General features: G+C 42.5%; 2 protein-coding genes across 2 annotated transcripts; both read right to left on the bottom strand.

The window, feature by feature from the left end:
* Positions 1-1133: 1133 nt before the first annotated feature.
* Positions 1134-39603, bottom strand: LOC115402230 (low density lipoprotein receptor adapter protein 1-like). The gene is made up of 10 exons (XM_030110741.1): positions 39519-39603; positions 19600-19742; positions 17275-17387; positions 10475-10589; positions 10083-10155; positions 9827-9913; positions 7511-7629; positions 6648-6682; positions 3231-3259; positions 1134-1238 (listed from the first exon to the last, which is right to left on the bottom strand). The coding sequence occupies exons 1-10, from the start codon at positions 39601-39603 to the stop codon at positions 1192-1194; spliced, it is 846 nt and encodes a 281-aa protein (XP_029966601.1). The 3' UTR covers positions 1134-1191.
* A 6574-nt stretch (positions 39604-46177) lies between these two features.
* On the bottom strand, positions 46178-56713 carry LOC115402228 (E3 ubiquitin-protein ligase RNF19B-like). Its single transcript, XM_030110739.1, has 9 exons — positions 56197-56713; positions 55352-55781; positions 52599-52804; positions 52357-52504; positions 50510-50672; positions 50159-50273; positions 48027-48158; positions 47629-47899; positions 46178-46613 (listed from the first exon to the last, which is right to left on the bottom strand). Exons 1-9 carry the CDS (start codon positions 56378-56380, stop codon positions 46349-46351), a joined length of 1914 nt encoding a protein of 637 aa, XP_029966599.1. The 5' UTR covers positions 56381-56713; the 3' UTR covers positions 46178-46348.
* Between the last annotated feature and the right edge of the window lie 583 nt (positions 56714-57296).

Here is a 57296-nt window from a genome sequence, read left to right as displayed (position 1 = left end):
CTCTGAAATGTCACAATAAATCACTGAGGTGCTTCTTTGAATGATAAGTCATCGGCAGTGTTGGGTACAATGTTTTCATGTCGGTGAGAGCTCAACTTTGACTCCTTGCAATTAGACTCCGTGAGGAAAAACCGAGCGGCCGGCACTGCAGATGAGACTGCACGTATTATAAAGCAACACTGAGCTGCGAAGGCTCTTCTCTGACCTTGGTAAAAATGCAGTCTCAATACAAAGTCAGGTTGAGGTTTTCGCCTGAATACTGAGGCTGTTCACAGCAGAATGAGATTGATTCGAGCTGTTGGAAGAGAAACATACATCAACTACTTTTGTTATGAAACGGATCCCAGTCTCTGACCTGCAACATGACACCAACCGTTACACTGTGTTATAATAAAATCCTCCCAAATGAAGAAATTAACATGATCACATCACACTGGCTCCTCCTGCTCTCTATGTCTCACATGGTTTTTCCACATCCTATAGCTGTGCAGACCATGTCTGTTTGTCTCATTCCAACATCACACATTGTTTTAGTTTGGAAAAACAGGGTTTGATGAGAATGACAAATCAGATGCTGTCCGTCGAACCGATACAGCGGCATGACAAGAGGACAGCGGCGTGTGAGGATCACTTCTAACTCTGGACTGCTTCCAGTAACTGCAGCCGCTATTCCACTAAAACAAACAAACGAGAAGATCAGACAGCAGCTCTCACATTTCCGGAGGGAGATGACCGACTTATGTACACGTACCGCTGGACTGTGATAGAAAGTAAATCTTCAAACTGAATCATATAGAATGAAACGGTTCATACATTTGAAAGATGATGATTTTTTTACTTATTGGGGGAAAATGTTATTTTTATTTGCCTTGAATTGGAGTCAGTACATCCTGGGAGCACCGTGTTACGCCGTGTGTCATGTGAAAGAGACGGTTCTTCACTCTAAGTGGAGCGCTGCGTCGCCTTTTTGACTGGTTGATTTGTATGTTTTTTCTGTGCGATCCATTGAAGCGTGTTGTGTTCTTTTGGTCCCGGCGGGGCTGGAGTCTGCTCTCCGTCTGATCTCTGCAGTTCTGCACGTTCCGCAGCTATTGCTTGTGTGTGTGTGTGTGTGTGTGTGTAGCTGTGTGTGTTATTCAGACTCTTTGTTGTGGCGAGGCCACAGATTCTCTGTGTCGACCTCCTGGGGGCTCAGAGCTGCATGGTGAGGGCCGGATTCGGAGCGGGACTCGGCCAGTCTGACAAAACCCACAAACAGAAAGACAGACAGAGAGAGAGAGAGAAGACGGAGCGTCGCTGGAGAGGTCAGATGCATCAAATATTTATACAGAAATATGAAGTCGCTTAATGAGATTAAAGAGCTGATACGAGAAGAAGAGATTGAATGTAGCAAAGGCACACAGTGGAGGCTGATTTGACTAATTGAAATGGCTGAAAGCAACATGACGGGACATTAATGGAGGACAGACTGGAAAAGAAAAAAAAAATCTTCCTGAGGATATTCAGCTGCTACCAAGAATAAATAAGTGAATAAGATGCTACTCAGTCTGATAAGACAGCTTAGTATACCGTTTGACATTAATGGCCTTAGATTATCAGACGCTTCAAAAAAGAAGGTTGTGATGACTGTCTTTGGTTGTACATGTGTAGTTTTTTGACAAAACCTTTTCATTAAAAACAAATTTAAAAGTGGGATTGTGGTAAAACCACTAAACACTGACCTCTAAGGCTTCTTCTCTCAGCATTTTGAGAACTGCTGGAATAATATTTCATGTGATTTTAGGACCTAAATTTGCTTTTCCCAGCTCTTTCAGGACTTACGGATGGCTTGCCAGGAGTGTGCTTATGGGAGATTTTCCCTCATTCTTCCAGAGGGACATTTACGAGGTCAGACACTGATGTGTGACGAGAAGGCCCGACTCTCAGGCGATGCTTCAACTCTCTCTACGCACTGTTGTCGAGCTAAGCTGAAGACCGCATGGAGCTTGAAGGTCTGCAGTTATTGACTCTGCAGAAATTTGGCGACCTCTGCACACTGTGAGCCTCAGCATCCGACGACCCCGCTCGGGGAGTTTTCATGGCTGAGTTGCTGTGGTTCTTTGTTACAGTACTGCTAACAGCTGATTGTGAGGATTTTTCGGAGCTGGATTTATTGCACAGGTGTCTTCGCATCACTTTACCACGCTGGAATTCACAGAGCTCCTGACAGCGAGCCAAACAGTCTGCATGGTGAGCCGCTTGATTGAGAACACCTGAATTCAATGATCTGGAGAGTTTTTCAGACAGGTTGAGCTAGAAATTATAATTATTAGGAAATTATAATGCATAGTCACTGTGGCTCTGCCTTAAAGAAATTGTTGAGCAGTATACAGCCACAAATTTCCTGGATTAATGTTAATTAATGTTATTTTTACCCCTTTTTTGTTAAAAAAGGCAGATGGCGATGAAAGGGGTGAATCATATTTGCATGTGGTGAGCCACAAGAGGCCACGAACCGGCCTAAAAAATGTCCAGGATAAAAACTTTAAGACTGCTAAAATATAATAATATAAAGCCCAATATACCTTCTCTTCACTCTACTCACCCTCAGCATTGACCATTTGTTGTTCAGTTAGAATGGTAGTATAATATCAGCTAAAAATCACTTATTTCCTTTTCTTTTCGTCCGCTCTGGCCTTTCCTTGTCGCACTCCGTTCCCGGCTTTTAGGCGGTATAAATAGAACGCCTTTTTCTGATCGGTTGAGAAGAGGTCATGACCCGAGTGTATATTTAATGATGGTAAGCGTTCGGGCGGCTCAGACCATTTCCAGGAGCGATCTTCAGCAGTGGAGGTGCGTTTTGTTGTTGTTCCTATATTATCGCTCCAGTGTTTTCTAAAGTTGACTTTATGGCGCTGTGGCGATCGGCTAGCACAAAGCACAGAAACAGCACGACGCTGACAACTATCCAATATTTTATATTTGAAATGTATTAAATTGTGCTCAAAAGTTTGCATTAACTCTTGGAAATTAGGTTTCTGAAACACCATTTTTCAATAATGCATGTCCAAAGGAAAAGTCAAGGAGCCTTTCCCAACCTGCTATGATAAATGATCCACTATTCAAATGGTTACACAGACTAGGTGGTGTGGGGAATGCAAAAACAGAAAGGTGATGTGCACGAATGCTTAGTAATGGCCAGCGATGGAAATCACAAACCGTCGTGACATTACAGACGCGTCATCCCTTACCTGAGTCTGTCTCCTCTACCTCCATATTGCTGCATGCCGGATAGAAGACAGAACAAATTATAAAGACGTGACTCATGGGTAAAGGTTAATAAAGGCGAAAAAACACAGACTCTTCTCAAATCCCGCACTCATAGAGGACACAGAGAGCGTGCATGTGCTACGTGCACACCATCAGCCGCCTGTGCTTTGACATGCACAATGTGAAGCAACACTCAAAGAGGCCTCAATTACACAGGAAAAAAAGAGCCCATCAAAATTAGATGAGGTTTAATTATTTAAGTGCCTCGGTGCTTTTCCGGCAGTTACACAAGTTCAAAAATTCATTTGAGGAAAACTTGAAAAACAAATTGAATCATTCAATTAACCCGTCTGAACCGGAGCGGATGTCAAAGGCGTCGGGCGCCATTTGCTCCCGTCACACTCACTTCAGCGGAGTCACTTTTATAATCGTCTAAAAATAGATTTGGTTTTTCTTACGGAGCACTAAATCCTGACCTCTGTTAATTAAAATAATCCCACTAAAAGTTGGTTAAGCTGAAACAGTCACGGCTGAAGCTTTGAAAGTGTAATGTAGCAGCAGCGACCGCTGCACGGGGTGCTGCCCAACCCCCGGTAAAGTTAAACAGGTCTAATGGAAAAGCATCTTCACACTGATCAATAAACATTAACGGCAATGTTTTAATGCAAACACTCTTTAATTGAAGCTGAAGCAACAACAGAAGCCGTTGGGAGTTGCTCTGCTGCACCTCAGGCGAGGCTGGTGAGACCAATCCGTCACGAACAAGTCAACAGCTCATCCCTGTTCAACAATATCGGCTGTTAAAGCTCATTTGAGGGCTAAAATCATTTATCATTTATTTTTGGCCACTATAAAAATTTGCCTCTGCTTATGTCGCCTTACTTTAACAATATTACATTTTTATGAGGTGGTTATGATTAGAATTTATGGTTTATTGAAGAGCAGTTACAATCTCATGTTTTAATGGAAAAAAAAAAAAAAATGTAACTCTGAAAATCAATACAGCTCAAAACCCTGCTGACCTGAACATTAAAACTGCAAGAGTCAAGGTGCAGCAGAATGTGCTCCTGGAATCATGGAAAGCATTTCCCTCCCAGCATTCCCTGCATAAAATCCATGGGCCCACGGTCTGATTTAGAGTTTTCAGCGTTTCAGTTCAGATCTTATCCTCCTCTGCTGCACAGCTGACACAGATCTCGACTTCCTGGCTGAGCGGAGGACGTCGGCTTTAACACTTTCAAAACCTCCCGTGCTTCCTCCAGGATGTCACGTTTGAATGTTTTTCTCGAGTTCCTCCTTCCTCTGTGAGACTGGAGGTCAGAACTTCCTCCTCCCTGCTGCGATCGGCCTTCCTTTCCTGATCTCACCCACAAACAAACAGCCGTTTTCCAGACGCGTCCTCGTGTACTCTCTGCCTCTGCTTTGCACGGCGCTCTTTAAGTCTTTAAGCAGAAACAGGTCTGTCACCTGCAGGCGACCACGCTTAATGAGCTTCTCTCTTTTTAATGCGTGGGGAACTTCTCCCTTCAAAGGATATGACGACAGCCACACTGTCACGTACAAGATCAGATATGAAGAAATGAAAAGCCATGCACGAATACCCTGGAATAGTTTGCCTACATTCTGAATCATTTCATATCTAGGGGCATTATTTGGAGTTGTAGAAATATGAGAGTCAGTGTTTTTTTTTTTATGGGTTTGACCATTAAAATTAGGATATTGTTATAAATAAGTGGTTTCCAATTTGAATTTAGAAAAATCTGGTGCTCAAAGGGATTTCATTCCCACAAAACATGAAGTCATGTTAAAAATGTTTGAATAAAAGTGTTTTTTTCAGAACAGAATTTATTATGAATGCAATGGAGATCAGTTAAAGGTTCAGTTCCACTTGGTGTAAAGTATAAGGTTATTAAAACAGAGGCCAGTGCGAGTGACTGCGCCTTCAGTCTGTCGAGTTGTACACTCTACATTTTGATACCTCCAACCCCTTAAAATGTCTGCTCCCGCAGCGTGTCACTCTCTTCACAGCTGAAACTTGCGTGATGAAACGCTTTCACATCGCGGCGCTCACTTCCTGCGCACGCCCGCTGTGTGTGACAGCTCTGGGAGGAGAGTGGCATTCACAACAGCAATAAAAGGAGCGGCACTCGTTTCCATTGTGCGCGGCGCTTCAGTCGCAGCACGCCGACCTCGCAGGAATTCAAGAAAGTCGGTGTTTACACGCCGTTTTCTGGGCGGTGGGTATTCACCGCAAGCAGAAAGGGAGTCGGCGCAGGGTGGTGCATGTGGCGCAGGCACGATCTCCACGCAGAGGAAAATAGACTCAATAAATAAACTGAGTGGTCTGCATTCAGTCCTCAACAAACAATCACAATGTTTTCAAATGACAAGACAGCCACTTCAAATATATGATATATATATATTACAACAAATCCAACCTGTATATAGAAAGCATATTTTAATTATTAAGTACTTCCTGCTATTATTATAACAGCATCTTTTTACTATTTTTTTTTTTTTGTCCTTTGAAGTTTGGCTCACATTTCCATTCAGACATGAAAACTAGGTTATTTGAATCCACAATGTAAAACTAGTGCGGCACAAAGTAAAGCAAGTCAATTAACAACGACTTAAAATAGCAATTCCTTTTCATTAATTAGGGCCGGCATCTGTTTGACTGCTAAACCGAACCGTTTCTATTCTGGTCTCAGAGCTCATTTGTTCCACGAGGTTGCGGGGAAGTCCTCCAGGCCAGCTTAAATACTGAGCACGCTGTGAAAATCAACAGGAGCCGTGCCAATTTGTGTTTGTGCGCTAACAGCGAAGGCTTTACATATTTAGAGACAGTTGTTCTCATGTGAATCCGTTTTACTGAATATCAGGAAACCACCATAAACAAGGCTCTTTTTATTATCCTTCTTCTTCCAACCTGTGAAAATGAGATTTATTCAATGTTTCTCTTCCTGTCTGCTTCTTCGTGAAGCCATCTTAATTGTTTCTTGTTGTAAAGACTGACAGGAGAGCATCAAACTCACTGCAGCTGTGAGAAAATGTATCCAGAAGGGAATATTTGTCTGCTTCAGAATTACAAATTCAGTAGCTTTTATAGCGCTGGAAATCATAATAATGTTCTAAATCATGTCATTTTCATGAGGAACATGCATTTGTGGGATGAGCCACCAAGCAGTTTTTCTTTGTTTCAGCTTCTAAGGTGCTTAAAATCAAGTCTCATAATAAAAATCAAAGCAAAAGAAAAATTACTTCCTTTTTCTGTCTGCTCTTTATTCATTGGCTTAGTAGAAGTTTTTTCTTTCTCCCATAAAGTTATTTTTGTTTTTATAAATCAGACAGTATTTGCTCAGTGTTTAGCAGGCTTGCACTCAGGAGGGAAAGGTTACCTTGAGAAAGCGTCGTCGAGCCCATCCTCCACATCCTGTGGTGACACGCAAAAAATAAATCAATACGGAACATTAAGTGCTACAAATGATAGCTGCTTCTGCGCCGTGAAGCCTCTGCACACCTCCGCCGAGTCAGCTATTCTGTACAAATGAGATATAAATTAATTTACCGGCCCCCGTCAAACCCCACTGTAAATAATATCTTCTTGTTTCAATGGCTTTAGCTCAATATTGATATTAACAGATCATATCTAATAAATAACGCAGTGTTCCAGCTGAAGTGAAAAAAAAGGAAAGGTTATCACATCCAACAATCTTTAGGTATGGAAAATTTTAATTAACGGACTGATAAGCTTTAATTTCGCATGATTAGAGGGAAATGTGGTGAGGGGAAAATGTCACAACGATGAAGATAGAGATATGACTGCATGAACTTATAAGATATTCAAATGGGTGTGCTGACACCTAGTGGCCAATGTCTGCTACTGAACATTAGGACGTGACAGATGTGTAAAAATTAGCTCATAATAAATAGAATTGTTAGTAAAAGCAGCACAGAGGATGTCAGTGTCTGCTCCACACTGCTTTGCAGAGAATGAAAGGTGACATTGTGTGATTGGATGAGGCTGAAGCTCAAACGCATATTTTAGTGCATCTGAAAATATCTGCAGGGTAAAAATGCATGAAAATCTGTTCAGCATAACAGACGGGTGCTGATTACTGCGCATTTATATGCAAGATGGAGCAAACAGTCCTAACTTTGGTTCCGCAGCAACTTTCTTTCAGTGAAGTAAATACATCTCAGAGCTGATTGAAAACGCTGTCGCAGCAATTAAGAGTGTAAAGTTAGCTGTGCAGCCTACCCATGAGTCGTGTTTGATTGGCCGCCGTCGGGTGGGGTTACTGCGGGGTGAGGGCGAACTGAGCGAGGCTGAGAAGAAGGGCCTCTGCAGCTTCTCCATGCCGAGAGGCTGATGAGCCGCTGGATCTGTGGGAGACCAGTGTGGAGACAGGAGGATTTCAAACGTCAGGTAAAATTAAAAAGGCTCTCATAGAAAATATTTTACAAAGTTATTGCTTAGACAGCTATTTCCAGACCAACAACAAGCTTCAAGCATTTGTTATTTTGTTTATTTTATTATGGCCTGAAGAAAACAAAACCAATCAAATATCTGAATCTATGAACTATTTTGCAGATGTTTTCATTTATAAAATATGTGTTGAAATTAAGAAGAAATAAACCAAAAACTGGGCATGTTCTTTTGAAAAGAATAATAAAAAATAACTAGATCACTGGTGTCCAAAATAAGACCTGTGGACCAAAACTGGCCTACAAGACACTCCAATCGGACCCACCAAACCACCAAAATATCAACGAAAACAGATTTTTTTTCTCTTTTTATCCATATTTCTCAATAGCAGCAACACAACACAACACAACAGTGAGGCCTGAGCCGAGACTCCTTTTTTAAAGATACAGTAGTAATGAAAAGGGGAGTTAATTTGTGAGTGAGCAACAGAAAAGCAACAAACACAAGAAAGAGGAAGAGAGATGTGAGGAAAGCAGTCTGAATACAGAAGAGGGCACGGCTTGTTTTTTCCTGCCTCGCTGTGTGTTAGTTACGCCGACCGTCCTCGAGGTTTCCACCTCAGCCCCCCCTCCACGTCCTTGGGTCACTGAGAGTGGAGCAACTTTTAATTGAAAGAATCTGGAAAGCTACCTAAAACTACCGACACAGCGGGTCGATAGTTCGGAGCTATTTTGCCGCTCCTCTCCTCCCTCTGAGGAGGGGAAAACATTTGACCTATAAATGTCACAGCCATCGGAAAGTCCTTAAAATCCGCTGCTCCCTGGAATGACTAATGAAGAGGACATAATTAGATGATTTGTCCTCAGCTTGGGGCCGACGTCAGTTACTTTTTTTGGGGGAACTCTGAAAGTCTGAAGGTAGTGGACACGTAACAAGAAGAAAGGTCATTGAAGGTCATAATCTGACCAGATATAGTGACATTTACTTAATACTGATGAGATACTGTGAAATGTGAGTCAAAAATAAACAGAACCTCAAGCCAGAACATACACACTCTTCTGAGGATACAAATACCGCAAATCTCCAATTAATTACTGCCTTAGTTTAGCAATTGTAACATATTCTAGCTGTTTTTCCACTGTAATAATTTAAATATTTGAAATTTTGTCAGCAAGAAGCAGATTTTATCCTCAGCATGCCAATCGGATGATTAAATCCTGGAAGGATTACATTATTCAAACATGTGTATCAAGAAAAGACAGTAATAAATGATAAAGTTTATCAAGTGTTGCCAGGATAAGAAGGGAAAAAAGATAAAAAGCAAACAAAAAACATGTTTTCTTTTTAACAGACTAGTTTAGCATTTCAGAAAACACCCTCGTCAGCGTTCTTACACGGTGTTACATGAGAGCCTTGCTCCAACCGTCACATCACAACAGGGAACGCTGCAGTGAGGTACCGAGCAGAATTCTGGGGGAAGTTTTCTGAGCTCAGCTTAAAATGCGGGGACGGGCGGAAACTGCTGACTGCGCCGCGGGCAGATTTCTACCTCCTGAATCCAAGCAACAAAATGCACATATTTTAAGAAACAAACACGAGGGGTTAAGTGTCACACTTGTTCATGTCAGGCTCTCTAACTATCTATCAAATCCCACGATGCACCCTGAATACTGCAGAGATCTATGCAGGCGCGTCTGGGTGTCACATTTATGATCTCCCTGGGGATGCAGAGGTTTTCTTTTTCCTTTCTGTAGCTTCCTAAAACAGCCCAGAGACTGTAAAGCATGTAAAACTCATAAGGGGGACCTGAAATTTCCTGTGAATGAAAGCATTAGTGATTGAGCCAAAAGTCATTTAATTATTTTCACTTTGCTTCTGTGTCACATTTAACAAGAAAAATGAGAATAAATACCCATCTAAATGAAGATTAGCTTTATTTTTTAGTCTGTTTTCCAGCTGTGGCATCATCTTAAAACTTTATAGGATAGTATTTCTTCTCAGTGGTTGTGTTCAGTGTTTTTTTTTCTGCAGTAATCTCCTGGTGTGTTCGGCTCAGCAGTGCAACGCTTCACTAATGAAATCCTCCCTGTTGTTGTTTGCCTGTGAGCCCGGTCGGGTATGCACAGACGCACGACTGAATGAATTTACCTGCTGGTGCACACGGAGTGTCTGGTGTCTCCGTCTGTCTGTTGCTGGCTGCGCAGGAACAGCAGGTCCTGGCCTTCTTGCTTTTGTCTGCAAATAAAAATTGTGTGGTTGATGTTTATAATTTGAAAAAAAGCATATATGTGGAGGTTTGGTGTGAAAATCACAAATCAGTACAAAATTTTATAGATATAATTACACATTAAAAAACATTTCTCAATAGTGATAGCAAAAGTGTCTTGGTGCCGTCTTGCCTTACCTTCCTGAGCGATCTCCCAGAGATCGAGGGCTACTTTAAAGGCCTGGGCTACGGTTAGTGTCACCGCCTGAGCCTGGAGGGGGGGTTCAAATACAGGAGGACAGCAAAGTCATGAAAAATAAACCCAGAAATAGTTCATTTAAACTGTGTTTTCCCATTTTTAGATGCCAACAAAAGAGTTTTCATTGCAGAGTTTATAGAAGTCATTTGAATCACGTCAGGTGTCATTCACCCTGCTGCCACAAGATGGAGCCAAACAACGTCTACAATCACGAGTGCAGCTTCTCTCAATCATCCAGATAAAGTCAAACAACATGTATTTAACAGATCTATGTGAATGCTCACTTTTCTACATACTTCATACAGCAAAGTCAGAACTGTTGCACACTTACAATTTTCTTCTTTTGGCAGAGAAAGGCGTGACACTCCAGGGTCTCGTTGAACTGACTCTGAGATACGTATGCAAAGACCTTATCCTGAGTTTTATCTGCAGTGCAGTACGAGATTCTGAAAGAGAAATGGCAAAGACACACATATTTTCCATTTAAAATGAGTTATGAAATGTATAATGATAAACTAGCAACTGCAGCAAACAGAAGCCAGCTTGTTTCATTGGTGCTGAGTGATTGAGATCATTATTTTTGAAAGAAAATTGTGTGAAGCAGTGAAGTCAGAGAAATGTATATGTAAATTTAAAAAAGGTGCATCGATCATGAATCAACGTGCTTTACATGGGGTAGGAAGAAAAATACATAATCAAAATTACACCAGTGTGTTATAAAAACACTAAAAATTCCAATGCAATTATTCCAAGACATAAATTAAACTGATTACCAATGTATCTGAATTTAAGATGTACTTAAAAGAGACAACATGATGCTTTCTGATTAACCTATATTAACATAAATGTGACAGTACAGCATCAATCGTATTTATATGGTCATACATACATCATGTCATGACCTTTTGAACCAAACTCCTCTTAATATAACTGTGGAAGCGAAACATTGAGATTAAAATATTCATAATAAAAAACTCCCCCCAACCTCAAGGAAAACACATTTTTTAATGAAGTGAAGAAAGACACATGAAAAATCATCCAGCCGATGTTCATTAGGACTCGTAGCGAGGTAATCTACACTGCATATGTATTACCTTTGCTTTCAGGCTGATTTTTATGCATATGCATCAGGTCGCCAATCACGGCACGATGAGAGCAGTGGCTATGAATAATATGTTGATTAACTCCCACAAGCTGGCGACGCTGAAGCATAAGAGATGCTTGAAACTGGAGGTGCTTTATATTTTGGATAAAAACATGTTTTTATGCAAAGCGCAATTGTTGAGTAAAACACTGCTTTCTGAATCGACGGTTTTCCAAACAGCCCGGTTGAGTGATGTTATGATTCTGAAAAGGAGATTTAACAGCATAAAAAGACAGGAAGTTATGGGCTTTACCAAGTATTCACTACATCCAAGAATTAAATTGTTACTGAACGAAATAGTAAAGGCAGTTAAGCACATGTGACAGCAGGAAATCAGTTGTAGAAAAACCGTTTTCTTCCTTGACTGTGACAACTTTGTATCAGCCAAAGGTGAGCTTTGTTGGAATATCGGAATTCCTTCCTGTCAGTGCAAAATTGAAAGTGCGAGACTATAAATTGATCTCCCCTGCGACTATATTGGACTTGGGACCTCATTTCCAGCGGCCGCCCTCCCTCCCTCCTGGATCTAATATCTGGTTTTCAAGAAATCCAATTGTCTGCAAATCCAGTCACAGCCAGCGCTCTGATTTCCAACGGTTATCTGTAAAACCAATCCAGACAAAGACCACCGAGCCGCTCCGTTCCTCCACAACAGCTTGTTCAGGTTCAGCGAGGCGACGGACACAAAGCCGATAGATTTGCTTTGTCAGATTTCATGCAGGCTATTAGAAGCCATATCGATCCTGGGTGTCCGTCCGCGGCTGCTGCCTGGATCATCGGGCTTCGTCCTGTTTGTTGCTTTAAATAGACATGGAAATGAGCCACGGAGAGCGATGCACTTGACCTTTGTCGCCGCTATTAAAATCACATTCTTTAATGGGAGGGGCAAGAACAGGTGCTTCCTCTCTAATTCTGGCTGGGGATGAAGTCCAGATTCACGAGATTGTCGTTTCTTTCTCAACAGGACGTCATTATCGTCACCATACCAGAGCATTCAGCTCACACTGTATAATCAGACATCATTACAGTGTATTTATGAACTGTATGTAAAGGGGGGGGGGATCTGTCGAAGGCTGACACTAATTTGCTGCCCCGCTTCAAAGGGAGGGCGCCAAAATGGAGTAATTTATTGGATCAAATAACGAGCATGAAATCATCAGCTCTCTCGTAACCCGCTCGGATTGTTTGCTGGCTTTGCACCAACGATGCATGACCCACATAGAAATGCCCAGGACACCCAGCTCTGCGTTTCACCCCCCTCTCCACCATGCTCTAACTTACATTTGGGCTATAATTGCATAAAAGGGAAAAAAGTTGAAAGGCATGGCCTATTTAGGATTAGAAAACACGCAGAATGTAAGGACAGTACCAAAACTACTCAGAGTAAATGCAATCTTTACTTTCAGCTAAGTCCCTAAGACTTGCACAACTTCAGATTAACTCATATCTGTGGATTTGACTGTTTAGGTCCTCACATATTTCCCTCCTTCCTCACTCTGGATGTGAATGTTTTCAGCGATAGCGGTGTATTCACATCAGCGCTCCTGCAGCTCCGAGTTAAAAAACATTCACCCGAACATTTGGCTTCTGACTTTCAAGGTCATCCACAACTTGCCGGCCGAGCTGCAGCCCTCACATCTTCTTCAAATACACGCATCAACATGCACCATCGTCCACCTCGCTGTGCTGCCAGCCCAACCGTCCACCGCAGGAGCGAAACCTCATTTTCACCCTTACAAATGCTGTTTGGACTCACGTATGCATTTATTTATGTTATTATGTATGTATTTATTCATCTGATCTAACTGCTTCTTTTATCAGCAGTGACACATGATCTAAATTGCCCCTAATGTTGTACACAATTCTGCTCCTGAACTACACAATAAGACTGAAAACAGCATCACGTGTGAACATGCAGCTAAGCTCCAGTGACTCTTGCTTGTCGCTGATCAAATTGTGATACTCTGCCAGCGTTATTTGGCCAAATGAGGCTGTGCAGAGAGGGCTGATGCTTCTGCTTCAGCATGAATGGTGCAAGACGTGCAAAAAAAAAAAGTATTGTTCTCCTCTGCACTGTAAAACGCGGCCCGTAAATTATGATGATGTTTCAAAATATGCTGCGTGCAAGCAGTTTCACTGTCCTGTTGAAGTGTCTTGATGTATTTTCAGCAACAAAAAAAGATTTCTGTGAAAAACCAATCATCAATAAACATTTGAGAGGATCGTTGAATCTGAGATGATTTTTACTGCAATCACATGCCAATCTGTGTGGCAATAGTAAACCTTTTATAGCAGCAAAAAACAAGACAAAAAGGACAAATAGTCAACAAATAATCTTCACGACTCCTTTTCATGACAGCCCAACAGCTGTTACTAATTAAGTCTTTACTTTGTGTGTTGATGACCTTTTTTTAAAGAACTCATACAACAGGTTTATAAATGCCATCCAACAAGAAAATCTGTTCATTTTCCATCGTGCGAGCTTTCCAAGAACATTATGCTTTGAGCGAAATGAGAAAATAGGTCAGTACATACATGTCTGACGAGCATGTGCCCCCAAAACACTGCGGGAGCATCCATATTAACTGGACTGTAACGTCACCAGCAGGACGATCGACGCTGACATTCTATAAACTATAAATATGTGGTTGAGCATAAGCTATTTTGGGATGATGTTGTATTATATACAGTCACTATATCTAAACTACACAATGTATATATTTCATAGTATCTTCATTTATGTAGATACAATTTAAGATTTTGGTGGAAAAAAATGCAATACATCCTATAACTTTCCTCATAATAGCAATAATAATGATAAATGCTCACTATAGAACACTATATATAGTATTTTTACAGCTTATTAAAAAAAATCCTTCAAACATTATGCAATGATTACTCATTTACTGTCACCTGCGCTTCAAACAATGCATCATTTTCACACTGTAGGCTTTCAGCCTAAAACAACAACAGGGAGAGAAATAATTGACAGCATGACAGGAGTTTTCACTGAGCTTGAACAACAGGAGGCGAGCTGTCAGTCGGCATCATATCTCCAAAGAGGCTCTCAGGACCACCAGCCTTTGATCTGCTCGCCGCGCGCTTGCACCGCCATTTGTGAGGCGAGGAGGGAATATCATTGGAAATATTTAAATATTTACAGTACAAAGCTTCAATAGACCTTCATACATCAAAGCCTCATATTCTCTTTTTTTTATATACTGAATAAAAAGGTGTGATGTTGAACAGAAAAACGAAATACTTTGGTTCAACTTTCCGCTCGCTGATGAAAAAACAATCGGAAAAACAAACATGTATTGTAAAATGAATGGGTGAGCTCTCTGTTCAGCAGTTTCACAAATGTTTATGAGCTCAGTCGTGTCCTGCGTTATTCTAAGTTCCTTCCTACAGACGCATCTGACAAATCTAAAGGCCGGTCAGAACAACGGGCATCACTTCCAGGTGAGGCATCAATCAATGCTTCATCTGTCGTTTTCTGACCTGCGTTTCACCGATTGATATGCTGCTTGGCCACCGAGAGCTCTTGTCAGAATATGAATCAGTAACACTCGCCCAGATGGAGGCAGAACGCCCTCGTAGCGTTCTGCTCACTGAGAGGATCGCTGTCTGCATGCTTTAAATAAAGGCTGATTTTTAAAAAAGGGTAAACAACAGAAAGGACATTATTAGTATTCCACATCTGGATTCAGACCAGGTCTGGACAGCCCTGAGAGCTCGAACGCCTCTCCAAAACGTCAATGCTGCACAGCAAACCAGACACTTGTCTACTGATCCAGTAAGTGGCTGCATTCATCAAACTCCCACATCACACACACATTCACACATACTGTTATGATAGATCGAATTCAGACACGATCAGACCACTGAACACACTCTGTTTCTCTACCACTGTTCTCCAGACCTTTGAGAGCACAATATATGATTCAAACGCTACTAGTTCAAAAAGCATTTCTTTGGAAGAAGAAGTAGTTCCAGTCTTTTAAACAAGCCCATTGTTATGTTGCTGGTACAGACTGACACCATGTTGGGAAATGAATCTGTAACCAAGGTGAAATTTTTACATGCATGCACTCATGCATGCATGCAGAGTTACTATTGCTCAGTAAAATCTGCAGTTCATTTCATTTTTTGTGCAGACAAAATTTAACTCAGGGGTGTCCCAACATAAGGCCCGTCGGCCAAAACAGGCCTGTAAGAGGCTCCAATCTGGTCCATAAAAACCACATTGTAAAAGTTTGATCTAAATAATTGACTTTTTAACACATTTCTTAAGAGTAGCAGACATGACAAAACACTGCGACCTGAGCTGAGATACCGGTGATACTTTCATGAAAGATTGCTTGCATTAGCGTCAAAGCCACGCTGTCAGGGTGAGTTTGGATTAGCATGCATAATGCAACAGCTATAGGAGATATTATTTGCCATTTCTCCTTATTTTGCATCAGAGGCTTTCATTAAAACTGGTTTTATGTTGATATTGGAGTCATTTTCAGTAGTAATTGTTTGCTTTTGTGAAAATATAGACATTTTTATCACGTATGGTCTGTTTCAGAACCAAGAACATTTTTAAAGTTTAAATTTAAAGGTTAATATAGCACTATTTTATTAGACCGCCCCACTCAAGATGACCCATTTGGAACATTTCTCAACTTCCTCATCTGTGGGAAGCAAATAGGAAAGGTTTTCCTCAACATTTAATCATTGCAGTTTGTTTTCTATGTCAGAATTGCATAAATGTAAATAGAAACTGAATATAGTGGAGAAACATCAGCTCCCCCGTGTGTTATAGACCTTGTCCGTATTCTGCAAGCAAGATAGAACAATACATCAGAGAGAATGCCTTTAATGTCATTAGCCAAGTAGAACTTATTCTTCTATCCTTGTTCCTTCTGTTTACGTTCAATATGCAGATATTTCCATACACTGCACACACACACACACACACACACACACACACACACACATACACACGTTATGCTCAATAAACACAGCTCTGATTTGATCCACTCTTCTGCTTCTTTCACCCTCCACTTGCTTTCTTGGCCAACAAATGGATTATGTGCAAGAAATAAGATAAAAGGGGAGGAGGCAGAGGAGGAGGAGGAGAGTGGGGGTGGGGTCTCGTAAGGATGGATAAATGCATCCTCAGTCAACCCTGGCGCCGTATGTGGCCTTTTACTCTCTCCGATGCCATTGTGCCAAAGTATTCTCAAAGACCAGAAGCAAAGTGAGCAATTAGCTGTCAGTGTTCCTGCAGTCAGAGCTCCGTTTAAGATAATATGGACAGAAAATAGATTTATGACCAGACAGCATAAAGGAAAGGGGGGAAGGAAGAGAGGAGGAGATCAAAGACAAGGCTCCCCTGGCTGGTGGTCTGTTTGCACTGATAAGGTGGATCAGAAAGGGATGCAGACCAGTGTGTGAACGGAAGCGCGCGCACACACATGCACACGTGCACACACACACACACAGAAACGGGGCTGTCTTTATCGCAGCTTGCTCTATAATCTCAGTCCAGCCATAAGATCTTTAGACTGTAATCCTTGATGACATGAAGCCCAATCTATATCACAGAAACCTATCCAGAGAGGGGGAGCTGGCCACACACACACACACACACACACACACGCACACACACGCACACACACGCACACACACGCACGCACACACACAGGCAGACTTGTTAGAATGAAAAGACGGTTGGATTTCATGAACACACTGAGGCAGCCGTTCGCCTCTGGACACTCATTATTGGTTTTCGGGTGAATTGATTGAACATGGGAGTCACAATAGCTCCAAGCACAATACTGCTTCATTTGATTCTGCAAGAGGAGCCCGAGCAATGAGCAAATGATGAAAATGGCCCACTTTCCTCACGTTTTCACAGAAATCCCTTCTTCGCCCACTTCTTTTACGCCACGATCACGACACCCGGTGCTACGCTGATGGCGCGGAGAGAAACGCACCTGTATATGGAGACATTCTCTACGAGGTCTGCCGTCTCGGTGTCGGTGATGACGATGCCTTTAGGTGACACCGTCAGTGTTACTTTCCGAAACTTCTTGGCGCTGGCTCTGGCCTGTGGACATGGCGTGGAAAAGCACACACAGATGGACGTTAAAATCCGACGGAGGATGTCTCGCCTCAGGTACAGGCGGAGTGATGTTGACAGTCTGACATGAGTGCAAAACAACCCTAATTGTCAGTAAACAATCCAAACCCCCACTAAGGGAGCGCTCTCATGAGCAAAAAAAAAAAAATTAAAAAAAAAAAAATTAAGCAGCGCGCTTTGTCTCAGAGATGCAAGGAAATTATAAAAGGTGGGAGAGAGAGGGGGAGAGAAGCTGTAATGTGTAGCCCAGAATGCGAACTGGAGGTCGGGCTGGCAGCCATCGACTCCCCCTGCCGCTCCGCGCCATCTGGAGAGTCAGAAAATATCGCCATAGTGCCGAGCTCGTGGTCTTTGAGAGCGCCGGTTGACAACGACAATGACAACGACCCCCTTAACGTGCAGTTAAAAAGCACACGAAAGCAGCTAAATCTACACCAGGTTGAGTATAAATGAGCTGAGGTGTAAAAACATTCACACCTTGGAAGAAGTTTAGTTTCACGATAGATGATTTGAAGGTCAACTTTGGCACGAAGCGATGGAAGATAATCAAAGAAACAAAAAGACAATTGGTGCCATTTCTCCATGTAGAAAACAAAACTCAACAGCAGATTCTGCAGAGACACTTTAAACACGAGGAAAATTACAATCCGAAGTGTAAATAGTGCTGCCGCAGACTCCGGACGCGCCATCATGTCGGAAGTGCTAACATCTATAGTTTCTACTGTCATATTTAAAGTGTCACGCCACCAGGCAAAAACCCAATCTGTCAGCCTGAGATATGCCAAGTTCAGCCTCTACAGTGTGCGTCTGGTCCCTCCGTCTTGTCTTATCATGTCTGACTGAGGCACGCAAGCAAATGGAAAAGTCATACAGTTATTGAGTAATCCCATTCAGCTTGATTGGTTTCCAAGGGAAACGCGCTGGGACAACAGAGATTCTCTTTCTGTCTTGGCGTAAATCAATTACATCTTAATCCTGCCATTAGATTCGGTTCAACCTCTAATTGAGAGGCGGGGGGTTTGTGATTAGGCTTGGCGTGCTGGGCTGTTCATCCTTCAGAGAAAAACTTCAACAGATTAGACGTTCCCGTTGTCAGGGGTGTTACGGGGTGTGTGTAATGCATGTGTGTGAAAATGACAGACGATAAGAAGAAAGCATTAATATATGTGTAAAATATGTACCAGCAATTATGGTCTTTGAGATATAAATGTGACATGTTATTTACAAATTTCTTTGCAACAGTCTTGTGAACACCTCACTCAGAAATCCTCCGAGTGGCTCATTCTTGTTAAGTAAACACAACAGTGACTTGGCTGAAGCGCATGTGAAACCCCAGATAATCCGGGATTAGCAGCTGTATTTCCAGGCAGATGCAGTGACCTTGGCACAAACATAACCCACGTGAAGCTGCGCAGCAAGAAAAGCACTGAAAGTTGGAGGCAGATGACACCGAGTGATTATTCAGTTTGAAAGTGATGCCAGAAGGAAAGTTAAATATTTCACACAACATCTGATTTTAAATGTTTTCTGAGTAAACACGCTTTTAGGCCTGCGTACTGTCTGGGGAGAAAACGCAGAGGCATGCAACATCAGCACTGAATCTGCTGAGAGAGGTTGTGCTGATGAACATTAATGATGCACACCCCAAAAAAAAAGATTTTTGGGCCAGGGAAGTTACACAATTATATTTGACACATGCAAGAGTGATTACTACTGTGCTCAAGTATCATGAACGATTAAGAAATAATATACTTAAAAAGTGATGCACTGGGTATTTGGAAATGACATTCTGTATTTTTGCACAAGCTTTGTTGTTTCACGTGGCTCATTATCAAATAGAGCATCGTTTCTCACAAAACAACATGGCTTTTGTTATGAAGAGACGTATAAAGTTGAGACATCGTGTGCATACAATGCATGCCTTCCTTTACAAACGGAGAATCTTTTTATTTAAAAAAGAAAAAAAAAGAACCAGTTCAGTGGTAATCTTCACCGTATTGTCCATGAAATCCAGTTTTTCAAATGAAGGTGCTGAATAAACCTTGACATTTCTGAAGAAACGCTGTTTGCCAGGCTCATTTCAAGCAACACCGGGTGATGAAATCCGAGGTTCATTAAGCCTAACATGTCATGGCTGCTTCACGAGGCTGCTGGAGCCGTACGGGGAGCTGGCACTCACCGTGGTGACAATTCTGCGAATGGCGGCCGATGCCATGTCCTCTCCTTTCGGCTGGCCCACGAGAGTCATGCCCAGGTACTTCACGTTGAACACCATGCCCTCCAGCAGGGTCTCCTTCGTGTCCGTCCAGTTCTCTGGCAGTTCTGTTTGGACAAAAAAAAAAAAAAAGAGACAGCTCAATATTGAAATGTTCTGATGTGACTGAAGGAGAGAATACAATTAGATAAATTATCCGTGACCTTTCTGAGGCATTCCTGGATTGATTCTTGCATATTATTGAACACATAAGCCCTTAATCGAGGCATGAGGTCTCCTTGAAAAAATATTCACAAACCAGTGAAAACACTTTCTTCAACAGAGATATGAAAATTAGCCTTTAATGTTTGGGAGTTTTCCAGACGACTGCACCGTTTGTCAAGCAGACTATTTTCAGTTCTCTCCTCAGAAAACACGGGAGTTGGCAGGTTGGCGTCACAGCTGAGCAGACAGTCGTGTGAATGGATAGCCTGGCTGGGAAAATTCTGTTTCATGCAATGAGACTGAAGACATTCACGTGACTTGGCTCATTTGTCTGGACGATAAAGCGGCACAGTTTTTGCAACTCTGATCCTTTTCCAGATTTATTAACCAAAAAACCTACAACTTCTGCACTGAGAAAACTGCACAAATCGGAGAAAATGCATCATGCATGCAAAACCCCCATTCTGAAACTAACGAGGCAGAACAACAAGTCCTGCGACTGACTCCAGGAAAGAGAACGAGGGACTGCAGCTGAAACTCTCCGTCAGCGACTCCCGGGCGCCATGCAGATGAGCAGCTGGGGAGAAATAACTCGCAGAAATGCTGCAACAAACCGCATTCTGCAATAAACCAAACAGGGGAACAAGGAAACATAACTATTTGTTACACATCATGGAAAGGCATCAAACAACATCAAAGAATACAAAAATACAATAAAGGAATCATCTGCTCATCAAAAATAAGCACCAATTCTCTGCACTCAATTGTGAAATAGAATAAAATCATGTCCACACACACACACACACACACACTGTGGTTGTACTGGCACTGTGTCCTCCACATGGGTTGAGCCATCTGTCACTGGCAGACCTCATGCAGCTGTGAAGACGAGCAGTGTCCCCGTTACACTGCGTCCAACAGCTCTGAATTATTAACAAATCTTCAATCACTCCATGGGTGCTGGTCTGAAACCAGAGAGAGCGTTTGCTATTGTTCGACGCAAATGCTCAAGTGGACGGCGGAGAACACACTGCAGGTTGTTGGTGGGACCATTTCGGAGGAGCGGTGGAGCGCGCTGAAGAGTCGTGCGTGAAAGTTACGCCGTGAAATGAAAGAGCAAATACCTCCCGTTTCTGCTCCACGGGAGGTCAGAGGTCAGGCACAGAATAACACAAACTTTCAGGACAGTGCAAAGAGATGAAATGGGTGATTAGGTAAGAACAAGTATGTCTGGAAAACCATTTTTACTCACTAATAAGCATAGTTACACCGACATTAGGGTGTTGGGCAGACATTAGAATTTTTTTTTCCACTTCCAATCTGACATTAATTACCACAACATATACAGAAAACACACATTAGCACTTGAGTGCATGTCCAAAATGCATTCAGCCATTAACTGTTTGTAACCAGCTGAGGTGGAAAACTCTACTAGTTAGTTGCAGCTCAGCAGTCGTCAGTCCTTCTGATCTGTGGAGTCTGCTTTTAGGAATCCCATTGTTTAGAAAAGACTTTTCATCCAGTTTTCCACACTTGCTGGGACTGAGAAATGCGCGTGCATCGTGTCAGGAAGCCTGACGGACTCAGGCAGCTGCTGGAGTTTTACAGCCAAGCGGGAGGTCGTCCAGTGCATCAAGTCCTGGTCAACACACCGACGGCGGAGTCGAGTCCCGTGAATCTGTCACAGCCTTACAAAGCTCAAATGTTGGGTCTTTACCAAGCTGCACGCATGAATTATTTAAGAGCTTTATGTTGATGCTGCAGGGTTTCCAATACATTACCCCCCCCCGCCGAAAAGAGGAGCGCTTAAATTTTTAATAAATCCTGCATGAGCCTACAGAGGGAGAGGGACTGATAAGAGTGACAGGAACAAGCAGAGGGTGGCTAATTGGATTTCAACATGTTGAAGAAAATCCTCAAGAAGACTAAGAGAAACGTGGAAATTTTGAACTTTTTTTTTTTCCGAAGGCCAGTGTGAAGATGAAGCGCTCGCTCGATGGTGTGGGTGAACGCTTGCAAGGGAAGGCGTGACTGGGATGGCGCTCATCAAGGTGATTTAATTCAAAAGAGCACAAAATAAGATTAGGGAGGTGGGGAGGGTGAGGCATGAGGGTGAGGTTTGCATCTCTAATAAACTGAAGCCTGCCAACATGTTCACTCTCAGGAAACTGCAGAGCTGATTCCATCATATTCACAATAAAAAAAAATAAAAAATAAATCCTCACGGTTGGGTCACACACTAAAGAAATGAACAATTTCCCATGAAGTAATAAGTTATACATTGACGCTGTATTGAATTAACAGCTGACAAGTGTAGCATTTCACAGTAGCTGGTAGGACTAGAGGGAGTGTTATTGGAGTATAATAGGTACCATGTGCTCTGCACGCCTTCAGCGACACGCAGCGATCGCCAGCTGTCTCCCAGCTCCACGCTCTGTAATTTAATTTGGAGTGAGAGACGCACAAAACGCACCCGGGAGAATTCTTCTACAGTGGAATACTCATGCTGATGGTTAAATAATAGCACAAATAGGACAAACGGGCATGCGTAAAAGGAAATGTAGAGCAAGAGAGGGCATAGCACCAACAAGCAGGCGGCGGCGGGAGAAAAGAACTAAATCTGATCAGCGTTTGCTTGGTTGTTTTTTTTTTCCTTTTCCAGAACACACTGGTTTATTTTTGGGTGATTTCTCCACACTATTTTTACTTGACTCCTGTGGATAGATTAAACCAGCAGAGAAGCATTCAGCTTGCTTTTAAGACCTCGCTGACACCCCATCCTCCACACGTCTTGATCGGATCTCTCTTCGCCTCACTGTTTTTACTCGTCTGATGAAACTTTGAATCTAGGACACCACCTTGACAGGAAAAATAGGACACACAATCAGGGAAGATGGTGGGCTGGGATGGTGTGGATGTGTGTGGGAGGGGTTGGGGTATAACTGGTTTCCTGACTCTGCCTTGAGGGGGAAGCGAGTCAAGCTAAGTCTTTCTCTTGAAGATTTCATTCCTCTCACCATTTTTGTAAAGCTTTTCCTTCAGCTCACCTCGACCCGGCGCAGCTTAACTTCCTCCAACTGAACTCAGAATGAAAAACTTTCTCCTTTCTTGTAGTTTCCGGCAGGATGGTTGTATTAAAGGTCCCTGCAGTCCCAGTTTCTGTTGCTGATCTTGTCAAGGTCTTCAAAAGATAGAATCTCAGAGTCCAACCGTGGACCGGGTTATGCAGCCACAGGCAGCAGCAGCAGCAGCGGTGGAACCTCTGAGTCGGTAATTAAATTCCTGAAACGCTTTGGCTGGAAATCAAAAGAAGTCTACAAACCACAGCAAGTGTTCAAACAACAGTGGGATTACTCAGCGCGCTCCGCTGATGGAGTGCACTGCACAAAATCAGAGCACCGGAGTAAAAAAGAAAAAAGAAAAAAAGATTCAGTCACTATGCTGCTACTACATCACATATCACAGAAAAAAAACTCGAATGGATTGTTTCAACTGGCAACACACCAGTTATTTAGGCTTTCACACATTAAGTCAAACATTTAGATTAAAACATTTGGCCAAATTAAGTTAATGCTTTGAGTTATTTCTGATGTTAAATCTGACGGGCTTGTTTTAATTTATTAATACCTAATTAATTTTAATTTTGGCTATGACAAACTAACTTCCAAATTGGCATAAAAGTCTATACAAATGTATAAAAGTATAAAAAAAAATAGCTGGATGGATGTTAATAACGTTGAAAAGGAACTGAAGTGGTTGTATTGATACTGAAATCCAGATTACAGCCCGGCTGTTCGGTCGAAACGTTGACCTGGTTTGTTGCTTCTTCTCTTCAAATTCAGGCCATTAAATCATATCATATGGTTCACCTGAATCAATGTAACGTCCACCAGTTGTGGATGTCCACAGGCTTCATTTACTCGGTGGTGAGTTAGATTTGCCGAATGGTGTCTTGTAGAAAAGCACGTCGACTCTGAGGGATGATAATCTGCTTTCATTACGACGGATTTCTATCCAAACCCAGTCGTATTTTTCCTTCTGCTTTACTTAAGGTGATGAACGTAAAGCCAGCTTTTCAGTTGTGGCCTCGTCTCCCATTTCTTTTAACAAAATTTGCCCAGAAAGTTTCATTCCAATTCACATTTCGATGAGATGCTTTTTGTGTTCTTCCCACAAAGCTCCCAGAAAAGGAAAATGTAAGCAAGGCCAATAAAGCAAGCAGCTTGGAATAAGATTTAATTTGGCTTGTGCCTACTTTTAAATGCGTGTGTTTGATTGCAGCGCTGTCGACAAGCTTATAAAAGCTCCTACTTTGAAGGTTTTGTTTCTTTTATGCTGACTAAAAATAATTTACCGGAGAAAAAAGGCTGAGGTTTGGAAATCAGATACTTTCCCTGAAGGTCTTAAGAGTGATTCAAGTGTAACTCTTTTTAGCATAGGTTCTTTTTTTTTTTTTTTTTTTCCATAACCACCACTGATTACTCTCACTTCAAACCCTACATGCTATTAATAATGATGGTGTGAATTCCCTCAAATAATCATGGCTGAGGAAAACAGAGCTGGTGTGAAGTGTTGGGCACAGACTGTGAACATAAAAGGAATAACTGAAGGCTGTTCAATTCCTGATACCATGTACTGCTTAGTCGTAATCAGAAACAGAGATATGATGAAAAACTGCCACGATGAATAATGCCACTTAATATCGCTTCGTTTTCTCAGTATTAAAAGGAGCCATAACTGTTAAAAAGCTTCACACCTTTAAAACTCACTAAATCTGGCTCGCTAAGCGACTCAAGATAAGGTTTCAGTGTGCAGATAGGAGGTTGCTATTGATCTTCTCATCTAACAGCTGATTAAAAAAAATGAAATTAAGTCATGAATACTAATTGCTTTCGACTGCACTTAATATGCAAAACATAGGCCTCAACTTTCCCATCATAAAGCGACCTCCAAAGGCTCGGTGAATCATTAATTAGAGAGGATCAAACTGGCGTTCTCACGTTCAGCTGTACATCGGTCTTATCGTCTCCTCTTTGAGTAGCATGTTTTGTCCTCAGTATTGTCCTGAGAATGGAATGGGATTAGCGCCGAGGTGACTGTGCGGGCACGCATTATTACACGCCTCAAATTAAAAAGCCAACACAGACGTTACGGTTTTGTTCCTGGATGGTTTCCCAAAGCCTATTTATAGCTCGTGGCCCAGTGTGAGAAGTGAGCTAATATTTACTCTGCAGACAGTGACAGTTGGTGTGTGGTTGGGAAGATGCTGAGCAGAAAGCCTGAGCCAGACAGAGACAATGCATTTTAGCTGCATGGCACGAGTCCAGGACACACGATTCAGAGTTTATAACAGCACAGGAAATGCTGGGGGAAAAAAAAAAACCCAACATGTATTCCCAGGAGAGCCAAATAAAACCGGAGATGATGCTGACTGCCTATCTGTAATTTAAAACAGCACTTCTATCTACTGAAGAGGAGGGAGAAGCATTATGTAACAAACCAACAAAGCAGCGATAACCTTTACTCAGCGCAGATGGAAACGAAAGACTTAATTCACTAGGAAACCAATCTCTGAGTCTGAACTTACCAGCAAAACATCACATTTGGTCGTGTTTAACTGCTTAAGGCAAAGTTAATAGATTTATTTTTTTATATTCCTGAAGGAAATGATGGGGAATCGTTGCTGGTGAGATTATATAATCCAGTTCAGTGTGTTAACATGGATAATTCACTTTTTGGGACAATTACTTCATTGTTTAAACTTTTACAGTGTCACTTGATATTGTGTTCATCCTACAGTTCATATACATTTGTGATCTTGTTGGGCCTGCAGATATTGCAGGTACTGCAGATATTATGAAAACATCATCCAAGGAGGATGAGTGAGTGAGAGAGAACTTGCTGTACACTGTAGCACCGATTTAGTGCTGCTTAAAACTCCTATTTAATACACCCAGCCAACAGCATTCAAAGATATTTTACTCAGGAATTTGTGGAAATCCGAAATAGAATTTTAAAATAACCTCGTTTTCAACCTTCTCTCCATGGACTGAGAACATTTGAGCACAGTTGGAGGTCTGCGTGGGTTTTCTGCAGGCTTCCTGCTGCATTTCAGAAACACGTGAGGCTAATTGGTGACTCGTAGTTGTGAAAGTGAGTGTGTGAGTTTGTGTGTGTCTGTTTTTCTGGCGTTTGCTTGTGATAGATTGATGACCTCTCCAGTGTATAACCTGCTCTCAAGTACAGAAACCTGGAGTCCGCTCCATCATCCCACAGTCCTGAATAGATAGAGCGGTGGATTGATGGATGCAACATGTCCATGTGGCGTTAAAGCTTTAAGCTACAAAACATCCAGTGGAATAAGTGAGTAGTTCGAACCACAACCATACAATTGTGCGCTCATGATGTACTGAATACAAACAACTCTAAATCACTTGTATACAGTGAGTCAATATTTCATTATTCATGTAAGAAGCAGGGTGACCCTATTTGATTGGTGCTGTTATCTCCATCTACATGCATGTTTAATGTTGTAAACTCATACACAGAACTCATTATTAGAATGTCCTTGGAGAAACAGTTGATCAAAACCAAGAGAAACTTCAGCTTAAGAGGGTCAAATAAGTAGTAAAGTATTCTGTGTAAGTGCGATTCTCCAACAAATTGTGCTTTTTTTTGAAGCTGCGCCGCGTTTTTGGACATTTCACTGTATTTTGCATCAATCTATGTTGATATTGCTGTATGAAACTGGACTGCATGTGGCCCCTGAACTAGAAAGAGTTTGGCACTGCTGCACCACAGACTTTGTGAGCCTAAACAACAAAGAAATGCAGTGTCAAGGAAATGAAATATTTACATTGTAATGTGGGTGCATGTGGGTGGTTTTGCTGGAAATAAATCTAAAATCTCTGGGTAAACAGGGAGTTAACGCAGAAGCTTCTGAGACAGATTATTTTAACACTTAGATATACAAACCTGCTGCGCGTCCTCGGCTAAATGAGGGCACATTCAGGGAGGGCTTATGCAAATCCATTCATTTATCTGACTGACTATGTGCTAATTATTCAAACACAGAAGAGCAACTGTTTGTCATCCAGAGTGCTTCCCGTGTCCTGACAGTCCTCGTTTATCATGGCGTTTAGAGAAGCCGATCCAGAGGTGACTTGCACTGTGCTTGTCCATTAGCTGAGCCTTGAATTTGACTGACTCAGCAGTAATTATAATTCAAAGGCTGCTTTTGTTGTTAAACGATTACATGAACTACCACATCAGTTTCTACTCAATATGGCCTCTGTTTATCTTAAACTGTTCAAGTCTTCCTATGAGGAGAGAGGGACGCTCACGCACGCTCTGGCAGGTACATTGGAGCTGACTGAAGAATAAACATTTTCCGAATCGAGTAAAAATAAAGCGGAGACATTACCAGAGCCGACACTTCAATACTGTGGATTTTTCCTCGTGGCTATTTATTCATGAAGTGTAATCGCTAAGCACCGAGCAAGGATTGTTTTCATTAGCAATTCAAACAGGGCACGATTTCCTCTATACTGATACAAATCTGTTCCCCCAGGAGTCTGCTGGCTCCCATTTCAGCATCTTCATCAATGAGAAAGAGCTTCATAAAAAGCTATTCATAGAAAATGTGATTTATATTTAATGTCTTGTCTTCTCCTGAATGGTAAGACTGTGACTCATAAAATAAATACAAAGGAAAACAAGAATCCCCGTGTCTCCAAATCTCCATATTAAGGTATATTCTGGGGAAACGAGGCCGTGGCAGTCATTAACTACGCCGTCCATTATCACTCCGAAGCAAAACAAGTCACCTCTGAGACTTGCTGATCTCATCTGCGACAGTGTATCTCACCACAGCGCTAATAGATGAGGGCGCCCCACAGGAACCCTCTCTAATGCGGTGGAGCACTTCAGACCCTTCTAGGTGAGTGATGGATGCTGGTCTGACAAATACCTCTGCTTCACAGGTGTCGCATCTCTGGGGTACCGAGATAAAAGAGTAATCAATGTGAGTGCTTCAGCTCTGCATTTGGAAAGGACCCAAAACTGACTGAGAAATATTTTGGGATACTTCATGCCTTGTCTTCAATATTGGCACGCGACTCAAAAGACCCAGAGCTGAATTTGGCTTCTCATGAGAGCAGAAAATCTACACAAAGTGGCATTTAGATTTGGTTCTTTCAAATTGGGGACAGGCCACGGCTCGGTTGGCAGATCAGGCTGCATTTCAACCATGAGAGTTGACTGATTGAAGAGACCATGCCGATACTTAAATGAGCTTTTTTAAATATACATCACTCCTCCCCGATTGGATTGTAGTGCAGATTACCTTGAGGAAAGGCTGCAAAATTACAATGAAACCAAACACTTTGAGGCTATCTGGCTATGAGGAAGCTCGTTTTTGTGACAGCAACACAAATATCTCAGCTCGGGTCTCCGTGCTGTGTTGTGTCTGCACTATGTACATATTAGAAAGAGCATGAAAGACACAAATATACACTATAAAGAAAGATTGTGGATGGTAACAACAAAGTGAACAGTCTGAATAGTGCAAATATCCTCCAGAGAACTGTTTACTGTTGAAGAGCTCCTTTTTGGTGAAAGTTATTGGTGAGGGACAACTAGAGAGCCTTCAAAATACGAGCCATGCCCCCAGTTTCCCCCGTCTGTTTTAGATTCTACACAGCATGTTGTCATAAGATGTGCAAATAAAATTCTGTCAGCCTCAGAGAAGGAAAAGCATCGAGTCCCCTGTGATCTGTTTAATCCATTCCAAGAGTGCCCAAAACCCGAGGTTGACAGCCAATAATACACCATGTTATAAACGGCATGAAGATACATTGACTGCTCTTATGACCACAGTAACATGATTTTTTTTCTCTCTCACCCATGTAAAATTGGTTAACTAATTTTAGCAGATCATCCGCAAACAACTACACAACACTGAGCAGTAAATATGAGGCTCCAGCTAATGTGCAGAATATAAAAACAACAGTTTGAGGTTTCTCGGGGAGTGACGGGTCAAAGGATTCACTTCAGAGCGGTAGCCACGGGGCTTGTCTTCTGTCAAAGAAGCTTTTGACATAAAACACTCTGAAGAGGATCTGGAGTGTGTGAGTCTCCCCTTTTTTCATTCAGTCCCTGACAAACATGTTTTACATGAGCGAAGTCCCAACAGGATCCATCCATCTCTATATGGGGTTGCCACGGTCTAACCTTTTTTTTTTTTTTCCACGCAAAATATTTATTCATCCATCAGTGTGAACCCCAGACAGGTTGGCAGTTTATCACAATGCAAACAGAGAAACACAAGCTCTCAATACCTCAAACAAGAGAAATATCACCGAATTGAAACCCAGCTTCAGGGAACAGGCGATGACGGTAAAAACAACAGTACAATTTACGGCCAAGACGGGTCCAACCTGCCTCCTCAACAATCTACTACAGGGGTGGGCATGCAAAATTAGCGCTGTTATTGAAGGGCCGAGACGTAAGCGGACTAGACACACAATTTTGTGATGTAACGATCGGTAGTTCTGCTATCCAAGGTGCTAGATCAAAATGTGACCATTTTAGATCTAATAAAGCCAATAACAACAGTAAATTTTAATTTGACTGAGGATTTCCCAGTGACAACCTGAGAGCTGGTCAAGCAGAGGTCTGATCTTCTACATGACCACAAATAAAGTCACTGCGTTTACCCACGACTGACTGACAACCTGTAACTACGATTTTTACACAGATGTGAACAATTCAAGACAAAAACGATGAACAAAAACAACCGACAATGTTTACCAGCTGAAGTCAATCATGGTGACCTGCTTTCACACTCGATAAACTGAACAGTGGAATCAGCTACAAGATCATTTGTTTATCTCAGCTGGGATCAACACCAGCAGCTCATCTTAATTCAATTCGACAACCAAAACATCAAGACAACTTCCACCGTGTTTTGTTTTAACTGGAGCGGCACGCACGCAGTTTCTCCTGAGCTGCTGATGTTTCCCATTTCCAAATTTGACGGCCCGGGGTTATTTTGAGCGAGCTCCTCGACTCTCGGTGCCGAGATGGGATGAGTGTGAGGAACGATGAGGGAAGTTGAATTTTTCAGAGGTACAGGAGGCAGATATGGGATTTCGCCTCTCCAGTGGAGGAGGGAGTTCAGCCGATATCTGCCTGCACATACGAAACACACGCGTTCACACGCATTCGGGAATCCTACTTCCTCTCTTTCTCACACATAAAAACTGGGAAATAACAATCAAACTCATGCTCATAAAGACTCACACCAGAGTGACAGCATATCTGATTTTAACGTCAGCTGCCACAGACATCAAGCAAAGCAGTCAGATCTCCAGACTACGCTGTCTCAAAACGTGTGTGTGTGTGTGTGTGTGTGTGTGTGTGTGTGTGTGTGTGTGTGTGTGTGTGTGTGTGTGTGTCCACGCAGACACGTTCGCTGCTGCAGTCGACTGAACAAGCACCTCTCTCAAGATAGGTTCTTTCAGTTTCCCTCTGTTGCATAATTCACTTCACTTCAGGACCAGAGGACCTCGCTGTTGCTAAAAACGCTCCTGAGAGAAGCTGCACTGAGCGGCACAACAAAGAACTCCACGAGGCGCTAAAACAGCCGTCCGATGGCACATGGTGGTGTTTACGGCTGAGCCACGCGTGCGTTGGGCTGTGGGAGAGAAAAACGCTCACTCGGAAGAAGCAGATGATAAAATGAAAAGGCCTTGAAAACGTGCGCGACCAAAACGTAACCCCGGCACAGCACATGTAAACCGGGAGCCATGAGAAAATGTTATACACTTCCCATAATGCAACTCTCAAGGGCCTCACAAAGAAAATCAATAGCGAATATGATGTCGAGCGGTTTTTAATAACACGAAGCTGACGTCTGAAAATCGATATCTGTAGAGTGGAGCGCCGACAGAAATAAAGGTAGTGTTTCAAAAAGAACAGGCAAAAAAAAAACGACAACAACAACAGGGGAATAGAGATTCTGAGCTGATCTCAATTACAGCGTGGCTTTCAAGCTTAAGTTACAATAAGATATTTTTAAAGTGTTTTGATAAGATCATTATCAATTCTTATAAAAACAACAGCTCATCCTGTAACACACTGCATGCAAACACCCATTGTTGAACCCTTCAATTTAAATAGGTTTTTACCAGCAACCTCATACAAACCGTTTTGCTTTAACATCATGGTCAGTGTTTCAACAATTTCACACAGGTGTCAGAGGTCCTACAGAGCCAGAGTTTCTACAGAGGTTGAGATTTGAGCAGGTTTTATGAAAACCGTGAGTCAGATCTGGCAACCCTGGAGAGGATGTGGCTTTCCAGTACCGTGAGCGAATGTTTACATTGAATTTATGATAATGGCTCATAGAAACTACCACGTATCTAACACTAGCGCCTGCTAACAGTTGAGGTTTTTCATATAACACTGGATTTATGAAGTGTATCATTAAGGCAAAGCGAACCTAACCAGAGCGAGTGGTTATTTCCCTGCGTGACATCATGAAGGGAAAATCTCAGATTCGCCTGTATGAGCACACACTCACTAAAAACTGAAGCAAGTGAAGGAAATAACAGACTGTCTTCACCTCTCGGGCTTCATACACGGGCTATGAGGACACAGATTACTGTTAGAAAACAATTATAAAGTCAATTTTGAATTATATGAGACCTTTAAATATTCTTCATGATTTTAAGAATAGACAATTAAGGTAAATCTTCTGGGTCCGGTTGGGATTTTTAAGGCATTAAAACAGAAATGATAGTTGAAGAACAGGACAGATGGGCTCCAACTAAGCTTTCATTAAACCTAGACCTATGAGAGTGAAAGAATGAGGCTTTGCTAAAATCCAGAATAGCCAGAGGGCAAGTAACAAGCTTTTAGTGTAGTGAAGCGACGTGCGAACCCTCACCTGCTCTGAAGAATCAGACTGTTGGCTTCTAAAATGCATTTATTAATTCATGTTCTCTACAAGAAAAAGGCAGGACAAGAGTGCACCTTTAGTGGCAAATCAATTCATCCTGGGGGCGGCTAAAAAAAACTTGGATATTTCGATGTATGAGAAACTGATGGCGGAGCAAAAAAACAAAGTTATAAAAGCATCAGAATCTTGAGGATGGGTTTCATAGGAATGACTGAATTATCATGACAATGCAAATACTGATGGACGTCGACTAACAGATAGGTGCTGCAATACACACAGCCTTGAGCTTGAAAATGGGCTGTTTTCAAGAGAAAATTACCTCAGTTTAATCATCACTTTCCTCATGAAGTGAAATAGAAGAAAATAGTTGAGCAAAGAGCTAAAAAATGGAAACGTCTGCACAGAACTGTCACTGAGGTGGCTGTGGCGTCTGACAATAATCCCACTAATCAGACTGTTGGGGGGGGGGGGATTACGCTTATGTAGTTTCTGCTTCTGGAATGGAAAAAGGCCAGAGGTCGTGAACTCATGCAAAATCCCCTCCGCTAATTTTCATACAAGTATATAAAACTGCATCTGAACATAATGTTCACTCAGTCGTGGTGCTAAACACTGCGACAGAGTATTTTTCCTGTAAATGCTTGTATCCCCAAAGTCAAGGTAAAACCAATAAAAAGAAAATATTTTCAGAAGATTCAGGAAGCCCATGTGGCTCCAAATCTGTGTACAATGTCTTTCAATAAATAAAACGTATAAATGCTGTGTGCAGACACTTGGTCAGTGCAAAATACAATTTATGTGGATTTTTATTCCTTTTATCATGAACTGAAACACTGAAAGGTCACACAGTGGCTTGGTAATTAGCATTTCAGGGGCCATTTGCATGTTCTCCCTGCGTCCCCATTATTCCAGGAAAAGTCATCTCTCCATCTATCTACACACACATCTGGGTCATGTGGCATTTGAGCCAACTGCAGATAACAATGACTGAAGGCAGAGTACAGACTGGACGGGTCATCATTCAACCACAGGGCAAACAGAAAGACACACACACACACACACACACACACACACACGCACACGCACACACACTCACATCTACAGGCAATGCAGACTCATCAGTTCCCTTCAAACTCATGTTATTGAGCAGAAAGCAGAGTAATTGCACAAAACTCAGACAGGGAGAACAGATAAACACACATAAAGGCTGTTTTTGCACAAGGTTATCTGTTTCTCAGTGTTAGCCCTCTTATGGACGAGTGACCTGTCTCTGTGATATCCTGCCTTCATCTTTAGTCAGCTGGGATCAGCGACAGTAAGGGTGCTTTATGTTGAGATTGTAGTCATTTTCATTAGTAATTGGTTTTGCAAAAACATACATTCTTGTTGTGTGTACTATGCGTCACAACAAAGAAAAACTTAACTTTCAATTTAAAAGTTATTATGGCCGTATTTTACTGGTCTGCCTTATGTGTTCAAAACCCCTGAGCTGCAGTTTCTCTGAGCCCTATATTAGAAAAAAAAAAAACACTGAAGAAGATAGATGGATTCATTTATTTCAGCCACATGTTATGGATATCACACCTAAACAGCACCTTTTTTTTTTAGTTAAAATGCCATTCCAATTCATCAGGTGCAAATGCATTTCAAATGAACAGGCTTGTGTCTGTGCTCTCAGTTGTGCTCTATTTGTGTTTCTTCTCTGTAAACGATGTAATTCCTTTGTCACTGTATACAGTGCGCTGCTGAAAAAGGTCACGGTCTGTATGCTAATACAACCTTTTCCTAAAGACGTCATGCTAAATTAATCACGCCCAACCAACGTAATGTTTTGGACAGTTTGCAGCGCTCGCAAACTGGAAGTGGCTTGGATGTTGCAAGATTGATTATACTTCAAGAAATTATGTTTTAACACCATCGACAAAATATGAAAATATAAAAATATTTTTACTCTGGTAATGGCTTTTACATGCAAGCTAGGACGTCGGTTAGAGGAACTTCATCCTGCATCATAGCAAAACCAACAGCTCCATCCGCCTCCATCAGCTCATCGTCCTATTCAAGGCATTCAAAGCGCTGCAAATCCAGAGTAATTTTCTACACACCAACCCCAGTCTGATTCCATCAGTCTCCAAAGAGGGGGTTGGGGCAGCTGTTCTTCCTCTTCCTCCTCCCCCTCACTTGTATCGCCTTCAGTGAGGAGTTCCTGAGTCTTAACGAGCCATCGAGAGATAATTGCTCCTCCAGGGCAGTGCTTACTGACACCACTGCCTCCTGCACGTCGCTCAGTCAGGCTCCTGTCGGGTTTTAATGGAGCCACGAGCTGCGTTCACCGCCGCGGCGCCCTGACGGCTGAACTCAACAACTGCTGAATCCACAAACTTCACAACTTAACAATATTCCTGTTTTTTAGACAGTCAAACCTGGAAATAAAACTGGAATGTTTGCCTATTCTGCATCCAAGCTGTGCAGCACAAACCGGATCAAATTTAAAAAAAGGATTTATTTAAAAGCAACACTAAGGACATGGGCTAAAAGGATTGCTTCACCTCACAGCTACACCGTTTCGAACTGGTGCAGATTGCGCTGCACGGACATCCTTGATGCCAAGGGCGAGCCTGTTTGACTTCTGAGGCGCAGGAAATGTCCGCGCCGCTTTTGTGTGACGTGATCCAAAGGGATGGTTTGTGCTCCTGCGACACGCTGTGTCCTCGTCCATCCTGCCAGTGGCTTTGACCTCGACAGATGACAATGAGCAGCCACAGAAGGCAAAGAAGGGGGGGGGGGAAAAGAGAGAGAAAAAAAACTGCAGCACATGTCTGAAGAGCAGCTTTAGTTGAAGTCCCACAGCCAGGTAGCAGAAATAGAACATTTTACGGACAATATTTTAAGGTAAATGTGATGTGGCACACCAGTTTAGCCCAAGTTCACTTTTACAGTGGTGTTAGGAGATCGGAGAGGGGCGCTGTCAAACTAATAATGTCTGAATAACACATCATCATTCAATTAAATACTTCAATCGCAACTAACCTTTACACTGCAGCCTTGTTTAAAACAAAGCACTATAGAAATGCTTTGATAACCATCTCTTGTCATGTTTTCATGTCTTTCAAAAGAAACTCAGATGCACTGATGGTTGGAACAACCATAAAAAAAAAAAAAAAAATCACACAATGCCTTTAAAGAACAGAGGAAACCCTGAAGCATCTTTTCATAAAGCAGTGTGTTACTAGCTACTGTCACAACTCGGCGCTTGTCAAGCTTATGTATTTCGTTCACAAAGCAGTGAGATTGCATGCATCATGTACATTTATTTTAACTAGACATTTTCTCTGTGACGCCTTAGTTAGGGATGGTGAAAGGGTTACACGTGACCCAGCACATACCAGCTTTACACGGCAATAACTTTAGCTATGGTATTCCTCATTTGTTGCATCGTGAACTGACAAAATATCATGTTGTTCTTTTCTGATTGGTTCATTTCTTTAGGAACTCTGCATCATTCTTTTTCCTGTACAATTGCTTTATCGCACATTATTACTGCTTTTTATTATTAATGTGTAACAGTCAACATCTGATCAATGTCTTTTCAGAACGGAGGCTGTCTACCTTTAATGAACCTATTTAAAAAAAACACAAGAGTTAAGTAATAGTTGTTTTGCTAGACAAGGGGGCTTCGTAATGTTTTGTTCATTCCTCCATTGACCAGGGGCCCTGATTGACGTCAGCAAATCCCCAAACATAAACAATGCAACAACTAAAAAAATGCTACACACAAGTAGACAGCTGCTAGCTGCAGGAAGATTAGTACTGGGGACACTTGCTGCAGGAAATGCAAGTTGAAGGGCTTGAACTGCTTCTGAGCAAAAGTAACAATGCTGATTAAAAGTATTGCACTTGCTGTGTGTCTGTTCATTTTTGAACCAATGCAACTATTTACAGAAAAATTTGCAATTAAGTGAAGCTAAAAACAGAATTGATCATTGGTTCGCACAAGTTTTTAATCATTTTACTCAATAACAAAACATACCGTAGCTGGGCAAACAAGGTGGAAATGAAATAGCTCAAAAAACCATTTACTGGGTATTTATTTAACAAAGGTGACTTCATATTCACATTATGCATGCAATTTTCTCAATCGTTTGACAGCACACTAATAATTCATCACTGTCTCTCAAACTTTAATCATGCCTCATTTGTGCGACTGAGCCAAGCAGCTGCAATGTTACCTTATTTGCATTCCCACAGCCGGCTCTGACGCACCGCCACAAGCTGGCATGCAGACACTGTCCTCACTCCAAATTGCCTGCTAAGTGGCTTCTGGACATTAAAACAGTCAGCTTTTTTTCCTCTCTGTAGAGTTTGTAACTGTCACCCTCACGTTTTTCCGTCCCATTTCTTTTTCTTTTACCCCCAATCAGCGACTGAAATCCAGCGGGATTCGGCTCTCGACGGTGTCACTCTGCTTTCCCTGGCGCCAACAACAATGAGGGAAGAAAAGTACAATGCAGAAGCTCCAGCCAGCGATGTGTCACACACAATGTCTTTCAGGATTTTCATGTCATTGATTTGTTTGGCAGCTTTTGTTATGATTAAGTCGCCATGGTTATAGCAGAAAGCAGTGCTTTTGGCCGCGCTGAGGAAAATAATAACTCCTATTGATCAGGGCTTTCAGGATCTGGAGTTTCATCCCCGGCATTCATGAGAAGACAGCAATTAAAAACATTTAAGACGGCATTAACATGGACATATTGTGCTTTGGCTGACAACAAAAACATAATTAATATTCCAATAAGGACATTTTCAATCCAATATTCAATATTCATGTCAAACATTTCCTCCAGAGCATAAAGGACATCATCCGGGCCGTGGAGTTAATCAGTCGTGTTTAATGAAAACTGGCATGGGCAGCTCATTATTCACCGAGCAGGAATTCAGAACGAGGCAAAAAGCAGGATGCTGGCATTTATAGTGGAGAGAGTGGCAACAGGCAGCGTTAGCTGCCGGCTGCAAGCGTTCAAGACGAGCGCAGACACATGAGGGAGACAGCAGGGCCGGAGGCAGGAAAGCAGCCCATCGCTGATGGTGTGACAAGGCTAGTTGCTCTGACCCTTCACTCTCAGCCCCTCGACTTCACGCTGTAGTAGTCAGGGAGCAGCGCTGCACATTTTGATGATTTCTTTCCCCACGAATCAATTCAAAATAAAGCCAATAGTGACCGAGTGTAATTTATAGGGGTCAATTATGCATACTGCTGGCAGGTAATTTATATTACTCTGAGACCTTTTTGTTGCATTATCTGGACATTTGTTGACAGTAATCAGACAAAGGTTGAATATGTAAAGGGTGTAGGTGACAGGAAGGGAAAGGGAGGGGAAATTCTTCAAATAACCAAACAACTTATCTGCAAATAAACTGACTAGAAATTGTGTTTATGAGTCCGTGTCACTTCACTCCTGCTCCACCTCTGGCAATAACTGAACAATGGGACAATGAAAAACTGCAAACATTATTTGTTTGTTTTATATTTGTCTAATTTTAAGTGGCTTTGAACCACAGTCTTCACATACAGCCTGCGACTGTCATAATACTTATTTTGCACTAAAGTTTACTTTATCATTTTAATTAATCTGCATTACAATAAATTCATTGAAGCTCAGAAAATGCACACACAACCAAACTGTTTCTGCTGTACAACCGTAAAGCTCTCTGATACCATTCAGAGGAGATGCGGCAACAGTTTAAACACCACTACAATATAACACCATGACAAACACAAGCAATGTGCAAATAATCACTGAGGATGTAGAATACTTTGAGATACAGAATATGTAATACCCATATATTATTTTAATATTCAGTCATTTGCCACTACAGTAGTAGTTTTTTGTGTTCGCCACAGTTTTTTTTTTCCTACAAATTTCAAGTTGATATTGATAAAAGTCTGGGACACCATAACAAACAGTCATACTCTAACATGCCAAAGTTCTATCAAAAAGATCCTCACTATATAACAAACAACTTGTAATGAGCAGAAGATGAAGTAAGAAAAACACTGTTTATAAAAATAAAATAACTACAAATAAAAATGAAAATCAAATTCTATTATTAATCATTTTGGTCCACATCTTTACCCAGTCATCAAAGTGCATAAAAACAATTTGGCATACCTGAACTTGCTACATTATAAAGTGAATTTAATTGAATAAAAAATAACTGTCAAAAACTTAACTGCACAAATATGAATGAAACTACAAACAGCACACCCACTACAGTAGTTTTTTTTTTTTTTTTTTTAATCATGCCTGTGATTAGGAAATGCTGCTAACCATAAATACCATATGCCATATATACCTTGGTGATTTTCTCAAAGGGAAAAGTGATACTCGTTCTGAACAGAGCAATGACTTTTGGTCTATCAGGATGTCAGTGCAGTTCAAGGACACTGATGAAGCGTTATATCATCCAGGGAACAGCGAACGCTGCTTTTTATTGAATTCATGAGAGAAAGACTTGATTCACATGTGTGCTGATCCAAACATACTTTATAAATATTGGAGAACTGTTGCTTATTGACGTCACGCCAAAACTTCACAAGTCTCTTTGTACAAAGCTTCTCTGTCATAGTTAAGGATGACTGCAAGTCCACAAGCTCAAGTACGAAATTATGGAGCTTCAGAGGTCTAACATAACCACAATCATAGTTACAAATTATATATGTTCCCTAGATTAAAACAAGTAATTTATTTGGAAATCACAGTAAATGATATGCGGGCTAAGCACTTGAGCGTATCACTTTTTTTTGTATTTTGTTAATGATTTCACAAGGAAAGAACCTGAAAAAAGACAATCAGATCACTAAGAACAGTCTACATCTGGAGTCCACAGTTAACAAGTTACCAAGATCATCCATGATCCTCCCATTTCTTATTCCACTTGCTTGAATCGATCCAAGTTGGCTATGGATAAATGCAGGTCATAATCCAGACAGGCCCACAGTCCATCACAGGCAAACCAATCACACAAACTCGTGCTTACAGGCGATTTAAAGCCTCCAATTAACCTACAATAGACATTTTTACACTAGTAAAAAGATGAAGAACTGGGAAACAGCCCACACACACACACAGCTTGCAAAGTCTGCACAGAAAAATCACCATGCTTGGAGTTGAACCAGGGGTGTTTCTGTAGTGAGGCAGCAGTACCAACCACTACATAATCATGCATGACCTTAAACCTTTTAGATTAAATATCATTTCTGATGTCCTGTTAATATTAAACTCTCTGAAAGGTACAGAACCAACACTTTGACCACCTCAATTAATCAGGCTGAATGAAAAAAGAAATATCACAGCTCTGTGACAACTACGTTAACTAAGTTCACTGTGCAAAGTGTGTTTAACTTGTAATTTTGATCAGCTACACATAATCTGCAGTTTAGACTTAACCACCCATCAAGACTGCAGGTAAAGGCATTGAAATCCCCTCTGCAGCAGATTCACCTCCTCTAAATTTGGACAGACCAAAAAAAAATGCTCTCCTGCAAATAAAAGAGTCCAGCAGCTCTCTGAGAAACGGCCAAAGGCATACGCATACACACACACACACAGACACACACACATCGCCCTCCTCTCCCTCTCCTGGAGGTAACACTGCACCACCACCAAAAAAATTATCTGCGCGCAGCATTTACGCACACGCATATTGTGCCACTCACTCTCGTGCTTGGAAGTTCCCCAGGTGTGCCGCGGGACTCCGGGGCTCTTGATGATGGCTCTGCCGGCGGATTTCAGCGCATCCATCACGAGGTGTGTCCTTCTCTCTCCGGCAGGTGGATTCCCCCAGTAATCCGGACCACAGGGAGGTAAACACGGCAGGAGGCTGCGCCCGACGAGCCGCCAATAAGAGAGAGAGAGAGGGAGAGAGAGAGAGAGAGAGAGAGAGAGAGAGAGAGAGAGAGAGAGAGAGAGAGAGAGAGAGAGAGAACAAGTTCCCACCCGGAGCCTCTCCTCCTCCGCCTCTCTCCTGTCCCCGGTGGATGGAGGACACACACGTCCCCACTGCACCGTCTCCAAAGTTAAGGGCGTGTCCCGCTAACCTTCACGGGCTCACGAGCTTCTGTCAAACTGCTCCAGTCTGAAAGAAGAACAAACACTGCGTAAAAGTATTTTAATGACTGGAAGCACTGTCATCTGCAATTTGACTTTTTTTTCCCCCTCACATTTATTTTTTCATTGTGTTTATCGACCTTTGGAAGATTCACAGTTAGCCAAACTGTTGTTTTTCTTCATTATTTGCTCATATCCATTTTAACGGATTTATAATTTTTGCCCGGAACAAAGGCTCTCAAAGACTTTGTTGACATGTCTGAATCTTGTCAGAATTGACTTAAAAATTTTCCCGTATCAAACATTATTAAATTCGCACTATGATTTATTGACACTCATTATTCTAAAAATATTAAAAGAACTACAAAACGGGGGTTGCTGCTCATGTTTTGGCTGTTGGCGCCCTCTACCGATTGCAGTTCATTCTCACACTATTCCTCAATAAAGATGCTCAATTCTTCAGTTTAGTCACATAAACTTTTTTTAATTAACTGTATATTCTTTCTACTCATTTTCGTTCATGTAAAGGCAGAACTACACGTATAAATGATAGATTATGTTGTTCTTTCAACATTGTCTTATTCATATAAATGTTCTCTTTTTTAATTTCCTGGTTGTTTTTGCTTTTTTTTTAATATACCAGTTAGATTCATGCTGTTGAACGATATTCACCATGGGAACAGAGCTGAACTTCAGTATAAAAAGAAAACAGAACAAGACACTGAATTGATTCAGCTTCAACTTTTGTTCATTTCTTATTTTTGCAAACAACATTACATTCAGACTCGGTGTAGTGGTTTGCACTCTAACCTTCCAGCTAGGTTAGCCTCAGTTTGAGACCAGGCTGAGAGTTCTTCCCTTTCAGGATTTTAATATACCTGTACACGTGCAGAATTTATCCAGTCCAAAAACATCCATCTGATATTAATCAGTGATTTAAAGCTTGGTTCTAGGTGTAAACGTGTGCCTTGCTGGGAGCCGCACACCGGCGTTTCGAGTGATCAAGTTGAGAGCAGACGGAGGCAGTGTCGAGCCCAAAATGAATTCGTGCAGGTGCGCGGAAAACACGTCATACGTAATACCCATACGTCATCAGTGCGCGCCGTTTGCTGCTCTGAGTTGTACGATATTCCACGTGTCTATGGTGGGACCAGCTGGGAAAGTAATGGAGAACTTAAACGTACTCAGCATCCTGTGCCTTCTTCTCTCTTGGTTTATTACTGCCAGACAAACACTTGTAGCAGAAATGAGAGCTGCTGCCAGGAGAAGAATGACACTTTTTAAAATTTACCAGAGGCAACAAAGGGTAAGTTAACTGCAGTTGTATTTAGAGATTCATTCTGGTTGATTCATTCCATCACTGCCAGAGAAGCACTTTATCATAATAGATTTTGTGCTGCTAATATTTTGTATTTTAACATACCTTCTGAAGATATGCTTATTTGGGGATAGTGTTCTGTACTTGATTGCTTTTCCCCAACTTTATCATATCCTGATTTAAGTCTGTGATTGGAAATACTCTGATTAAATTTCCCTAACTTTGGCATGTCCCAAGAAACTTTTCATGACCTCTGTAACAGAGTGCGTCTTGCGATGGAGAAGCAGGATACAAACTACCTTGTGTGTGTGTGTCCCTCTGAGGAACAGAGTCACCATTGCTTTGTGGAAGCTTTCAACCAACAACTCCTACAAAAGTATTGGCCAGTGCTTTAAAGTCAGCATCACCACTGTGTGTCGATATGTGCGGGACTTCCGCTGCACTGCTCGTAAACTGCCGGTTACCGAAGCAGAGTGGAAATCTCTGGGTTTGAAAGCACTGAGCTGATTATCGCCATACACAATAAAATTTAACAGTTTGACCTTTTATTTACAAACACTGGTACATCTTTTCTGTGACACTGTTGAAAACCAGGCGTAAATGGTTTTAGGACAAAATGGCTGCCTCCTGAAATTGTTGCAAATGTGTTTTGTTTTTTTAAAGGTGCATTAAAGGAGCGCAGCGCAGTTTGCTTGTTTTATGCAAAACACCAACCCCTGCAGGCCTTAGGCATAACTGTAGCTTAGTGAAAAGCTCGTGTCTGTGGCTTGTGCCCATGTACGTGCACAGAAGAGGGGAACTCCTTCCTCACTCTTTTAGCAGCGCTCGAGTAAAATGTAAGTTTCTTTTGCCTGGTGGGGTCTGTGCTGGAGTTGTGGCAGTGCTTAGAAGCCGGTCTTCTCTTACTTTCTGGAAGCTCCATCCTCAGTACTGCTCAGTTGTTGCTGCTAAGCATCTGGCGGAGTAATGGCGGACAAAGCGAAATTTAGGATTACCAGGCCAGCGGGAGCACGCATTACGTCATGCTCAGAGCGATTCGTACCTGAATCACTCATATCGCTGTGCCTTCAGTGCCCTGCACAGGAAAATAGGAGCGACTGCAATCTTGCAAAAATAGCTGTTGCTGCCCATCAGGCAAAGGTACAAACGTGTGTGGGTGTGAATAATTGAAAATTTAATATTTAAAACTGCGCTGTGCCCCTTTAAAGAGTTTGCACGTTTTATGCGAAACAGCGCCCCCTGCAGGCCTTGGGCGTAATGCACCTTAGTGAAAAACTCGTGCCTGAGGCTCGCGTGCACGGAAGAGGGGGACTTCTTCCTCGCTCTTTTAGTAGCGCTCGAGTAAGATTTAAGTTTCTTTTACCTGGTGGAGTCTGTGCTGGAGTTGTGGCAGTGCTAGAAGCCAGTCTTTTCTTACTTTCTGGAAGATCCTGCTCAGTTGTTGCTCACGAAGCATCTGGCGGAGTAATGGCAGGCAAAACGAAACTTGACTCCATCAGGCCAGCCGGAGCGTGCATTACGCCATTCCTTTCAAATTCTTTCCAAAAAAATTCTGGTGCCGGACCGGCACTGCAACTTTCAAGTGACAATTTACCGCTGTTAGCGGAACTTGCAATGAATATGTCAGGGCACATTGTACACATCATTAAAAATGTGTAACATATTTATGGTGGAAAATAAGTATTTTTAAAGTTGAAAAACTCCTTAATGCACCTTTAATTTGATCACCAATTTGATATTACAGTGTTAAAAGGTAGAATCAATGCAATTGTGCTATAAAAAGTTAGTTAATTTTTCTGCAGGATGTTATATAAAAACATGTGGTCGAGGGCTTAACTGTGTATTGAGGGGAAATTAACTGTTCAGTGAAGAAACAAATGCTGATGGAAAAGAAGTCTTTTCCAAAATAGAACAATGTAGATTAGCGGAAATTTAAATGTACAACTTTCTTTGTGGCTTGGAACCAACTGATCCACAGACAGCTTAGTCTCAAATAGTTCTTCAATGTAGTCATTGCAGTAGTGTTAAAGGTGATTTGCTCAAAATATTGCTTATTTTGTAAAATGTTTTAAAAATAAAAGTGCCAACAAGAATATCATTGAAGTGCTGGATTAATTAGCAGTATCTAATCGTACTGGACCTCCAGGTTTTATCCTCAGGGAGAAGGGGAGGTGGATTCAGTTTCGCTTGTAAGTGGAAAAACGTCTTTCTGAAATGTAACAAACCATTCGTGAACTCGGACAGCTTCAAAAAGTCAACAGCAAAGGGGAACTACACACAGTAGGACGTACAGCTGGCTGCACGAGCAAATCAAAACAAGAGCTTGCAACGCTTTGAACATCAGCTTTAAAAGAAATAGCTGTATTTCAGTGGTGGGCCATTGCATGGCTGCACTGTATTCAATACCAGATTTTAAGCACAGCTCAGAGCATGAAGCATTCTGTCCCCCTCCAGAGAGTCGGGTAGGGCTGTGGCAGTGTCGAGGTCACCTTCTCTCCCCTGACTTGCCAGCTTATGGCCATAAATAGCATCCATCATGTCAAACCAATGCCAGTTTTCCCCCTGGGCCATACTCCGGCTGGACTGGTCCTTCACTCTCTGGTAGTCAATCCTCAGTTTCTGGTGCAAAGCAGCATATGCGAACAACAGAGGGTTTATACTACTGAAGATCTATGTAGATACGGCGGACTTGTAGAGTGACGATCGTCACTGACCAATCAGGAGACGGCTACAAAATCTGCCCTACCAAGGATTGTCAAAATATATTTGGTAGGTGATTCTGCAATCAGTCTCCTGTGTCTTTGCCTTTCTGCATGGCGTCAGTAGACAAAGTTGCTGAGTGGTAGGATGCATGCATTAATTAACCCGCACTCCACTCTATCTGTAGAACACTGATCGATCGCCTCGGGGGAGCACGAAGTAAACCACAGGTATGCAAAGTATGTACCAGTACACACAAGTTCTAAATCAATATTCTTCTTATAATCACTATTTCTCTTCCATCTTGTACTCGTACCCTTAATAATTAATAAGAGGATGGGCTATGGGAGGAGTTAACCTAACTTTCTGATGTGTTCAAGAGCAATATGGAAATACAATATTTTGAAATAGTCATATTCTTCTTGAATTCTCAACCATTTGATACCCAGATTCCACGAAACGAGTGTTGAAAATGGACGGGGAGTGCTAGACTTGGAGGATGGAAGCACTCTGAACACTCTGTCCTTTGTGCACAAGGACTCACACAACTCTCTGGGGCCCCAAACTGTCTGCGGCCCCTGAACTCTCAGCGGTCCCCACACTGTGTGCTCCCGCTGAACTGTGTGTGGCCCCTAAACTATCTGCAGCTCCCAAAGGTTCTCCACACATTTAAGCTTGAACTGCCAGGCAGCGTTTAGCCTCTGGGCTCCAACCATTCCAACGGCTGTCAGGGGAGCCTTCAGGGCTTGTTTTACTGATGTGGTGAAGAGGACCGAGACCACTTACCACGTAGGGGCTTCAAGCGTAGGCTTAGCCCCTACATTTAGTATATGATCGACCATCTCCAGTAGTTTCAACCTGTGTGCCTGTGTGCTTTCTTTCCACATATAAGGGGTCTATATATGTTGACTTTGTGTGTGTGTGTGTGTGTGTGTGTGTGTGTGTGTGTGTGTGTATTAACCATATTGACCTGCTGAGGATGCATCATCCACTGAAGAATGTAAATGCAGAATATGAGAAGACAGAGATCTGCTGTTCCTTACCATATAAAGAATCATTTCTGAGACACAGAGGGAAGTATGTTCTGTCCTTCATGGTGAAATCTTTATTCATTATTGTCCACAACCCCTTTACAGGTCACCATGTCAAGTCCGAGTTCACATCTCAAGTATTTCACACTCAGGAAGCTAAGCAGTGCATGTACTGTAAAAGCCATGTAGTTCTCACAAATCCTCAGGGAGGGGTTATTTCAGTTTTAGCCTGTGAGTGGCATGCTGCTGTTGTCATTTTGGTGCTCTGTGATCATTTCGAGGGCATCTTTAGTTCATGTTTAATGCTTTTGGCAGCACACGCTACTGCAACTACACTGACTGCTGTGGAAGGTTGGATGTGTCTGCAGGTTCTTATGTGTTACTCTGGATACGCGACGATTTGTAGATTCATGCTTTCAGAAGTCAGAACTCCTCAGAAAACAGTGGAGTGTTGCAGCCACCTTCTCCTATATTGAAGATAACTGTTTTTCATAAAAACGAGGATATGATGTCCTCCTCGGATTAAAAGGGAAAAGTCTGTTAAGGCTAGAAGCTGCTCTAAAACAATGCGACAATGACTCCGGCCCCAAAGTGTTCCTATGGAAGACTGTGTATCTGTGTACAGGTTGGGATTCGTGGTATTTATAAGCCCTCGGATTAATTCAAACAATCACTGCCACATAGTCACAGAGCACCTTCGACTCCAGCGAAGAACAGCAGGTACAGGCGAGAACCTTTCCAGATTTTAGATGTCCACCTGACTTCTTTCACAAAAGAGTAATCAAGAAGTGCAGCATGCATCATCTGGGTCAAATGACCAAACTCAGGTGTGAACACTGCATTTTAAAATACTGAACATACTCCTTCAGGTAAAAAAAAGTTTCCCGTCTTACAGCATGGCTTAGGAAACTTTTTGTCTCTCATTGATAAGACAGTTAAAATTTTTATTCCCACCCAGAAACAAATCATGCTTGTTGCGATCTCATTATTTTTAAAGGATAATTGATGGGGGGGGGTCACTTAAAAAAAAAGAACAGCCAGATAAAGAGAGGACTTGATTAAAAGATTCATAATGGAGGGAGCGTGAAGTGGTTTCAGAGAGGATAACATGGACAGAGAGACGACCGAACCAGTCAGCTCTCCTGCCTGACCTTCAGCCCTCCGGTGTTTCAGGTCATGCTGTTTGTCTCATTCACACACACTCGCGCTTATCTTCATCATTTGCTCTCTTAAACCCGCATCTTCCTTAAGAGGGTGGAGTTAGAAGGCATCTGGTGAGAGGGGGCCCATGTTGGAAGCAGGAGGAGGCCTTGGTCTTGATCCAGCGAGTCCGTTTCCATGAAGCCTGGCGTGATCTCCAACCAAGTACAAAAACCTGCCCTGAAGGACCTCATACACCGTCTATTTCGAAGACTGGGTAGACCGTCCCCTCGTCTTCCCCGCCTGGCTTCTCCCTCCCTTCCTGCCTCTCTCCTCCGCCCTCTCTCCTCTCCTCCAGTTCTGAGGCACACAGGTAGTCTTGGGACTGGGACTGCGAGTGTCCCAGCGACTCCACCGACAAGCTCCGGCTAGACAGGATGCTACTGAGGCTGGACTGGCGGGCGCCTCTGTGATGAGTCTCAATCTCAACGCGGACCTCGATATTAGTTCCTTCCCTGTGGCAACAACAGACATGTAAGGCTTGCATTAATATACAACGCTGTGCAAAATACAGTATATCCCAGGATCATTGTGAAACAATAAACTCAAGCATACAGCTAAAGTATTAAAATGAAAAAAAAAAAATAAAAAATATGGGAGCAAGGTGTTCTGCCATGATCTTAACTGGATTTGACTGAGTTTATATTTACAGGATCCATGATTCAAATTACATAACAGAGATGAGTAACTTTATTGACTGTGAGAAACAAAAACACACACAACAACTTAACTCATGGCCACTTACATCTCTTGGTTGACAACTGTAAAAAAACACATAAAATAACATTGGCTCACTAATTATTGATCCCTGATTAAGTTTATTTTCTCACTCTCCTTTGCATTAAGTTGATGTTCATGGATGAATGTAACTGTAATGAGTATTATTTTTGGCTACATTCACTTATGTATTTTTTCGCCCCACAATTCGAACTTTGAGATCTACTTCACTTCAGTAAAATCATAAGATTTTCTGAAATTATGTCAACATTTTAAATCAGTTCAACCCTCCTATTTGCATGTCGCTTAACAGAGAAAATTCCTGTCCAATGCTTCCAAAAAAAGCTGCCATATATGAATATTTCTATACTTCATCAAACTGGCAAATGTGTTTTTCATGCAGGTAAAACCAATTTAATAATAACTGATTAAATAAAAAACACTATTAAAATGGCTAAAAAGTAGCACTGAGTTAGTCACAGATGAAATCAATCAAGGATTTTTTGAATTCAACAGGACTTTTTTTATTATTAGGAAAAAATTACAACCTCATTTCACTTTTGTTGGTACCTTAAGGAGACCCTACCCACAAACAGAGCAGCTTGTCTTTGAGTGAGTTCATATTTAGGTTTTCTGCTATTCCACTGACCAGGCGATAGAGTATGTTTGGTACGATATTAAGCAAAATCAGAATTAAATTGAAGGGAAATAATAGCTGAAGTGAGATTTTAACCCCCCCGAGGCGTCATTTACCTCAAAGGAAGCACTTGTGTGTCTTCAGGCTTGCTGTCAGGCACTATAACCACCTCACAGTCAGACTGGCTGTCCTGCTGGGTGTATCCGTGGCGTTTAGTGGCTTCGTCCAGAGCCACGTAGCTCTCCAGCTCCGGAGGAGTGGTGCTAGTGCTGGGAAGGACGCCCACTTCCTGCACACTGACTCTGACCTCCTGAACACTGGTGTCGCTGAGCGTGGAGTTGTTCTGACCCGTCCAGTGATCACTGACTACATGAGAGAATAGAAGATCTATAAGAGAAGTTGAAATTCAATCAGATCGGGTGGAAAACTGGACCAAAAATCACAATCAAGCAAGTTTTTTTTTTCCAAGAACACACTGAAAGCGCAACATGAACCACAGGATGTGAGCACTCACAGCTGGCTAAGTCTTCCAGTTGGATTTTCTGTGTTTCAGGAGGTTCACTCTGCGGCCGACACCACCCGTTCCTACAGAGCGACATGGGGACGACCCCATAGACATAAGTCAGCATTAACGGCACACCCACACCTGAAAGAAACCAGAAAAGCACCTGCATAAAGTCCAACTATACATTGCAAACTGTGTTAACTGCGTCAGACTGCAACACACATAGTTTGGCCTGTCCATTGAAAAGCATGCAGAGAGAACACTTATCCCTCTACACCACTTTTTTTGTAAACAACATAGCAAGATGTGTTTCTGTCCACGAAAATCAGGGTGACAGTGGGTATGAGAATTTGTTGGAGGTTGATGCACCAGGGCAGATGAAGTGCTTTTTTAAAAAATAAATAAATAAATAAAATAAATAAAGACAACCATGCATCAGCACAGGTCATAAGTAAAATGAGTCACAGATATCACATTACACATTCAATAAGAGATATTTATCAATACTTTCAGTCACGTGTTCAGTCACTTTCAAGATAAACATCTGTTTGGATTGTAAATTCTACACTATTAAGAGTACAGTACAGTACAGTACAGTATTCCAAAACTAACACAAGAGGGAGCTCTTCCTGCTTCATTATGGCTGTAAGGAGCTGCACATGATGTGAATCTGGAAAGCTCCATTTGCATTTTAATCGAAATCTTTATCTAAACTCTGTTACATTAAGCATAATTTTATACCAGGAAAGTCCAAATTAGCAGAGTCTTAAACAAAACACATCTTGCAGTTTTTTTTCAGTTCTGTTCAGTTTCAAATCTAAACCTTTTTACTATCAGAACTGAAGAAGCAGTTCTGCAACACCGTTATTTATGTCACATCATTCCTAAAAGTCCATCTGTATCTTCAAATAAAATTGTTCAAGCAAATCAAGTGGATCATCACAACAAAATTCACATGGGATTTTCTATCTTCGATGTCCCACTAGTTTTCCTTTCTAACCCTGACTAAAGTGCAGTGAACACCTACATCTTGTTCATCAGCAGTCTCTCTGAGCTGTGTGATTATGCAACTTGTCGCCAAGATAGGAATTCGGGAGCACAAAGCCGAGCGCCAACCGAACAAAGGGACATCATTAACACAGCGGGACCACTGCGGGTGAAATCAGGGCAGGAGGATGAGTCTGCCAGCCCGTCCACGGTTCACACAGAATGATGGAGCGCGTGCGCGAGTGCGTGCACGGCAAGGAAGGGAGCCGTGACTGCAAGATGAGAAACGACATGCCAGACAAAAAAATAAAAAAAATACTCATACCGATCAGTGAGTGCACAAAGTAGAAGAATAAAGACATATGGCGGAGAGAAGCTGAGCTTCAAAGTAAAACTGCGTAGTGACAGAGATGGAGGCAGGGTGGGAGGTGAGAGCGAGCTGCGGCTAAAGGAGTGTGAGCTGAACTACAACACTGATGGCTGTGGTAAATCTGGGAAACTGCTGAAGCCTCCAGGATTTCTGTCACAGCTGTGAATGTTAGATACACGACCAACAGCCACCCATGAGTCATCAAAGTGTGTGTGTGTGTGTTTAATTCCTTCTTCTACACTGGTGAGCATGATGGCACGCTAACCAATGGCGATGGGGGAACTTATGGCTCAGAAATTTGTGTTGTCACCTCAGAAATGGCCTTTCTAGGCTTGTAGTTTGACTGTTCCCGCAAACTAACCTGAATTCTGTAAAGATCAATTCAGCTTCGACATCTGTAAATTAACACAAACGGGATGAAACGGCGTTGAGAGCAGGTAACAAAAGCAACTCGCACCTCCCAGCTCTTTTGTTAAAAAGTCACACTTCATTTGTGAAAATAGGAGGTGTGAAAATTGCACGCTGCGATGTTTCAGGAGGTGAAATGTGCAACTTTTCCTGATTGCACACACGTAACACAACAGTCTGTCAGAAAGCAGAGAGATCAGAGACTCGTCTTTGTCTGACTTGTTGTTTTTTTTTTCAACTGTAAGCAGGGAGTGCATCAGATCATGCCCCCATGGTTAGGTTGGTCGTACGCTGCATGGATGAATGTGATAAAGTGCATCGAATCACAGTGTGTTGTGCAGGACGGGAGATGCGGTGTTTTCTGTTTGTTCCTTACCCACAGTGACAGCTGCTATGACCGGCGACACAAACACTGACATCATGACCCCGCTCGCCACCGTCAAGTAGTGCTTGCTTCCTGAGATATTGTTTTTCTTACAACGGCCATGGACCTGCGGGGGCCATAAATGAAGCAATAATTACACACGGTAAACACTATTCGTTGCTCGATGCTGTTTCTCATTTTTTACAACCACTTATGCAAGTCTTCTAAAATGTGCATTCAGACAGAAGCCTCGACCACCAGTGAACACGTAACTGCACATGCATGTTTTGCACGGCTGTGGGAGGAGATCAGAAGCCTTTCAAGAAGAGCCGAAGGGCCACATGTGGGCCGCCGGTTACTGACCTTGCGGCCCATGTAGATTGGTATGCCTACAATGATGACTGGGATGGCGATGCCCGCGATGAGGGAGATGACCACCGGCGCTCCCAGCAACATGCCCACCTGCCACAGGACCTTGCGGGTTTGAGACCATGGCTTCTTCCCCCAGAATGTGCAACCTGAGGGACTGACGGACACAGCAGAGCAAATTTAGATTAAAAAGGTCGGAAGGAAATAAAATAAATTGATTCTTCTGCCCTGAATTTTCATGTAGAGGTGATAATTTGTCATTTCTGTTGTGTTGGTCCTATTCATACACTCATTTCATTTATATATTCACGTAAGAATTTGCGAGACAAAGGAAAATCTGTTCTTCAGGAGCCAACACTCCTGTTACGAATACGGCAAAGATTAAATGTAATGGGGCAGAAAAGAAAATATTAAGTACACAAACCGCATAACGTTTATTTTATTCATATAAAGAATGAATTCGTGTTGCAGCAGGTACTTTGGGGGTTGTACGGTCCTGAGTGTGGGAGGTTTACGGTGAAGTGAAATGACTGTGTTCTGTTGCTTTGAACTGACAGATCTGCAGTGAGATGCTAAAAGCTTTGCCCTTCTGTGGAGCCTTCGCCGTAATTTGCGGTATGAAAGGCAGACAGAGGCGAGGAGAGAGGAGCAGGGACACCAGGGAATCAGAAGGAGACAGTCAATGTGCCTCATGATATGACAAAGCATTCATAAATATTTCACCCTCTACCTGCACATCTCATTCACTGCCACGCTAAAAACGGACCCCGGCCAGCGCGGCGATCAAACTCAATGAATTTCTGCGGATCTGCGCATTCTGCTGCATGAAAATATGGAGGACCGACGGAGCAGAATAACTGATGACAAGTCAGCAGCGACTTTCCTCCACGACTGGAAAAATCAATAGAGGCCCAGACGCAGTGTTTAAACCGGTGTCGCCATGAAACAGTGATGTACGAGCACATCCTGCTGAGCGCCACAGTTTTTTTTATTTCATCACTGAATAGATATTGCTTTACAGACCAAGAGAGTGCTGTAAATGTATAGAAGCACATTTTACTGCAGGTTGTTATGAAGTTTAAGACGTTCAAGATGAAGTGAAGCATTTTACATTTTACTCCTGTGTGTGTTATTCCTCGTTGTGTTATTGTGACGCAGGGATCAAGCTCTGGTGCTTTCATGCTTTTTTTTTTTTTTTTAAGCCCGTTAAATAAAATTCAGGTGCAGAAAAACATCCGTATATTTAAGATTATTTCAAGTATTGTTTCTTTTTTGTTTTACACTAAACATTTTGGCTTATGAGTCATGAAAATGAACAATAGAGCTTCTATTTTCAACTGGAGGTGAAAATTGTCTCAATTACAATCTTTAACATGCTTGAACTCTTTCAGTTTATCCATTTTTATTTCCGTTTTAGTTTCTAGTTGGAGTTCATGTCAGCCTCCAGAGTTGTGTTAATGTGTTACCGCCTCCCTCTCTCTGTTGTCAGCTGTGTCTTGTTGTCTCTTCATTCCCGTTGTGTATTCACGTACAGTTTGTGCCGTACCGATGCTTCAGAGTGTTTGTGCTCCAGCCTTTGTTTCATACTCTGCGTCTTCATCTTGGTTCTTTTCTACACCCACACCACAACATTTCCCTCAATAACCATTTTTCTAAAGCCTCATTATGTGGGAAAAAAAATATAGATAATGAAGCCTCCACCACTTCATCCAACAAAGAATGAACATATGACTACATTTTCTGTTGTTTTGCCACTTTAGTGCCTGCTCTTCGAGTTGAGAACAGTCTCATTGATGCATGTGAAGGTTGCTCGGCGTGTTTGTTATGTGCGAGCGGGATACCTGAGGTAGTGCACGTCGGTGATCTCCTGCATACACAGCCAGCAAAACTGACAGGCACACACAGTACAGTTCATTCGGTTACAGCTGCCATCGTTGGTCTTCATGATGTAGGCACCGCAGCGAGGACACGCCTTGATCTCCTCTGCATCTGCAACACCGTCGATACGTGAGACGCCGCGTCGTTTGCACCGTTTCACTTCGGTTTGCAGATCATCCGTTTAGTAGGGTCAACCCAGTCGTACCTCCACCCGGGTCTTCATTGAAGACGTACAGCGTGGAGGGGTCGTTGCCGCCTGAAGTGTGGCGGGCTCGCTGCCGCCGCGCCTGGTCGCAGGTCTGGTTGGGGTGCCACAGCTGCCGACAGTGGTAGCAGAACTCCGTCTCGCAGCCCTCGCGGCCACAGCTCAGCTTGGGACACTCTGCACAGCCGTAAGCAATCACTGCATAACTGAGGAAGAGGAGCGAAAACAAAAAAAAAAAACAAAGGATTAAATGAAGGTATGCCATGTGTGTGAGTCCGTCAATTGTTTACTGTTTTAATATTTATGCTATTCTTCCAATTTATAGTGCACCTTATATGTCTGTGTGTGTGTTTAATTCTACTTCTCTCGACATTTATTGCTTTATCTCCTCGCGTCTGTTTCGCTCAGAAGCTGTGCTTCTGTCGACCGTCTTTCCAGAAAGCAACACATGCTCCACTCATTATAACGAGAACAAGAAGCCGCACGCCTGCGGACCTAATCTCGCTCCTCTGAAGGGATATTAGCATAAATTTCAATACTCTAAAGATTGCGTGATTGATGATCAAAAGCATGTGAAAGTAAGCGTGAGTGATCCGAGCGCTCCTGTGAAGGAGCGCTTAAAAGGCTCCACCGCCGGGATCTCCATCCCTGTGTGGGTTTTCAGGTTTGACAGGAGGGTAGACCCGAGCAGGCCGGCGGCCACACACACTCCTGTGAGAGGATAATTACACCGCTGCTGTGATTTCACATTTGTGTCAGACCACATCTTAAGTGACTGCGTCTGATTGTGTCAAAGCATTCTGGCTGAACAACAAAGAATAGATTTATATAAAAGATGGATGGATTTACTATATTCTTACTGCTTAGTCGTCATCATTACAACTTTAAAACAAGATGTTTGGCAACCTAATATTAAACGTCGCTGGAGTACAGTGAGGGAGCTAATTTAGAACATTTATATTAGTTAAGTTAACTAATACTAAAGACACAATAAATATCTCTGGGAGAGTCAATATATTTCCACCCGTTTTTCTGCACTGTTATCTTTTTAAGAGAACTTTTTGATTGAAATTGTGTAAAACTCACATTAACGAGCATAAAAATATTTCTGCTGAGCAATAAGGAAAGCACCGAAATACTTAAAACATGAAAATATCCACACTGCAGGTTGTGTTTCTGCAACAACAAAATGAGATCTTTTGTCTGCTTTTAGTTCAAAACCACCTGGAACGTCACATATGATTTTATAGAACAAAAAATATTGGAGTGTGCACAAAATAGCAGAAAAAAAAAACACACACACAAAGTGTCACACTTCCTCAGAGCCAGAGTAATCTCCTGCTAAGCTTCTGTCACTAAGACCTCCAGGAATGCCTGTACGCTGGGAACATGCGAATACACACACATCCTCACGGTTAATAACTGGTTTACATAATGAACAAACACTTCAAAAGGCTCCTCTAGTGTGGGGGACAATTCATGATTTAAGAAAACAACACAACACCCTATTCCCTAAAACTCCAAACACAATAAAAATACAGCCTTTTTTCCACTATATCGTATTAATTTCCTGTGGCGTATTGATTTCTACTCCGTTCACTCATCATGAACAGCACTGACAGTCTTAGGAGACAGTCTTCCGCTGAGTCCTGACCCCACATGCATATATGAAGACCTCATATGTGCACGAAACACATGCACACCACGTGCACTTTGTGATTTCCCATCAGCGGCACTATCCTGTTACCCAGCCCCCAGCATTAGATGAGACAGGAATAAATCAGTCGACCCCCGGTCAAGTAGCACATTTGCATGAATACTGTTGTGATATTTTCCACATTATATATATATTACAATCGTTGTCAGTTGCTGGGAACCACAGGCAGTGAAAGTACACTGATTTTTATAGTAGTTGGATGCTCTGGTCGGTTTTTTATATCCAGGCTGGAAATGTCATGTTTGTGTCACCTTTTATGCACTGAAGTTTATTCTATCATTTAAATTATCCTCTATTACATTTGAAATTAGATCCAGCGCCAGGCGACCCCCATGCAGGATACAGCGATACAGGAGACAGAATGAGTAAAAACACTTTAGTTTCATTCAATCATGATGTCTTCTTGTTTGTTTCATTTTTTTTTTTTTAATATCCAAGGACAAGTTGGCCCAGATCTCAGGGTAAGCCGGGTCAGACCAGGTATGATGACGGCTAGTTTATCGTCTCCAAGTAAAATCAAATCCGCTCTGACAGTAAAACACACATCGTGCAGCCAGAGGTGGGATGAGAAGCCTGTCATGTTGTTTTGTTGGATTTGGGCGCTGCAGTAATTACACGACATTGAATTGTTACTCTGTGGCCCAAGATGTCAATAAAATGTATTTTGCTCGTTTACACGATCCAGAGCAGCCTTTATTTTCATTTCAACATTTAATTATGTTTTCACTGTGAGGGCAATAAACTGCTTATATGTAAAGAAAGGCCTTTAATTATTGCCTGCATCGGGGAGGGTATGTTTGTTTGCCTCCCAGTAGGATTAGAGAAAAGAATGCTGGCCTGATTTTAAGGGAGTGTGGTAGAAGGGTGGATGTAGTGCAGGCTGGGGAGTATCCCATTACATTGTAGAACTGATCCAGGTTACAATTTAAATGATAAGATGTGTTTTTGTTGTGTGTGTGTGTTCAATTCCTGTTTGTTCCACGCTGGACTGAATAACCACTCTGTACCCGGGTGGGGCTTCGGGCTCATTTCTAACCTGCAGTCAGGTGCAGGACACCAGCGCGTGTCTGGATCCGAAGCCAGAAACCGCCTCAGCTGGTACTCCTCGAACCGCTCCAGCAGTGCCCTGTCGTCCAGAATGGCGCGGACGTCCAGCGGCGCCAGGGTCTCCGGGCACTGCGGGCACGCGATGCCCACCCGGCTCTCCGATATCTCGATGCGCAGGTACTGCCGGAGGCAGTCGGAGCAGGCCCGGTGGGAGCAGGAGGTGAGCCGCGGGAAGTGGCAGCGCGGCTGGCTGAGCAGGCACAGCGGGCATTCCTCCAGGTGCTCCTCCAGGAGCTGCTCCTGGCTGGAGGAGGAGAGCGACAGGACGCCGGTGGAGCCGCTGCCGACCCCGCCCACGCCGCCGGCCGTGGCGTCGCCGCTCTCGCACGCCTCGGCCGCCGCCGGGCCTCCTCCTTCTCCTCTTTCTGCTCCAGAAACTGTGGATTCTCCAGCCTCGCCTGCTGTGCGACTGAGGTCCTGAGAACAATTACAGACCACACTCAAACACGTGCTTTAAAATCATCTAAAATACATCGTCCATGCAGGAACAAGATGAGCAGCAGATTTGAGAAAGGAAAGCTGACATTGCTTGAAGCCAAAGCGAGTGTGCACCGTGCATGGGTGGACTGCACTGTTGAGCCTTCTCTGATTGGTTTCTTGGCAACATCCTTTCTAGAAATTACCAATTCATTGAATAAACATTCTAATGGATTTGAGCTGTAACAGTGTGTGAAAGCAAGCAGAGAGAAGCGATACAGCCCGAGTTAATGATCTACAGCCCGGACTCCATTCGTGTTCCTCTAACCATCACTCAGCAGCACAATGACGAATAACTGCAAAAAAAGGCAGAGGGCGTCTGCCTCACCTGCTCTGGATGCTCGCTCGGGGTCAGCGTGATGGCCACCTCCTCTTTGGGTCGGGCTTCCACGGGCCGCTCGCTCCTCGCCTCCGATTTGGGCTTCCGACTGAAGAAGTTGAGGAAGCTGAGCGGCCCTGTCTGCTGCTTGGGCCTCTTCATGGTCTGACACTACGACAGGAGCAGCAGCCGAGGGGGGCAGGCCAACGACCATGAGCAGTATGCCAGAGCGTGAAGGTCTGAGTGTATTCGTGTGTGCGTACGTGTGTGTGTGTGTGCGTGCGCTTGTGTATGTGTGTGTGTTTGTGTGGGTGGGTGAGCGCAGGCAGAGCTCTCAGGGCTCAGACTCCTGGCGTTGGACGGCTGCTCTGCTGCGGAAGGGAGGAAGAGCGGGAGAGACGGGGAGGAGGTAATCCCGGCCTGAAGGGAACATCACTAATTTGGAGCCTTTCCGAGGTCTGATCATGTGATTTGCTCGGTCCGTCTTCAGACTTCTTTCTCGTACGCCTCTCTGCAGTAGCTCACACAGTGAATTAGTCCTGAGCCGTCCCGCTGTCCGTCATTTCGAGCCTCCTCTGCGAGCCGAGCAGTTTACCCTGGAAGCAGAAGCACATCATGATATGAAACCAAAATCAAACCTTCTCTAAACTTTGAAGCATTTCTTATCAACCCTTCCCAGAGGAACACTTTTATATTATTCAAAGTAATAAATCATAACTACATGAATATTAAAACCACAAAAGAATAGACATATCAGCGATTTTTCAACCTCAGTAGACTTTCAGCAATGCAATAAGGCTTCAAAACACACAATGTGAGGCGCTTGTAAATGTCTTAGAGGAAACACATTGGGCCATTTTTATTGGTAACATGCTTTGAGTGATATATCAACAGCATCATTTTCACCCTGATTGATTTGACTCATTTGGGAGTGTGTCATCCCAAAGTGCAGATTAGCATCTGCTCGCCACATCTGGATGCCTTCAGTGGAAATCCCAATACAAGAGAAATGGAGCTTTCCTCATGGCCAGCAACATGTTTAGCAAACACAAAAACATCGGCGTCGCCAACATAGACC

The sequence above is a fragment of the Salarias fasciatus genome, chromosome 15 (assembly GCF_902148845.1).
Source record: "Salarias fasciatus chromosome 15, fSalaFa1.1, whole genome shotgun sequence".
NCBI lineage: Eukaryota > Metazoa > Chordata > Actinopteri > Blenniiformes > Blenniidae > Salarias > Salarias fasciatus.
The sequence above is the reverse complement of the archived record's forward strand: the minus strand, read 5'-3'. Positions and strand labels throughout refer to the sequence as shown.

Excerpts from the sequence above, each read along its gene's own strand:
- LOC115402230 (XM_030110741.1), bottom strand. The coding sequence starts at position 39,603 with ATGGATGCGCTGAAATCCGCCGGCAGAGCCATCATCAAGAGCCCCGGA. Across the intron at positions 9,914-10,082 it reads CTGGGAGATCGCTCAGGAAG|ACAAAAGCAAGAAGGCCAGG; the intron begins GTAAGGCAAGAC and ends TTTTATTTGCAG. Across the intron at positions 6,683-7,510 it reads CAATCAAACACGACTCATGG|GATGTGGAGGATGGGCTCGA; the intron begins GTAGGCTGCACA and ends GTGTCACCACAG.
- LOC115402228 (XM_030110739.1), bottom strand. The coding sequence starts at position 56,380 with ATGAAGAGGCCCAAGCAGCAGACAGGGCCGCTCAGCTTCCTCAACTTC. Across the intron at positions 52,505-52,598 it reads CAATGAAGACCCGGGTGGAG|ATGCAGAGGAGATCAAGGCG; the intron begins GTACGACTGGGT and ends ACGGTGTTGCAG. Across the intron at positions 47,900-48,026 it reads ACTGGAAGACTTAGCCAGCT|ATCTTCTATTCTCTCATGTA; the intron begins GTGAGTGCTCAC and ends CTTCTCTTATAG.